This window comes from Triticum urartu, chromosome 2, assembly GCF_003073215.2.
Source record: "Triticum urartu cultivar G1812 chromosome 2, Tu2.1, whole genome shotgun sequence".
Lineage (NCBI taxonomy): Eukaryota > Viridiplantae > Streptophyta > Magnoliopsida > Poales > Poaceae > Triticum > Triticum urartu.
The window spans coordinates 745,815,026-745,886,862 of record NC_053023.1 but is presented as its reverse complement, the minus strand read 5'-3'; the positions used below and the strand labels follow the sequence as shown (position 1 = coordinate 745,886,862).

At 44.6% G+C, this 71,837-nt stretch overlaps 4 protein-coding genes across 4 annotated transcripts in view; all 4 read left to right on the top strand.

Annotated features, from left to right (window-relative positions):
• The window catches only part of LOC125538510 (protein MAIN-LIKE 2-like), a 2,026-nt gene extending 169 nt beyond the window's left edge, over window positions 1-1,857 (top strand). Inside the window, exons 1-5 of the mRNA XM_048701788.1 lie at window positions 1-39; window positions 553-622; window positions 703-1,332; window positions 1,421-1,681; window positions 1,786-1,857. The exon at window positions 1-39 is cut by the window's left edge and continues 169 nt beyond it. Coding sequence (XP_048557745.1) covers window positions 554-622; window positions 703-1,332; window positions 1,421-1,681; window positions 1,786-1,857 — 1,032 coding nt within the window. The 5' untranslated portion in view covers window positions 1-39; window position 553. The remainder of the gene's footprint in view (window positions 40-552; window positions 623-702; window positions 1,333-1,420; window positions 1,682-1,785) is intronic.
• Window positions 1,843-2,727, top strand: LOC125534604. Its single transcript, XM_048697783.1, has 3 exons — window positions 1,843-2,232; window positions 2,316-2,417; window positions 2,493-2,727. Exons 1-3 carry the CDS (start codon window positions 1,897-1,899, stop codon window positions 2,673-2,675), a joined length of 621 nt encoding a protein of 206 aa, XP_048553740.1. The 5' UTR covers window positions 1,843-1,896; the 3' UTR covers window positions 2,676-2,727.
• A 43,399-nt stretch (window positions 2,728-46,126) lies between these two features.
• LOC125540441 (serine/threonine-protein kinase SAPK5-like) lies at window positions 46,127-47,936 on the top strand. Its single transcript, XM_048704059.1, has 3 exons — window positions 46,127-46,493; window positions 46,598-46,921; window positions 46,998-47,936. The coding sequence occupies exons 1-3, from the start codon at window positions 46,374-46,376 to the stop codon at window positions 47,727-47,729; spliced, it is 1,176 nt and encodes a 391-aa protein (XP_048560016.1). The 5' UTR covers window positions 46,127-46,373; the 3' UTR covers window positions 47,730-47,936.
• Window positions 47,937-49,582: 1,646 nt separating this feature from the next.
• Window positions 49,583-51,500, top strand: LOC125540443 (serine/threonine-protein kinase SAPK5-like). The gene is made up of 2 exons (XM_048704060.1): window positions 49,583-50,789; window positions 50,883-51,500. The coding sequence occupies exon 2, from the start codon at window positions 50,917-50,919 to the stop codon at window positions 51,202-51,204; it is 288 nt and encodes a 95-aa protein (XP_048560017.1). The 5' UTR covers window positions 49,583-50,789; window positions 50,883-50,916; the 3' UTR covers window positions 51,205-51,500.
• The last annotated feature ends 20,337 nt before the right edge of the window (window positions 51,501-71,837 follow it).

Genomic DNA, 71,837 nt, shown 5'->3' with positions numbered 1-71,837 from the left:
TTTTGAGGCCCGGATTCGATCTCCAATCCCTCCTACTAGGTAAACTCCTCTGTTCCCTTTCTTTTTCTCCGTAAATGCGTTGCAATTTTAGGGATTTGCCCAAGATTAGGTGGAACCTTTGATTTGCTTGGTTTGGATCTTTGTTTGCCCAAGATTAGGTGGAACCTTTGACCCCCCCCCCCCCCACACACTATATGATTCTTGTTAGTGAAACCTATATTGTAATTTTTTTAGATATATATGAGATGCCTAGTTTTGTAGATAATTATGAGATGTTGAGTGTTGTAGCTATATGTGAGATGTTGAATTTTTTTTAGATATATATTAAATGTTGAGTTTATTTGAAATATGAGATGTTGATTTACTTGAACACATATGACATACTAGATATATATGAGAATTTACAATCATTTATTCATTGTGTGAGAAGGAGATGTTGAGATTCTTGTAGATGAATACATATGAGATGTTTAGATGAACACATATGAAATGTTGAGTGTTTACCGATATTTGAGATGAACTCATATATGTTTATTGTTTGAACTTTGTAAGGATGGTTTGGCTTCTCGACGATGTCTACGACACGAAACACCGGGCCTACATGATGCGCGAGAAGGAGATGGTAATAACGAGTAATCTAAATATTTTGCCTTAAGTTGAAATTTACATGCCCTAAGATTTGTCATTACTTGTTTTTTGCAGAAGCTTGAACCTTTGAAGATTCGGTATCACGGGGTCTCTGGTCCTGCCATGCCTTACGATGAGCGGTACACACCGTACATCAAGCAGGCAGGACTACTCCCGTGGATTCAGTTGGTCAGCCGGTCCACACCGAATCTGAACGCTCCACTGGTGTCCGCTCTTGCTGATCGGTGGAGGCCGGAGACGCATAGTTTCCATCTTCGGACTGGGGAGATGACCGTGACGCTCGAGGATGTCTCGTTGATCACCGGTCTTGCTATCGACGGGATGCCTCTCTGTATGAGCACCGATTCTGATGGGTGGCGCGAGCAGATGATTGCTCTTATCGGTATGGCTCCTACCGAGGCTGAGGCTGATGTAGAGGAGGGAGAAGAGAAGAAGAAGAAGGAAAGGAAAGCATCCGGAGCTGCTTTCACGTGGATTCAAACTCACTTTGCGACGTGCCCTCTGGATGCCACTGATGACGTGATCCAGACACATGCTCGTGTCTACATGTGGTATGTTGTGTCGAGGACTTTGTTTCCTGACTCCACTGGCAAGAACGCTCCATGGATGTGGCTGAAGGCATTGACCGTCTTCGATAGCAAATGGAGCTGGGGTTCAGCGACTCTTGCCTACTTGTATCGACAGGTAGTTGGTCTGTTTTGTGATCAACTCATTTCTTCATTAGCAATGCAAGCTTGCTGTCAAGTTAACATTGTTTTTCTTTCATATGCAGCTGGACGATGCGTGTTGCAGGATCACAGATAGTGCAGGCATTGGTGGTAATATGCTTCTACTTTCTGTATGGAGCTGGGAGCGTCTGCCTGTTGGACGCCCGAAGAGCGTCAGGTTTAATCCTTGGTATGAAGATGAAGATGACGAATTACGGCGCCCCACTTGGGCTTACAAGTGGGATGTGGTTTCCGAGATGACGAACGATGTCAATCTCATGTACCAGAAGTACGTTGCCGAGTTGGACACGATTACGCCTGAGCAGGTAACGAGGTCATTACTTCAGTCATTTCTCATGTTTGCCTAAAAAAAATTCACCAATTTTGCATTGTTGCCCTATTTCATTTGCCACATCGCGTGTCTCGTCAGTTTGATCTGTTCCAGCCTCACCCGCCGGAATGGGTGGATACGGATAAGCACTTCATAGGTAAGACAGCATGAACCGTATTGACTAAGCATCGTCACTCCTTGATTTTGCTAATGTTTGGTTTTGTACCATGCAGGTTGGACAGGAGAAGGCAGCGGAAGATAAAGGACTGGGACAAGCATCATGCTTCGTATGTTACCCGCTTCCAGCTTTGTGTGGAGGAAGCTCGTAGCAGTGCACGCGCCAAGCTTCGTGAGCATTTTCCACTTGCTTTTGATAACTACATACGATGGCTTCTTGAAAATACTCGAGTTGAGATATGCCCGCCGGCATATAATGAGGATATTCTTGAAGAACCCGTAAACTTTGAGGATCTATCAAAGGGGAAGTACAACAGAGATGTCAGGGTAGGGCACGGAGTCCCTGCTGTTCCGGTGATTAACTATGTGGTAAAGTGTTTCTTCTTTACTTTCCCGTTGGCCGTATTACACATGTTTGAATGGCTAACATGTTCATTCTTTCTCATCCGCAGCGCACCGAGATCAAGAAAGCAGCTGATGAGAGCCAGTCTATTCTGGAGGAAACACCGGTTGGAAAAGGCAATGATGATGGTCCACTACGAGCATTCCTCAAGGTACAAATCGCATTCACTATGAGAGGTAGTCTATGTTGCGGAGTTTCATATCTTCCACACTTGTTCATGTTACAGCGTCAGGCCAGGAAGTTAAGGCGGTTATCGAATCTTCTCGGTTGCCGTGATCCCGAAATTGATGAACCATCTGCCTCTAGGTCTGGTACACCATCAGACCCCTCATCTCACCATCAGAGGGACGATGTGAGTTCCTCATATGCTTATCAGGATGATGAGGGTGCGGTCACCCAAGAGGTATGACTAATCCTTTAGATGTGATTCTCACTTGATTACGACGTCGGTCTTCACCATATTGTTTGATTGTGTGATAGGCGATGAGCTTGATGATGACATGACTTTGGCGGACGCTCAACTTCGGTCCCCATATGTGTTCAAGCCTAGGCAGCCCAGACGCCGGTACATGCCCAACGACTTTGACAACAGAGGCAACCCAAAGGTGGTCGTAGGGACCTCGCGGATGGCTAGCTTGGATCATGAGGCGGAGGCGGAGGCGGAGGAGGAAGTGCAGGAAGAGGAGGCTCGTCCATCCAGGAAGAAGAAGATTGCCTGCAGGCGTGGCACCAGGAACACGCGCGGAAGGCATTAGTGTTTGTTACTATGGAAGTGCTCTCTTGTAGCCGTTTCGTTAGGTTGATGAACTTGTTTGGTTATGTTATATGTTGGTGAACTCTTACTATTGTGGTATTTGTGTTGTCCTAAAAGATGTGATGTTCAAATTATTATGGTATTATGGTATTTGTTCAGTTGAATTGTTCAGTATTTGTGGTATTGTGGTATTTGTTCAGTTGAATTGTTCAATATTTGTATTTGCCAAAATGGAATCTGTTTCTGCAGTTTGGCAGTTAACAGCACTGCAGTGCCCAAAGCCTAGGCGCTGCACCTCACAGTGCAGCGCCCAAAGCCTAGGCGCTGCACCTTACTGCAAAAACAGAGTTGACAGCACATTCATTTCACCGGAACATCATAATACTTACAATGACTGCATCATCACAACAATTTGAACAAACAAAAATTTTATGCCGACGAGTTCATAACTTAAGACAATTCGAACTACGACATGGTTCACGACACATTCATTACAAATGACAAATGGTAGCTTGCCCTAGAAAATAGTTCACCAACATCTTACATGCCCTCACAAGTTCACGACTCGTGCACCGAACCGAAGTCCCTACTGAGTAGAGCGAGGCCATTTCCCCTTCTTGTCATGGGCCGAGTCCTCCTCTTGCGCCTCGCGAGCCTTTGCAAGCTTTCTTGCCCTCTCCTCCTCACGAGCAAGTTTCGCTTGGCGTGCCCTCTCCTCGTCTCGTTTCTTCCACTCCATCCTCTCCTTCTGATGACGCTCTTCCTCCAAGCCTCTTCGAAACGATTCTTCAAACCACCGTTGCCGCCTAAGACAATCTTGGTATTGGTCCTTTTTGACATCTTCTGGCACTTCAAGATCTATCCACGTGAAGTACTTGCATAGAGGAGGCGGTGACTGCATACAAAAATTTTGTTAGTGTTGACACACATTTGATAGTAACATTTTACTTCTTGAGCTTACCGGTGATTGGTCATAGGCGTTAGTTGGAAGTGCACGATCATAAGCATAGTTCGGGCATACAAAATATCTCCGCCCTTCCGTCCATGATTTATTTCGGTTGGTGGATACCTTCACCTTGCAAACATCTCCACACCAACATGGCGGGATGTTGGCATCTTTCTCCTTCACCTTGTCCAAAGATGCGTCCTCCCACTTGTTCGGCATGTCTTCTTGGTTAGCACACGGTGGCCTCGTCATGGAACCGGATGAAGCCATGCCTACAAAACCGATAATTCTTGGTTAACCCTAACCCCCACTTAACAATAACACAATCCTAACCATAGCATAACCCTAACACCAACATCAAACACACATACCCCTAACCCTAGCATACCATGAAAGCCTAACCAACCCAAATTAGCAAAGAAACTTAACATCATTCAACAAATATTTGCAAATCCAATCCAATCCCCAAAGTAGCAAGATTTGAGCAAATGTGACAATTCCTATGGATGAAAACGAGGGGAACGGAGGAGATTACCTTAAGGGAGGGTTTGGCTTCGAAATCCACGGTCAAATACTCCGGATCTGAGGAGGATTTGAGAAGGGGAGAGAGGAGGGCAGAGGGGAGGCACTGAGCTTCGGGTCTGTGTGGGGGTGGGGATGTGTGGGGTGGGGATGGGTGGGAGGGGGGTGAGTGCAGCAAATAGATGTCCAGCCGTGCCGCGCCTAAGGGAGAGACGCCACACACCATAGTGCAGCGCCTACTCTTTAGGCGCTGCACTTCTGGACATCCCAGTCCAGAGAGCAACAGAAGCTTCCAGTACGTTTTCTGCCCAAAAAAATGCTAAGTGAGTGTGCAACGCCCAAGGGATAGGCGCTGCACTGTAATGTGCAGCGCCTCGGCCTTAGGCGCTGCACTATCTGCTGTTTTCATATACAAAGTGATTTTTATGTTTTGTGATTCACATAGATGGCACATAATCATATCCAAATCACATGTAGTAGTCCAAATCACATACTCATACACACATAGCAATAGAGTTGTCCAATCAGATAGTCATACACAAACATTTAGCCAAAAAGACATAGTCATTTACGTCTCATATCACATAGTAGCACACATTTTGGTTCATAGAAAAGGTCATGGCCCTTGTCCCTTCTTCTTCCTCTCTTCTTCTTCTTCTTCTTCTTCTCCCTCCTCCGACCACCAAGGGAGCTCACCTTTCGCCTCCGTGTCCTCCACCCCCTTCATTGTTTCCATACCTATGAAAATGTCAATATAATAGTTAGTCACACAATGCAAAATGACAACACAAGCATTGAGCCAAAAGAACAAGATCATAGTAAGTGACATACGACAATGGTCCATTGAGCCAAGTGAACATTCCTCCACCACGGCCGCCGCCAAGGCCAAGATCACCACCACTGCCTCTACCACCACCACGGCCTCTACCGCCACCATGGCCTCTACCGCCACCATGGCCTAGACCACCACCACGGCCTCTGCCACCACCACGGCCAAGACCATCACCACGACCTAGGCCTTCACCACGGCCAAGACCATCACCATGGCCTAGGCCTTCACCACGGCCTCTACCACCACCACCACGGCCTAGGCCTTCACCACGGCCAAGACCATCCCCACGGCCTAGGCCATCACCACGGCCTCTACCACCACCACGGCCTCTACCACCACCACGACCTCTTTGTTGCCTAGTGCCTCGTTGGCTTGTTTGACTTGGTTGGCTACTCCTTGGTTGACTTGGTTGGCTATCATTTGCTTGGCTTGTGCTTGCATCATTTTTCTTTGATCTTTTTCTTGATTTGGGACAAGTTCTTGTGTTGTGTCCCCCATGACTGCAGTCCCCACAACGGGATTGCTCACGAGGCTCTTGGAATTGGCCGGTGCCGTATTCTCCACCGCCACCACGGCCCCATCCGTCCATGTCACCTCTAAGACGCTTTGTCTTACGTCTTCCCCGTCTAACGACCTTCAATTCCGGGTCCGGCCATAGTTGAACTCCATGATACTCCGGCCATTGTGATTGGTCCAAGTATGGCTGAAACCGGGGAGCCCATGTATTCTTTACCGTCATGATTGAGAACTCGGACTCCCTCACGGTAAGAGGGTGATTGACGTCCACATTCCTAACACGGGCTGCATTTAACAAGTGCGAGCATGGGAGATGAAGCAGCGATGGCCTCATGCAGCTGCAATCACACCGTGTTAGGGAGACCTTGAAAGCGCGGCCTCCGTGTTGGTGGCCATCATTTCTGGTTCCTCCAGTCTCTTTCACCTCATACTTCCACTCGTTGTCGTCATATAGTACAGCTTCTTGGGAGTCTGCCTTTCGTGATTGAAAGTCCAACCATTCTTCAACCTTTGGTGGGAAATAGTACTTGTGCTTATCCTTGTTCTCACCAGCAATCTGCTTATCCGTCTCCATTGAATACTTCAAAAAGTATCCATTCATCTTGTCAAATGTGTATTGAACTATTGCCGTCACAGGTAATGCACGTACACCCTTGAGCACCTTATTGAAGCATTCTGCCATATTGCTTGTCATTTGACCGTACCTCCGGCCATCTTCATCGAAAGCACGTGCCCACATATTCCTTTCGACAATGTTCTTACTGAGAAATGCATGACCACCGGGGTCAAGTTTCTTGTGTCTGAGCAATGCATTGAACAATGTGGCAAACCGCTTGTTGGTGAAAGCGAGACAACAATCTTCAAGATCATCGGCCAACTCCTTGATACCACATGCCCTATAGAAGTTTGCACAAAAGTGCCTCATGCACCATCGATGGTGCAACTTTCTATGTCCGGGAATGTCAACCACCACCGCATTGAGAATTCCTGGATGGCGATCCGATATGACACAAATTTCCCTTTCAGCCGGTAATACCCTTGTTCTCAATTGACGCAAGAACCACTCCCAGTTATCATTGTTCTCCACCTCAACCAAAGCGAAAGCCAAAGGCAACACCCGGTTATTTGCATCACTTGCTATTGCAACCAATAAAGTGCCCTTGTATTGTACGGTCAAGAGCGTGCCATCAATGGCGATGACGGGCCGACAATGCTCAAAAGCCCTCATGCATTGCTCAAAGGCCCAAAATGCACGGCCAAATACTCGGACGGTCCTCCCGTTGTGAATCAATGTTTGGTGCCCATGAGGCTCAACCACGTGAACCATGCCTGGGTTTGTAGTGGCCATAGCTAACAACAACCTAGGGAGTCGGTTGTATGCTTCCTCCCAATTGCCATACAACATCTTGAATGCGGCTTGCTTTGCCTTCCATGCCTTGCCGTACTTCACCTTGTAATGAAAGATGGCTTTCACAAGGTCAATGACACTCTTGATGCTCATTGTTGGAAGTGTGGATATTTGGTTGGAAAGCCTATAAGCGATGAACTCGGACGTGAGTTGTCTGTGTTGTTGGTACACAAGCTTGCCATCCGCATTCTTGTGCCGGCACATGTGATTTGGTAGACAACTCACTATGCGCCAAGTGGGACCTCCTTTCCATGGCCTTGCACGCACAATCCATGGACAACTTGGCACTTCACATTTGACCGTGTAACGCACATTGACATCCGAGTTGGCCACTTTATGTGGACGATAATGCGTAACCGAGTAGTTGTCGAGCCACATCTTCAATTCCAAGAAGGATTGAAACTCACAACCGGGATATATCCCGTTCTTGCCGTCTTCCAAATCACGGTGAGAACTTGGCCTAGCTCCAAGAGATATGCATTTGCCACCATCCACAACGGCTTCATCCGCGAGACTAAGATCCTTGAACAATGGTGTCTTGTGATCCCGCCCGAATACCTTCTTGAATGCTTGGGCCTCCTTCGGTGTGAACCCCTCCTCATCAACTTCTTCATCTGGACCATCGTCATCCAAGTCCGATGCATATGCACGGGAAAAAGGGATGGATTGGTCCATTGTCTCTTGCACATGATATTGGTCGAGATCACCCACATTGTTGTCATGGAGATCAACTTCGTTGTCATCCTCCTCGTACTCATCATTCTCCTCTTCAAAACCTTCATTTTGGTTGTTTGGAGTCGGGCTCAATGTTGGCCAATCTTGTTGCGTGAAATGAGGTTCACTCATTTGATCTCGGTTCATGGGTGGTGGAGTGCTAGCAACCAACGGGGAGGGGTTCCGGTTCAAGTCCAAATTCAAAGTAGACTCAACCTTCTTGGAGGCAAATAACTCAAGAGCCTTGTCTAGAGATTCGGCAACCGTCTCCTTGTATGCAACCCAACGTTGCTCGGAGTTCACACGCATTGTCTTCCAACGGATGTGCATTCCAAAACCAACATTATGCCTTCCCACGAACTCAACAACGTCACTTGGGTCCATCCAATTCAAATCTTTCCTCACTTGGTCCAAGAGCTCCGCATAGCTTGGACTACTCTCAAACACCATGTCAAGCTCATCCGGGTCCGGCTCAACATTGCCTTTCAAAAAGGCCTCTTTATCCACATGATGAACATAAACACATGTTCTCCCCATCCCTAAAATAATAAAAAACACACATATATCAAGTAAGTACTTAACAAAAAATATTTGCACAAAATACATATGCCATAACATATATATGAATTAATAACCCTAACCCCCACTTAACAATAACCACAACCCTAACCATAGCATAACCCTAACACCAACATGAAACACACATAACTCTAACCCTAGCATACTATGAAAGCCTAACCAACCCAAATTAGCAAAGAAACATAACATGATTCAATACAAATTTGCAAATCCAAGCCAAAACTAGGGTTTCCCCAAAGTAGCAATAGCAAATGTGACAATTCCTATGGATGAAAACGAGGGGATCGAAGGAGATTACCTTAAGGGGGTTGGCTTCGAAATCCACGGTCAAATACTTCGGATTTGCAAGATTTGAGAAGGATTTGAGAGGGGGAGGGGAAGAGAGGAGGGGCGCAAGGCTAAGGGTTTGGGTGGGGTGGGGATGGGAGGGGAGAGAGGGTGGGGCCAGCCTAAGTGGCACACAGACTGTGCAGCGCCTAAGCACTAGGCGCTGCACATTACAAGGTGTAGCGCCTAAGTATGAGGGCGCTTGCAGTGCTGGTCTGTGGGCCGCACTGGACCAGGGCTGCCACGCTTGGCAGAAGGTGCGACGCCTAAGGCAGAGGCGCTGCATAGTGGTGTGCTGGCGCCTAGCTGTCGGCGCCACACAAAAAGGTCAGCGGAGTGAAATTTTTTTTCAGCGAGGTCAGTTTGTGATTGATTTGGACTCTCAGGTTAAATATGTGATTTCTGCCGTCTTCGAACCTGACGGTGCAGCCGACGGCGACCCCACCATCCACTCCGCCGTGCAGCCGTCGGCATCTTGGTTCCTGTACCATGCATCTTGGTCGCAGTAGCTTGATTGTCTTCATCCGTTCATGCCGTGATGACCAGGATACAGCTGAGAATCACATCACATGCATGTTAATTAAGGCAGCTCGGTCCTTTTCACTCATTGATAGACAGATTGATTGGTTACTACAGTTGGCCCTGTTATGGAGCTGCACGTATCTTAGCTGGTGGATACATATTTCCTCCATTCCCTTCTATAACCTTTCTATAAGACCTCAAACTCAAATTACAGGTATCAAGATAAAATTTAATGATCATTTTATAAGATAATTTTTTTTTCGTCAACCAGAATCATTAATACGCCCGCATGCATGCAAAAAAAGGAATAAGAAGGAAGTAACACAGTGTCGTTATGACTACATGCATGCAAATATTTAAAATGTTGCTTGTACGAGGAAACATTATTAATTTTTGCCTCGATTACTGTTATGGCCTTGTATAGATGCAAAACGTATTTTTTCATAATGGCCTTGTATAAAGGAATGGAGGGAGTACATCGGATCTGACGGGGCCAAAAATATCCGGCTTGACTGGCGGGTTTAACAATGAGGCTGGTCATAGTGGGGAGTAACTTATATGACACTAGTCTAAGTTACTACCTTCATAATGCAAATTAACATAATAGTAGTGTCATAGATGGCTTCATTTATTAGCTTGTAGACTCATTTTGTCTTGGGAAGCGCTATGTTATAGTAACATATTATGTTACTACCTCATATTAAATACTTGCCACATACTCCCTCCATTCCATAATGTAGTGCTTTCTCTATCCCCGTGCTTCAACTTTAACCGTAAATTTAACTACCAAGACCGATTGCGGCGGGAGCAAAAATTATATCAGTGAATTCGTATTCGAAAGAAGTTTTCAATTATATAATTTTTTCTCCCGCCGCAGTTGGTCCCGTTGGTTAAATTTATGGTCAAAGTTGGACCTCGGGAAGCGCGGGCGCACTATATTTTGGGATTGGAGGGAGTAAGTAAAAATTTCTTAGAGTGTGCTATGTTACTAGCTAAGTTACTCCCATTATGGCTAACCTGAGAGGTCATGTTAGAGGCGCCGTTCCTGTCAGAACGGCGCAAGTACAAAGAATAAAATGTTTGTAATTACCGTGTTGTATCAGTCATCTGCTAGACGGCTTTGAAGTTTGAATTGGCAAACAAGGCAAGGGCTGATTTTTCAGAGCAACCGCCTCCACTACATCTTTTCTTTTCTACAGCCGGCTATTCAAATCATCTTCCAGACTACTGTAGATATTTTCCTTGGTTGGGTTGGGAATTGGGACGGCTTCCTGAACCAATCATGATCATTTGATCATCTTCCTTCCTTTCTTTTTGGACGGACGCTCTCTCTTTCTTCTCTGCTTTTAGTTAGTGATGTTGATCATGATGATGATGCATATTCCAATCCAGATGTAGGGATTTGATTCGCATCTATATGCTTTTGGACCTTTTGAGCTTTCAGGTATCTGTTGGCATTGGTGCTATGTCAGCAGTGTCCTTTAGCCTAAGCAACAGTTCATCCGGAAAGCAACACCACCATTAATTGTACTATATATGCACATTCATTCGAAGTGGAAAAGAGACCTTTCTTCAACAAAATTTTCTAGTACTCCTGCCGCCCGAGAGCCTGGCGGTAGGGTGTGTTCGGCTACCACTAGGTCGGGTGGCGGTAGAAAAAAAGTCAAATCCTGTTTTTCTTTTTAAGAAAACACTAAATTTGGCCCCTGGTGGATGGATAGATTGATTGACTAGCTAGCTATTATTTTTCTGAAATGGAGGCAAAAAATTTGCCTCATATATTAAATAAGGAGAGAATAGAATTTTACACGTGAACCACAATCACGATGTGACAAATTACTCACGTGATAAAATTACTCCAAGTTTCTTGGCACCTACAACAACCTAAAGTTTGGCCTCTCCGAGGAAGGATCGGTGGCGGTGCACTCTTGTGATTGAAGACCCGAGAATTTCTCCCGTTCGAAATGGTACAAGTAACTAGCATGGTGAGGGAGGCCAAAGCTCGCCGATCAGGATTTTTTTTCACAGATAGTAATGACACTCCAAATGTGCGTCATTAGTATTTGTTACTAGTAGTGTGATAATAGTGGCCATTAGCATGCGTAGAAGTGCGCCATTACTATCTGACTTAGTAATGGCGCACCACATAGAAGTGCGCCATTACTAACAATTTTTTTTCAAATTCTTTTTCGGAAAACAAAATTTCAAAAAAAAATTCTCTCAAGTCAAATCGCACTAAGTGGTCAAACTTTCCAAAAGGTCACCCATCCTCACACAACTCCAGCCCGAGCACGCTTAACTTTGCAATTCTATCCAACCCCAACACCACCTCACTTAACAGACACTTGCTGATATATTTATCATATCAATCCTATTAAATCTTGTTGATGTCTAGGACTTTGTTCATGTTCATGAGTGTGATTAAATTTTGAAAAATATTTCAAACTTTCCGGTCATATTACGCATCATATTTTGAAAAAAAATCCAAAAAAATCGAAACCAATTTTTTTTCTGTTACTAGTGGCGCACCACCACTAGTAAGTTTGAATTTTTTTTCCATTTCCCCCTCTAGATCTTAAAAGCCTCGTATCTTTTATTCTGTTAGGTTTTTGGGGATTCTGAAAATCTTGAACTAGTTTCTCTCGGTCCAATTCAGATGTAACTTTTCGAGTAGATGATTTTTCATATAAAAAACTTTTTTTAATCCGAGTTCGTATGCAAAAGTTATGCCCATTTTACTAAATTCTAGAGAGATTTTGTAAATAAAGTCAAAATTCATATTTGTAAATTTTCCCAACAACTAGACCACATATCACGTGGGAAACTTATTTTTTTTACATTTCCATCATTTTCTTTTTTTTTACACTGAAAAGGTGGGGGGGGGGGGGGGGGGGGCATTTGTTTATTAGTGGCGCACCAGGGGATAGTGTGCCATTACTAGTTGACATAGTAATGACGCACCTTCACAAAGTACGTCATTACTATGTGTATGACTTGGTCAAAGTTAGTAATGGCGCACTTTGTGTAGGTGCGCCATTACTAAGTTTGACATAGTAATGGCGCACCTATGCAAAGTGCGCCATTACTAAGTTTGACCAAGGTTTGACCTAGTCATACACATAGTAATGGCGCACTTTGTACAGGTGCGCCATTATTATGTCAACTAGTAATGGCGCACTATCCCATGGTGCGTCACAGCTAACAAATTTTTTTTTATTTTTTTTTTCAAAACTAGTAATGACGCACCACACACCAGGTGCGCCATTAGTAATATGTCAATAATGGCGCACATGTATCTGGTGCGCCATGGCGCACCACATACAAGGTGCGCCATTAATGTCCATATTAGCTATAGCCCTTTTCCTAGTAGTGCCCCCTCCTCTCCTCTTGATTGGATCTCACAGTGATGCCAGATGTGCGCGGCGGACCGGCCTAGCATGCGACGTCTCTACTAACGGAGGACACGAGATGGCCTGGCTCGTGGCGGGCATCGACGACGTGTTCTTGCCGCTCTGGTACCATTGTCACGGCGGTGAGGCCATTTCACAGGGCAGCAAGTACACAAAGAACCAAGTTAGATATAATTTATAGGCCGAAGGACCAAGGGTGATTGAAAACCTTAGGTAAAGAATAAGTGTCTGCTCAGTAAATGGCTATGCAGGCTATTTGTGGAGAGGAATGGTGTGTGGATACAGTTATTGTATAACAAATATTTGCAATCCAAAACCCTTGCACAAGTGACCATGCAGCTGAATGGTTCCCCTTTTTGGAGGGGGTTGATGAGGACAAATGTTGCCTTCTTTAATAAGACCAAATTCATTGTAGGAAACAATAATAGTACTACTATATTTTGGGAAGATACATGGCTAGAGGGGCAATCAAGTCTCATCTCAAGGAAATTCATGGCACTTGAAGGCATCAAAGATTAAAAGCATTATAATAAAAGGAACTTGTTAATATCGACGTTGCTATTTTACACTGGAGCACCGGCCCAAGTAATAAAACTGCCACAGGCTAGCTTTGCATGGAAATATTCTACTAGTGTTTGCTGGAAAGCTGAGACCACTGTCGATGAAGTGTTATTTCTTAATTGCCGGCGGTTAATCTGTGATGCAATGTTAGTATGTCACGGCAATCACAAACAAGTTCTCTGCACTTGATTACATAACCAAGGTGACATGGCCATGACGAATCCATGGACAGCGAGAGCATGAAAGTTAGACTAAAATAGTGTTAAGATGGTTTTGCACTAATCTTAGAGGAGAGCCTAGCTGTCAATTACTCCCTCTGTTTCTAAATATTTGTCTTTCTAGAGATTTCAACAAGTGACTACATACAGAGTAAAATGAGTGAATCTACACTCTAAAATATGTTTATATACATCCGTATGTGATAGTTCATTTGAAATCCCTAAAAAATAAATATTTAGGAACGGAGTGAGTACTAGCAATAGCTAGCCAAGTTGAAGTCCATTAACCTAGCCCGATCTAACCATCATGGGCTTCACGATCAAATCGTACATAGGAGGCACATCTAAGCTTAGGTTAGCTAGAATAGGGTTTAGCACTTTCACTTTGGTAAAGGAAACGGGAAGTGGCTATCATGGTAGGCATGTCACATTGTCACACACCATGCTCTTGCTGACATCCAATCCTGTTAGTAAAATAAACACCCCGGATTTGTCTCTTCCTTGGTTTCTTGGGGTGTTAAGCTGGCCCGAGATTGGCTAATCAAACCTGGAATTAAGTGTACTATATTATCCTTGCTCAGCTCCCCGGTTAAACTAGTACAACTTCTGTAACCTGCCCAAATCACCCCCTGCAAATTGGCCATTAATCTACCCAAACTGGTCCAGCCAATAAAACCACTGATTGATCCAAAGTGCAGATGGATGCAGGCTGGGTCCAGGTGAAAAGAGGTGATAGATCCCATCTGGATTCGGTCTGGAGGAACCAAGTCAAGTGCAGGCAGCTCCTGGTGGATGGACAAATCGATTGCCTAGCTTAGCTCAGCTCAGCTAGGTAGATACTGACGATGACCCCACCGTCCACTCTGCCGTGCCGCTGTCGGCATCTCGGTTCCTGCACCATGCGTCCTGGTCGCGCCAGCATCTCGATTGTCTTCATCCGGTCTTGTATGCCGTGATGGCCAGGATTCATCATATGGCAAGTGAGAATCACATCACATTTAAGGTTCATTAAGGCATCTCGGTCCTTTTCACCCACTGACAGACAGATTGATGGTTTAATACTACTACAGTTGGCCTTGTGATGGAGCTACACGTAGCTGGTGGATACATCGGACCTGACGGGGCCAAAAATATCCGGCACGACGAGTTTAACAATGACAGGATAGGGGGCCGTCACAAGTACAAGGAATAAAAATTTGCAAAAAAAGAGTACAAGGAATAAAATGTTTGTATCTACCGTGCAGCATGCATCAGCGGGACGACTTTGAATTGGCAACGGCAGATTTTTCAGAGCAACCGCCTCCACGAGATCTTTTCTTTTCTACAGCCGTCTTTGAATTCGCATTCAATCAAACTACATGCTGGCCTAGATATTTTCCTTGGTTGGGTTAGGAATTGGGACGGCTTCTTGAGCCGGTCATGATCAGTTGATCATCTTCCTTCCTTCCTTCTTCCCTGGAGGGACGCTCTCTCTTCTCTGCTTTTAGTTAGTGATGATGATACATATTCCAATCAAGATGTAAGGATTTGATTCGCATCTGTCTGCTTTTGGACCTTTTGAGCTTTCAGGAATCTGCTGGCATTGGTGCTCTGTCAGCACAAGTGCCCTTTAGCCTAAGCAGCAGCTCATCCCGAAAGCAACATCACCATTAATTGTACTATATATATGCACATTCATTCAGAGAGGAAAGGAGAGTTGTCCTTCATACATTTCTACTACTAATTATCTCTCTGAAGAAAGTTTCCCTTTTCCTAGTGTACATGCATGTAGATGTACATTAGACAGCAAAGCAGAGCATGCACCTAGATAACAGAACAGAGCACTTTACTCTTGTGGTCTACATGTATGCTGCCTCAGACATACAGAGGTCAGGTCCCCATCAGCTTGATTCCAAGCAGTGCAACGTACTATACTATCATTAGTAGTAGGGCCACCGGCCACGAGATTAGTCGCCCAATGTCCATGGGGGTTATCAACGCACTGTGTTGAGAGCACCTGATCCTAGAAATCTCACAGTTTGTCTAGCATTTCAGCGGGAAAACTTGTCGAGATTTTAACGTAGAGTATGTTCGTGGGACAATCAGACTAATATGTCAACTACATGATTAGAGCATCTACAGTCAGACTTTACAAATTTGACTCCCTAGACACGTTGATGGACAGTGATAGGTGACCCCTTAGGTGAACTCAACGTATGTACGCATTTCATCCGTTTGGGTCCACGTGGACAACAAAGATGACCTAACATGCTGACACAAACGGACAAGTGTCATTTTTTTTGTTCATGGTGACCCATTTTCAGTCCAAAATTTTAGCTGTGTTTGCGTCTGCGTTGACACGTCATGGATGCCCGCGCCATCCTCCTTTGTCCTACTCCTGGCCCGCCCGTATGTGGCACGGCCACCCCATTTCCATTCACTCTCTCAGTCGGGCCATTTCGCCGCGCACTGCAGCGGCAAGCACTGGCTCACCGGCGGCCCGCCAGCCGCTTCCGGAGTCCCCACACATGATGGTGCAATGTTGTATGCCGACATGGCATATGGTACTACGCAAAACTACTAGATATTTTTTGCTATCTACTTTGCTATGTTTGATTATCAAAAGTTGAAATTTGGAAATGAATGGCCAAGGGCCAAATGGATGGCGTGCTGTCCAAGCAGACCAAATGCGTCGGCAGATTGGGCGCACTGCCATGTTTGGTGTGGACATGGGCGAATATGGTGAGGGTGTCCTGCTTTAGGGGCTGCTTACCACGTCATCTCTCAACCACATGGGCCGGGCCAAGGACCCCCCCCTCCCCCCAGGACTATCAACCAGTGGGCTACGTTCGTCAGGCCCACGAGCGCCAAGATGGATAACTCCGAAGACTTGGCGCATACTCCAAGACTTAGAGGTCGTCCTCGTGATGATTACCCTTATATGTAACCGACCTATGTAAACCCTAGGCATCGCCGATATCTATATAAGCGAGGGGTAAGGACCGTAGACACCAAATCTCATACACACACACACACGATCTCGTGGCAGATCAACTTGTACTTTATACCCCATCGATATTAATACAATCAAAGAAGGATTAGGGTAGTATCTCTTCGAGAGAGCCCGAACCTGGGTAAATCATATGTTCCTGCTACCATCGTGCCACGGCTGCCAGCTCGGGACCCCCTATCCAAGATCTACTAGATTTGATTTTATCACATGGGGCAAAATGGCAACCCATATGGACGAAAAACAAACAAAAAGCATGTATGTTGACGTTTCTATGCGGAAGTTGGCCTTATATCTTAGCTTTAGCAGTTGTCCTCCTCATATCCCCCCCCCCCCCCCCCCCCCACACCCACTACGGAGATCATCAACATAGCAATCATAGGAAGAAATGGACATAGATAAATCGTGGACATAGGTACATTGTGAGATAAACTACGGAGATCATCAACATAACAATCATTGAAAGAAACGGACATAGCTATAGAAGTTCATCACAGGACATGTACAACTAGATGAAAAGAGACAGTTCATAACCAGACCCTAGATAGCTAAACTAGATACATAATACAGATAAATGGAGGGGCGCTAGACATCACCATTTCCTCATCGAGGCCTTGCCCTTGTGGTAACAGAGCGGTGGTAGTCGTCCTCCGCGTAGGCATCCACAGTGTCGTCCATGCTTGTTGTGCCGCTGTCATCGAAGGAGGACGAGATGAAGCCCGTGAGACGCCGTGCAGCGCAGTTCTACTTCTTAGCAAGTTGGGCCGCTTTCTCCGCCCCTTCGCGCTTTGACTACTTGATCCAAGCTAGAATGCCTTCGCATACTTGCATAGGAGGCGCCTCACATTCGTCTCCACCGTGATCAGAAATTGGTGGAGGACCTCACATAGAAGCTTTTCCCACCGGCGCAGGCGGCGCCGGCACGCGCGACCCGCAGGATAAAGTTACCTCTGTCGCTGCCCTCTCCCTCACCTGCTGCCTAAGTGGCAAGCGGAGCGCACTTTTGATTCTGACATCCTCCGATGTGGGATATAAGCCGGCGCGGGCATGAGCACGCACCGCTGTCTAGGAGGAGCAACGCCGGAGGGGTGGGAGTTGGGCAACAGATACGCTTCGGCATGGAGTGGGCTGAGCCCACAACAGAGCGCAAGGAGTTAGCACCATCATCCGCATTGCAGCGCCGAGCAATAGAGGACGTTGCGGAGCTCAATCACCCACTCCTGTCCACTCACGAACATGCTAATTTCCACATGCGAGCTCCCCATCGTCACTCGATGGCCCCGTGTCACTGCCAAATCCGCCGCTGGCCTCGCTGCCAGACATTTGACATGACGGAGGGGACGAGAGCGAGACATGAGGAGACTGGCAGTGGTGTCTGAACTATTCGAGAGGGTTGACCGGCAGCCTAGAATTCGTCCGGGTGAGGTATATGTGGGGACGCGGTGGGCCAGGATGGGTCAGTCCGACGCGGCAGGCATGTGCAGGTCTCCTCATATCCACCTATATATATAGGTTGAATATGGGGGTGCCCGTCAGTCCGGATGTATAGGGCCAGTATATTGAGCCTGACTAAGTCACTATTTTATGACCGGTCAATGATCGGCCATTTGCCCCGATTATAGGTGCCACTTGAGTGTAGATGCTCTTAATTAGCTGGTATTCTACTACTCCCTCCATTCCACAATGTAGTGCTTCCTCTATCCACGTGCTTCAACTTTGACCGTAAATTTAACTATCAAGACCGATTGCGGCGGGAGCAAAAATTATATTAGTGAATTCGTATTCGAAAGAAGTTTTCAATTATATAATTTTTTCTCCTGCCACAGTTGGTCTCGTTGGTTAAATTTACGGTCAAAGTTGGACCTCAGGAAGCGCGGGCATATTATATTTTGGAATGGAGGGAGTACTATTATTTACTTCAAAGTAGTCCCGTGTACAATATTTCTTAATTCCGGGTGGTTAATATTTGATGTAATGTAATGATAATCATTCGTAACAAGTTAGCTGCATTCGTATTTTAGAGTATATATTCACTTATTTTGCTTCGTATGCAATCTATATTTAAATCTTTAAAATACGTCTATATACATTCATATGTAGTCCCTAATAAAATCATAAGTACTCCCTCCGTTTCTATATATAAGTCATTTTAGAGATTTTAATATAAACTACGTACAGATGTATATAGATGTATTTAAAATGTAAACTCACTCATTTTACTCCCGTATGTAGTTTATATGGAAATCTTTTTAAAAGTGTATATTTAAAGGGTGTTCCTACACGTTGGTCGTCGGATCTTTTAAAAGATCCGCCGCCTCGCGAGCTGTCGGATCTGGTGGATCGAGCGACCGAGCGTGACCTTTTATTATTGCAACACAGGTCGTATTGCATGAAATTTCTGCAACACCAACACGGGTCATGTTGCAGAATATTTGCAAGATATTTCTTTTGCAACAGAGATCTTATTGTAGTTTTTTTTGCAACAGGGGTCTTGTTGCAATTTAGTTTTTTTTGCAATAGAGGTCTCATTGCAAATTTAGTTTTTCTGCAACAGAGGTCTTGTTGCAATTTTTGCAACACAGACCTTATTGCAGAAACTCATCATACTGGATAGGGAGCAACAAGCAACGACGATGTTTACCGAAAGAAAGAAAAGAAGGAACCACTCCGACAGGACACACGTCGTACGGACGAGCCGGCGGATGCTCGCGTGGGGCCCGCTGGTTGAAGCCAGGCGTTTTTTTTAAATGACCACCTTTATTAGTTAGAAATAATGGTTACATCATCTATTAGAGGTTGTACAATTTCGACCAAAGGCTCCTCAAACCGTCCCCTTGTCTCAGAAAATCTAGCTAACCTGGCAAGTTCATGAGCTACCTTGTTTGCTTCCCTGTTACAATACTCAAAACTAGTGAGATGGAAATCACAGGCTAAAAAATAACAGTCATCAAAAACTGATGTCGCTGCTCCTGCTGAACGTCCTCCATTCTTCATGGTATCAATGACTTTCATATTGTCAGAACTAATGACAAGGCGATTGCAACCCGCCTTATGTGCGAGAGATAGTCTGAATGTTAGAGCCAAAGCTTCTCCCATCGAGACATCAGCACACCAATCAATCTTCCATTTTCTGCCAACAATGAATTTTCATTTATCATCTCTGAGAGCAGCATGAGATGTGCGTGTAAGAAGGTCATGCTCAAAAGATGCATCCACATTAAGCTTCATAAAATCCATTGGAGGTCTAGTCCATCCTCCTCTTTTACTTATTGCATTAGGTAAGAAAGCGTTAACAAAGTTTGCCGCTATAGCACGAATTTCCATAGAAGTTTGTTCAGCATCTTGAAACTTTCCTTCATGGACTAGCTTGCGTCAATCCCACCATAAGTACCAAGCGGTAATAGCGATTAGTTCGCGGGTGTTTTGGAAGCCTAATAAAACTAATTCATATTCTAGCATAAGAAGTAAAAAATCAAGAACTGCCTCTCTTGCACGATCAATAACACAAGCTTTGTTAATCACCTCATCCAACCCCAACTTATGCCAAACCTCCTTAGCTTTCTGACAAAGAAACAACATATGCTTTGTATCCTCTGGCGCTTTAGAACAGGATGGGAAGATGCGCATGACTTTCAGTTGTCTGTTCGCAAGCGTAGCCCGACAAGGTTGAGTGCCATGCAATGTGCGCCACATGGAAATTTTGACCTTTGTTGGACAAGATAATTTCCAAATCTTACCCTAAATAGGATTAACATTGATTCTTCCCACACCATTAGTAAATTAAAGTTTGGGTGAATAGCTCATGTCCGACGTTTTTAATGTGAATTGGAAAGGACACAGCGTAGTTGATGATAATAGCTTGGGTACAATGTTTTACATGGCAATACTAGTCGGCACGCAACACGGGCCTTAAGCACAAGACATATCGTTATCCATTTGGATTATGGGAGTCAGCGGGACCCACAAATTATCCATGTTAGCGATGGAATGGTCAACTTGTCCACTAACTGCGGGACCCACAACTTATGCACGTCGGCGCTGGAACCACAACTTACCCACTGACCGCGGGACCCACTACATATCACATGAGCCTGAGTCATCGCCGTGCCCATGCTAGCCCATCGTCCCCATTCCCTTTAGTTCCCTTGCCCCCGCCGCCCCCCATTCTTCTTCTCCGGCGACGGAGCATGCCAACGCCGATGGCTGACGAGAGACAAGAGATGTCGATGTCCAGTTCGGCCTCTCGCCCCTCATGGCCGCGGTATGGTCTAGTGCCGATGACCAGGTGCCCGGACTGCCCACGCATCACGCCACTGAAGCGTTTGACAACCAAGTTGGGGGACAATGGAAACTATGGGCACGAATTTGTGAAATGCGGGAGCAAACCAGAGGCGGCCAAGGTTTGATCTATGTTCTCCCGCAACCTTTTTATTTGATTTCTGCCCCCAGATTTGTTGTTTTTCCTCAGATTCGGGGTTTATAGTTTTGCTTCCATTTCCAGAATCTGAAGAAATGCAAGCATTTTGAGTGGCTGGATAAATACATTGAGAGGTTTCAACTGGAGGGCTCAACTAATTTGAGGCAGGGCGCAACCCAAGAGCTTGATCTGCCGTCGGCAGTGGAGAAATTTGGCTCAGACAGTGTCGCTCCGACGATGGGGGATGCAGAACTGAAGGTGGAATTGAAGAAGGTGAACAATAACCTAAGGAAGTTGCTCAATCTAAAGAAGCAGGCAAATCTACTGGTTGTAGGATTTTATTTATGTATAATTTCTTTGGGATTTGTTTACTTGCTGATCATTAGTCATTACAAACTATTATTAGTGTTTGAGTTAGCTTGTATGTACGCAATGTCATGTAAGCTTAACTCCAAGGATAATTTCCTCTCTAGCTTTCCCTAATGAATCAAAGGAGGCAGCAATTCGAATGAATTTCTCTCTGCAGCTTCAGTTTGACAGAGTGCAGAATAGAGTGCAAGCAGAGTTCTTCGGGTTTTTTAAGAATCATTTATGTGGTTGTTGGGCCGTGATGTGGAGATTAGTGTGAGAAAGGCCCGGAGAGAAACTAAGCCTACAATTAGAATGGATGTGATTCGTCGAGAAAAACACAAGATATTAGGCCCAAAGTAAAATACAAGCCCACATATTTTGGGTCCAAAGTAAAAACAAGCCCACATACTAAACAACTTCTGCTCTAAAAAAACTAAACAGCTTCTGCACCCGTTTTTCTGCGACAAAAAAATATTGCAAAATATTTTCTTTTTCTTTGTGGCTGCATGAACTAGGTGGCTCCATATGTTGATTCTTTGTGGCTTGTGCAAATACAGTGTATTGTTTGCAAAAAAAAGTTTCAAATATAGAGTATTGTTTGCAAAAAAAATTCATTAAAAAGAAATTTTTTATGGCTTTTGTAAAAAGAGAAAATTCATTGCTACAAAATGACTTTTCGCAAGTCATTTTTTGTCTTTTTACACAGTCCATAAAAATGTCCTTTTTCACGTTTTGAAATGCATTTAATTTTTTTATAATGGGTGTATCTAGACCTACAAGCCAAAACACTGTGTCCAAATAGTAGCACAATATTGCACGAACAAAGTGGGTAGCTCTACCAAAAAACAATAAACAACTAAAAAAAGTTCAAATATAGTAGCAAGAACTTAATAATAGAAAGACACATAATAAATATAGATAGTTCGGGCCAACCAAGCCCACAGCGCAAGACCTATAGTACGCTTACAACTTAAATAACAGACAAATATAGATAGATAGATTTAGCTAAAAGAAATAGATAGATAGATGGGTAGATCTAAACCCTAGTCGCCGCCTTCTCCACCTTGCTCCTCCTACCTCCTCCTCCACCTTGCTCCTCCATCGGGCGTCCTTCACTGCTCCTCCGGGGTGTTGTTGATGGGGTACGGCAGAGTGTGCATGCGCTCCATTGTGGGGAAGATGTTGATGTAGTCCGTGAAGATGTTGTGGGTGGTGAAAGCGATGAACTCGCAGCCACACCAAAACACGCGGCCGAGGCGGTAGAATGCGTCGAAGGGGTTGGTGAGGTGGGCAAGGATAGAAACCACAACCCCGTTCTGAATGACCTCCTCAACTCGGTACATCCTTGGAGATCCCTGGGGGAGGTAGCGGTAGTCGGCCCAAGGAAGAAGTCGGTGAACTCCCTTGCACCCCTCCTCCTTGACATCGCCCACACACGGAGGTTATTCTCGATGTACACCCCGGCGGGGTAGAGCATCTCCGGCATGGTGGGGGGCATGCGGTAGATTGGCCCGGTGTACTGCATGGCTGCGGCTGGCTGGTTCTTGGGGCTGTTTGTGGTGAAGAAGAAGCAGGGCGAATGCAAATGGGAGAGAATGGGAGATGGATGAAGGGTGTGAGAGGAAGAGGAAGATGATAGGTGGCATAAATAGCCGTAGTGCGGCGTGTTATTTCACCGTGGCAGTAATGGGGTCAATGTGAACGAGTTTCCCACCCACCGCAGCATTAGGGGTGTACACACGTGGAAAACCGTAGTCTGAATCAATAGCTATAATGTGACATTTCAGTGTTGCACTCTATGCCATCAGTCGGGTCAGGCGGGGATGGGTCTACGGTGCGTGCATGTTCGCGACTGTGCACGCATGCAACTTAGGCTGAAGTGGGCGCATGCATGCAACGTAGGCTGGCTCGGGGCAGCGAACAATGGTGGACATCACTCAATCCAACGGGTGGGCTTCTTTACCACAGCCCAACCACGCGGACGCATGGCAGCCCACCCTCGAGCGCAGAACAAACCAAGCGAAAAAAATGAAACCAGACATTTTCAAATCCAGCCAATCACAATGCAGAACTACCATCATGTGGATCGCTGACATAGCACTGCATGTTGATCCACACCATTTGACGCAAAGTGATCCAACGGTCAAGAATGGTTGGGGGAGTTATTCAGCGTTCTCGAATACGGCCAATCGGAGCGCCTCATGTGGATCGCTGATGTTGCCCTAGCGCCTAATCCACATCGTCGACTCGCAGATATCCAGCGGCCTGGAAGGGTGTAGGGTTTTGATTAGGGTTTGAGGGGGTTTGAAGGGGTTATGAGGGATTTTCAGAGGGTTTTGATATATTTCAAGGGCTAGGGTTGACCATAACTAATTCAAAAAATCAGATAAATATGAAACTTGCACCCAACATCGTTTTCTCTTACTAGGTTGCTGGAAAAAAATAAGAAACCTGATCTATGGGTATTTTCATGAAAAACCCTTCACAAAACCTAGCTATCACAAACAAGGTTGCACGGGATTCAGGTTAGGGTTTAGCGTTAAGCATGTCATAGTTTATCGAAACGACCCAATATTGGGCATGGACCCTATATTTGCACACTCGAAGTCAACTTTCAATTTTTTGGCTCATTTAGAGAGGGTCGGAAAAAAACTTGCTTACAAATGGGGTGTTTATCCTAGCTTTGGAGCTCACTTGGAGCACATTTTCAAAACCAGTATTTCACTCAACAAAAAGTCCTCGGATTGATCACCTAACATGCATAATATTTGCGAAACCATTGTAACATCAATACCCATACTAAACAACATCAAATTTGAATTTTGGCTTAAATTTGAAATTCAGCTAGAATTTGAATTACTCATCAAAGTAAAAATAACATTACACAAATTCAGGAAAGTTTTTTTTACACAAATCTAGGCAAGTTTTTTTATTTAGACAAGAACAATATTTCACTTCTACTTCTTCTTACCACTCGATTTCTTCTTCTTCTTCTTGCCACTTGTTGATCCTATGACGGGTTGATACGTCCATTTTGCATCATGCTTTTATATCGATATTTATTGCATTATGGTCTGTTATTACACATTATGTCACAACACTTATGCCTATTCTCTCTTATTTTACAAGGTTTACATAAAGAAGGAGAATGCCGGCAGCTGGGATTCTAGGCGGGAAAAGGAGCAAACATTAGAGACCTATTCTACACAGCTCCAAAAGTCCAGAAACTTCACGGAAGCTATTTTTAGAATATATAAAAATTACTGAGCGCAAGAAGTTCCAGAGGGGGGCCACACCCTGGCCACGAGGGTGCGGGCGCACCCTACCCCCCTGGGCGCGCCCCCTACCTCGTGGGCCCCCTGGTGGCCCTCCGATGCCCATCTTCTGCTATATGGAGTCTTTCGTTGAGGAAAAAATCATAAGCAAGCTTTCGGGATGAGACTCCGCCGCCACGAGGCGGAACCTTGGCAGAACCAATATAGGGCTCCGGCGGAGCAGTTATGCCGGGGAAACTTCCCTCCGGGAGGGGGAAATCATCACCATCGTCATCACCAACGCTCCTCTCATCGGGAGGGGGTCAATCTCCATCAACATCTTCACCAACACCATCTCCCCTCAAACCCTAGTTCATCTCTTGTATCCAATTCTTGTCTCTAAGTCTGGAATTGGTACCTGTAGGTTGATAGTAGTGTTGATTACTCCCTGTAGTTGATGCTAGTTGGTTTATTTGGTGGAAGATCATATGTTCAGATCCTATATGCATATTAATACCCCTCTGATTATGAACATGAATATGCTTTGTGAGTAGTTACGTTTGTTCCTGAGTACATGGGAGAAGTCTTGCTATTAGTGGTCATGTGAATTTGGTATTCGTTCGATATTTTGTTGAGATGTATGTTGTCTCTCCTCTAGTGGTGTTATGTGAACGTCGACTACATGACACTTCACCATTATTTGGGCCTAGAGGAAGGCATTGGGAAGTAATAAGTAGATGATGGGTTTCTAGAGTGACAGAAGCTTAAACCCTAGTTTATGCGTTGCTTCGTAAGGGGCTGATTTGGATCCATATGTTTCATGCTATGGTTAGGTTTACCTTAATACTTCTGTTGTAGTTGCGGATGCTTGCAATGGGGGTTAATCATAAGTGGGATGCTTGTCCAAGTAAGTACATCACCCAAGCACCGGTCCACCCACATATCAAATTATCAAAGTACCGAACTGAATCATATGAACGTGATGAAAACTAGCTTGACAATAATTCCCATGTGTCCTCGGGAGCGCTTTCTTCTATATAAGAGTTTGTCCAGGCTTGTCCTTTGCTACAAAAAGGATTGGGCCACCTTGCTGCACTTTATTTACTATTGTTACTTGTTGCTCATTATAAATTATCTTATCACAAAACTATCTGTTATCTATAATTTCAGTGCTTGCAGAGAATACTTTGCTGAAAACCTCTTATCATTTCCTTCTGCTCCTCGTTGGGTTCAACACTCTTACTTATCGAAAGGACTACGATAGATCCCCTATACTTGTGGGTCATCAAGACTGTTTTTTGGCACTGTTGTCATGGAGTGAAGCGCCTTTGGTAGGTGGAATTTGGTAAGGAAAAATTTATATAGTGTGCTGAAATTTACTATCACTTGTTACTATGGAAACTAATCCTCCGAGGGGCTTTTACGGGGTATCTTCACCCCGACCAGTAGAGCAAAGAGTTGCTCCTCAACCTACAGAACCTACTGAAAATGAAAATGTCTACTTTGAAATTCCTTTGGGTATGATAGAAAAACTACTAGCTAATCCTTTTGCAGGAGATGGAACGTTACATCCTGATGAGCACCTAATATATGTGGATGAAGTTTGTGAATTATTTAAGCTTGCAGGTATGCCCGATGATGTTATCAAGAAGAAGGTCTTCCCTTTATCTTTGAAGGGAGATGCATTGACATCGTATAGGCTATGTGATGATATGGGATCATGGAACTACAAACGATTGAAATTGGAATTTCATCACAAGTTTTATCCTATGCATCTTGTTCATCGTGATCGTAATTATATATATAATTGTTTGCCTCGCGAAGGAGAAAGCATCGCTCAAGCTTGGGGAGGCTTAAATCAATGTTATATTCATGCCCCAATCATGAGCTCTCAAGAGAAATGATTATTCAAAAAATTTATGCTCGGCTTTCTGACAGCAATCGCACCATGCTCGATACTTCTTGTGCTGGCTCTTTTATGATGAAGACTATTAAAGTCAAATGGGATTTATTGGAAAGAATTAAACGCAACTCTGAAGATTGGGATCTCGACGAAGGTAAGGAGTCAGATATGACACCTAAGTTTGATTGTGTTAAATCTTTTATGGGTACCGATGTTTTCCGTAAATTTAGCACTAAATATGGACTTGACTCTGAGATAGTAGCTTATTTCTGTGAATCTTTTGCTACTCATGTTGATCTTCCTAAGGAGAAGTGGTTTAAATATCATCCCCCCATAGAAGTAAAAGTAGCTGCACCTATCAAAGTTGAAGAAAATACTATCACTTATAATGATCCTATTATTCCTACTCCTTATGTTGAGAAACCACCTTTTCCTGTTAGGATAAAAGATCATGCTAAAGCTTCAACTGTGGTTCGCAAAAGCAATATTAGAACCTATACACCTCCTGAGCAAGTTAAAGTTGAACCTAATACTGCTATTGTTAAGGATCTCTTGGCTGATAATATTGATGGGCATGTTATTTATTTCTGTGATGAAACTGCTAGAATTGCTAAACCTTGTGCTAAAGATAAACATAGACCTGTGGTAGGCATGCATGTTATTTCTGTTAAAATTGGAGATCATTGTTATCATGGCTTGTGTGATATGGGTGCTAGTGCTAGTGCAATACCTATTGACTTATACAAAGAAATTATGCATGATATTGCACCTGCTGAGTTAGAAGATATTGATGTCACAATTAAACTTGCCAATAGAGATACTATTTCACCAATTGGGATTGTTAGAGATGTTGAAGTCTTGTGTGGGAAAACTAAATATCCTGATGATTTTCTTTTTCTTGGTTCCCCACAAGATAGCTTTTGTCCCATTATATTTGGTACACCCTTCTTAAACACCGTGAATGCTAGGATATACTGCGAAAAGGATGTTGTTACTATTGGTTTAGGTGATATGTCTCATGAGTTCAACTTTTCTAAATTTCGTAGACAACACCGTGAAGAGGAATTGCCTAGTAAAGATGAAATTATTGGTCTTGCTTCTACTGTCGTACCTCCTAGTGATCCTTTAGAACAATATTTGCTAGACCATGAAAATGATATGTTTATGAATGAAAGAAGGGAAATAGATGAAGTGTTGTTTAAACAGGGACCTATTCTAAAGCACAACTTGCCTGTTGAAATCTTAGGGGATCCTCCTCCACCCAAGGGTGATACTGTGTTTGAGCTTAAACCATTGCCTGATACTCTTAAATATGCTTATCTTGATGAAAAGAAGATACATCCTGTTATTATTAGTGCTAACCTTTCAGGGAAGGAGGAACAAAAATTATTGAAAACTCTGAAGAAGCACCGTGCTGCTATTGGATATACTCTTAAGCGATCATTAACGACGGCTGAATCCTAAGATGAAAGAAGTGGTAAGAAAAGAAATACTAAAGCTCCTTGAGGCAGGTATAATTTATCCCGTTGCTGATAGTCAGTGGGTAAGTCATGTCCATTGTGTTCCTAAGAAGAGAGGTATTACTGTCGTTCCTAATGATAAAGATGAATTGATTCCACAAAGAATTATTATAGGTTATAGGATGGTAATTGATTTCTGCAAATTAAATAAGGCTACTAAAAAGATCATTACCCCTTACCTTTCATTGATCAAATGCTAGAAAGATTATCCAAACATACACACTTTTGCTTTCTAGATGGTTATTCTGGTTTCTCTCAAATACCTGTGTCAGCTGATGATCAATCAAATACCACTTTCACTTGCCCTTTCGGTACTTTTGCTTATAGACGTATGCCTTTTGGTTTATGTAATGCACCTGCTACCTTTCAAAGATGCATGATGGCTATATTCTATGACTTTTGTGAAAAGATTTGTGAGGTTTTCATGGACGATTTCTCCGTTTATGGATCCTCTTTTGATGATTGCTTAAGCAACCTTGATCGAGTTTTGCAGAGATGTGAAGAAACTAACCTTGTCTTGAATTGGGAGAAGTGCCACTTTATGGTTAATGAATGTATTGTCTTGGGTCATAAAATTTCTGAAAGGGGCATTGAAGTTGATAAAGCTAAATTTGATGCTATTGAAAAGATGCCGTGTCCCAAGGACATCAAAGGTATAAGAATTTTCCTTGGTCATGCCGGCTTTTATAGGAGGTTCATTAAGGACTTCTCAAAAATTTCTCGGCCTCTGACTAATTTATTACAAAAAGATATACCATTCGTCTTTGATGATGATTGTGTAGAAGCATTTGAAATAATTAAGAAAGCATTGATCTCTGCACCTATTTGTTCAGCCACCTGATCGGAATTTACCTTTTGAAATTATGTGTGATGCTAGTGATTGTGATGTAGGTGCTGTTCTAGGGCAAAGAGTCGATAAGAAATTAAATGTTATTCAATATGCTAGTAAAACTCTAGACAATGCCCAGAGAAATTATGCTACTACTGAAAAAGAATTCTTAGCAGTTGTATTTGCTTGTGATAAGTTCGGACCTTATATTGTTGATTCTAAAGTAACTATTCACACAGATCATGCTGCTATTAAATATCTTATGGAAAAGAAAGATGCTAAACCTAGACTTATTAGATGGGTTCTCTTGCTATAAGAATTTGATTTGCATATTATTGATAGAAAGGGAGCTGAGAACCCCGTTGCAGATAACTTGTCTAGGTTAGAAAATGTTCTTGATGACCCATTACCTATTGATGATAGCTTTCCTAATGAATAATTAAATGTCATAAATGCTTCTCGAACTGCTCCATGGTATGTGCTGATTACGCTAATTATATTGTTGCTAAATTTATACCACCTAGTTTCACATACCAGCAAAAGAAAAGGTTCTTCTATAATTTGAGACATTACTTTTGGGATGACCCACATCTTTATAAAGAAGGGGTAGATGGTGTTATTAGACGTTGTGTACCTGAGCATGAGCAGGAACAGATCCTACACAAGTGTCACTCCGAAGCTTATGGAGGACACCACGCTGGAGATAGAATTGCACATAAGGTATTGCAATCCGGTTTTTATTGGCCTTCCCTCTTCAAGGATGCCGTAAGTTTGTCTTATCTTGTGATGAATGTCAAAGAATTGGTAATATTAGTAGACGCCAAGAAATGCATATGAATTATTCACTTGTTATTGAACCGTTTGATGTCTGGGGCTTTGATTATATGGGACCGTTTCCTGCCTCTAATGGATATACACATAATTTAGTTGATGTTGATTACATTACTAAGTGGGTAGAAGCTATTCCAACTAGTAGTGCTGATCATAACACCTCTACTAAGATGCTTAAAGAAGTTATTTTTCCGAGGTTTGGAGTCCCTATATATTTAATGACTGATGGTGGTTCGCATTTTATTCATGGTGCTTTCCGTAAAATGCTTGCTAAGTATGATGTTAACCATAGAATTGCATCTCCTTATCACCCACAGTCTAGTGGTCAAGTAGAATTTAATAATAGAGAACTCAAATTAATTTTGCAAAAGACTGCTAATAGATCTAGAAAGAATTGGTCCAAGAAACTTAATGATGCATTATGGGCCTATAGAACTGCATATAAAAATCCTATGGGTATGTCTCCGTATAAAATGGTTTATGGAAAAGCATGTCACTTACCTCTCGAACTAGAACATAAGGCTTATTGGGCTATTAAAGAGCTCAATTATGATTTCAAACTTGCCGGTGAGAAAAGGTTATTTGACATTAGCTCACTTGATGAATGGAGAACCCAAGCCTATGAGAATGCCAAATTGTTTAAAGAAAAAGTTAAAAGATGGCATGACAAAAGGATACAAAAGCGTGAGTTTAATGTAGGTGATTATGTACTGCTATACAACTCTCGCTTAAGATTTTTTGCAGGAAAACTTCTCCCTAAATGGGAAGGTCCTTACGTTATCAAGGAGGTCTGTCATTCCGGTTCTATAAAAATCAACAACTTCGAAGGCACAAATCCGAAGGTGGTGAACGGTCAAATAATTAAACATTATATCTCAGGTAATCCTATAAATGTTGAAACCAATGTTATTGAAACCATAACCCCGGAGGAATACATAAGGGACATTTTCTGGAATGTTTCAGACTCCGAAAAGGAATAGGTATGTGGTATGGTAAGTAAACCGACTCCAGAACAGTTCTAATGGCAATTTTCCTCCGTTTTGGAATATTTAGAAAAATAGAAAAATAAGAAGCAGTCCGGGAAGGACACGAGGGTGGAGGGCGCGCCCTACCCCCTGGGCCCGCCCCCCTGCCTCGTGGGCACCTCGTGTGCTCTCCGGACTCCGTTTTCTTGCACGTTACGTATTTTGGTCGGTAAAAATTCATTATATAATCTCCTGAAGGTTTTGACTCCTGTATCACGCAATTGTCCTCTGTTCTTGTTTCGAGCTGCTTTCTGTTAGGGTTGTCAAGGCCAGGCATCATGTCGTCCCCCTCCTCCAACAATGGTGACAACGATGCTTGGTTAATGAAGATAGAGCTGAAGAGGGAAGAACCCGTGGAGATCAACAAGGATGAAAGGATCAAGAAGGCCACGGAAGACCAAGTTCTGGCAACAGAAGACATCCTTCAACTTGATCACAATCTTCTTACCCCAACTAAGATCGAAGCTTTCAAGATGATTGAGTTAGCTCGTATACAAAACAAGTATCTCACACATGAAAATATTTTGTTGAAGGAGCATATAGTTGCACTCAAGGGCATTATCCGCAAGTTGGAGGATCGCTTACGCTCGATGTGTGACTACCCATCATTACCACCATCTTCTTCACCAACAAAGGAGACATAATCACATGGGCATGGGCACTCCCCTTGGCAACTGCCAAGCTTGGGGGAGGTGCCCCGTTATCGTATCACCATCACATATCTATCTTTATCTTTTTCTTAGTTCGATCCTTTTAGTAATATCTTGATCTAGTAGAATAAAGTTTTTGGTATGATCTAGTTTTGAGTTTTGCTTTATGATCCCTCTATGTAATCGAGTCTGTGAGCTATATAATAAAGATTAGTGTTGAGTCAAGGGCTTGATGATTTTGCTATGATCTTGAGGGAATAAAATAAAAAGAGAAAGAAATAAAAAGAAACAAAGAGATCATATGGATCTTATGGAGAGTAATGAGCTCACATATAAAGAGTATGATGAATAAAAGTTGTTGAGAGTTGACAAACATAGCTTTGGTCATCGTTGCAATTAATAGAAGTAATAAAGAAAGAGAGGTCTTCACATATAAATACACTATCTTGGACATCTTTTATGATTGTGAGCACTCATTAAAATATGACATGCTAAAGAGTTGACGTTGGACAAGGAAGACAACGTAATGGGTTATGTTTTCTTACATCTGAGATAAATTACATTGTCATGGATCATCCAACATGATTGAGCTTGCCTTTCGCTTCATGCTAGCCAAATTCTTTGCACCAAGTAGAGATACTACTTGCGCTTCCAAATATCCCTAAACCCAGTTTTTCCATGAGAGTCCACTATATCTACCTATGGATTGAGTAAGATCCTTCAAGTAAGTTGTCATCGGTGCATGCAATAAAAATTGCTCTCTAAATATGTATGACTTATTAGTGTGGAAGAAAATAAGCTTTATACGATCTTGTGATATGGAAGAAATAAAAGAGACGGACTGCATAATAAAGGTCCATATCACAAGTGGCAATATAAAGTGACGTTCTTTCGTATTAAGATTTTGTGCATCCAACCATAAAAGTGCATGACAACCTCTGCTTCCCTCTGCGAAGGGCCTATCTTTTACTTTTATCTCCCACCTCACATAAGAGTCATGGTGATCTTCACCTTTCCTTTTTACATTTTATCTTTTGGCAAGCACAATATGTTTGAAAAATCCTGGTATATATGGCAATTGGATGTGAGTTTTCATGAACTATTATTGTTGACATTACCCTTGAGGTAAAACGTTGGGAGGCAAAACTATAAGCCCCTATCTTTCTTTGTGTCCGATTAAAACTCCATACCATAAGTATTGTGTGAGTATTAGCAATTGTGAAAGACTATATGATGGTTGAGTATGTGGACTTGTTGAAAAGCTCTTATATTGACTCTTTCCTATGTTATGATAAATTGCAATTTCCTCAATGATTGAGATTAGAGTTTGTTGGTTCTCAATGAAGTTTATGATTCATACTTGAAATTGTGATTCAATTGTTACTTTAGCATAAGAGATCATATGACAATAATTATATAAGCTGTTGTTCTAAGAATGATCATGATGCCCTCATGTCCGTATTTTATTTTATCGACACCTCTATATCTTAACACGTGGACATATTTTTCGATTTCGGCTTTCGCTTGAGGACAAGCGAGGTCTAAGCTTGGGGGAGTTGATACGTCCATTTTGCATCATGCTTTTATATCGATATTTATTGCATTATGGGTTGTTATTACACATTATGTCACAACACTTATGCCTATTCTCTCTTATTTTACAAGGTTTACATAAAGAAGGAGAATGCCGGCAGCTGGGATTCTGGGCTGGAAAAGGAGCAAATATTAGAGACCTATTCTGCACAGCTCCAAAAGTTCTGAAACTTCACGGAAGACGTTTTCAGAATATATAAAAAATACTGAGCGCAAGAAGTTCCAAAGGGGGCCCACACCCTGGCCACGAGGGTGGGGGCGCGCCCTACCCCCCTGGGCGCGCCCCCTGCCTCATGGGCCCCCTGGTGGCCCTCCGATGCCCATCTTCTGCTATATGGAGTCTTTCGTTGAGGAAAAAATCATAAGCAAGCTTTCGGGATGAGACTCCGCCGCCATGAGGCGGAACCTTGGCGGAACCAATCTAGGGCTCCGGCGGAGCTGTTCTGCCGGGGAAACTTCCCTCCGGGAGGGGGAAATCATCATCATCTTCATCACCAACGCTCCTCTCATAGGGAGGGGGTCAATCTCCATCAACATCTTCACCAGCACCATCTCCCCTCAAACCCTAGTTCATCTCTTGTATCCAATTTTTGTCTCTAAGTCTGGGATTGGTACCTGTAGGTTGCTAGTAATGTTGATTACTCCTTGTAGTTGATGCTAGTTGGTTTATTTGGTGGAAGATCATATGTACACATCCTATATGCATATTAATACCCCTCTAATTATGAACATGAATATGCTTTGTGAGTAGTTACGTTTGTTCCTGAGGACATGAGAGAAGTCTTGCTATTAGTAGTCATGTGAATTTGGTATTCGTTCAATATTTTGATGAGATGTATGTTGTCTCTCCTCTAGTGGTGTTATGTGAACGTCGACTACATGACACTTCACCATTATTTGGGCCTATAGGAAGGCATTGGGAAGTAATAAGTAGATGATGGGTTGCTAGAGTGACAGAAGCTTAAACCATAGTTTATGCGTTGCTTCATAAGGGGCTGATTTGGATCCATATGTTTCATGCTATGGTTAGGTTTACCTTAATACTTCTATTGTAGTTGCAGATGCTTGCAATGGGGGTTAATCATAAGTGGGATGCTTGTCCAAGTAAGTACAACACCCAAGCACAGGTCCACCCACATATCAAATTATCAAAGTACCGAACGCGAATCATATGAACGTGATGAAAACTAGCTTGACGATAATTCCCATGTGTCCTCGGGAGCGCTTTCTTCTATATAAGAGTTTGTCCAGGCTTGTCCTTTGATACAAAAAGGATTGGGCCACCTTGTTGCACTTTATTTACTATTACTTGTTGCTCGTTACAAATTATCTTATCACAAAACTATCTATTATCTATAATTTCAGTGCCTGCAGAGAATACCTTGCTGAAAACCACTTATCATTTCCTTCTGCTCCTCGTTGGGTTCGACACTCTTACTTATCGAAAGGACTACGATAGATCCCCTATACTTGTGGGTCATCAAGACTCTTTTCTGGCGCTGTTGCCGGGGAGTGAAGCGCCTTTGGTAGGTGGAATTTGGTAAGGAAAAATTATATAGTGTGCTGAAATTTACTATCACTTGTTACTATGGAAAGTAAGGCTTGTTCGGGGTATCTTCACCCCGACCAGTAGAGCAAAGAGTTTGCTCCTCAACCTACTGAACCTACTGAAAATGAAAATGTCTACTTTGAAATTCCTTCGGGTATGATAGAAAAACTGCTAGCTAATCCTTTTGCAGGAGATGGAACATTACATCCTGATGAGCACCTAATATATGTGGATGAAGTTTGTGGATTATTTAAGCTTGCAGGTATGCCCGATGATGTTATCAAGAAGAAGGTCTTCCCTTTATCTTTGAAGGGAGATGCATTGACATGGTATAGGCTATGTGATGATATGGGATCATGGAACTACAAACGATTGAAATTGGAATTTCAGCAGAAGTTTTATCCTATGCATCTTGTTCATCGTGATAGCAATTATATATATAATTTTTGGCCTTGCGAAGGAGAAAGCATCGCTTAAGCACCTGTCCACCCACATATCAAATTATCAAAGTACCGAACGCGAATCATATGAACGTGATGAAAACTAGCTTGACGATAATTCCCATGTGTCCTCGGGGGCGCTTTCTTCTATATAAGAGTTTGTCCAGGCTTGTCCTTTGCTACAAAAAGGATTGGGCCACCTTGCTGCACTTTATTTACTATTGTTAATTCTTGCTTGTTACAAATTATCTTATCACAAAACTATCTGTTATCTATAATTTCAGTGCTTGTAGAGAATACCTTGCTGAAAATCGCTTACCGTTTCCTTCTGCTCCTCGTTGGGTTCGACACTCTTACTTATCGAAAGGACTACGATAGATCCCCTATACTTGTGGGTCATCACGGGTACGACTCCCAGTTCAATCAAGCAATTGGTTTTCTTCACTGGACCATCTAGGACAGCTTTAGTTGGCACCACAACATCTAAATGAGGCTTAGTTTGCACAACATCAACTACAACAGCTTCAATTTGTAACACAACTTCCAATATAGGCTCAGTTTGCACATCAGCTGCAGCAGCTTCAGTTTCAGTTTGCACCACATTCTACTCATTTTTCTCACTTTTCACCACATTCAAATCTTGCTCACTGTGCACCTTATTTGAATGTTGCTCTTATTGCACCCCAACATCATCCAAGTTTGGCTCATTTTACACCACACCATCATCTAAGTCTAGCCCAATTTGCACCCCAAAATCATCCAACTCTGGTTCATCTTGCACCACAAGATCCAAGTCTGGTTCAGTGTGCACTCTTTCACTCCTCCTGCCATGGTGGGTACTCAGTGATATGGACTGTGGACGGGGTCTCTAACATGGATGCCGGGGTGGCGGTCCACATGGTTGGCTCCCCGGCAAGCACCATGACGGTGGTGGTGACTTCCCTTCTTGGTCATGTGGACGGCAAGAGGTGTGGCGGCAGGTGGATCGGGCGTGCTCTCTGTCTTTGGTAGTGGCGTTGCCCTGAACCGGAACTATGTATCTGCTCTTGTCGCGTGTGTCCTAGAGGACTCGTGGTGATATGGTAGAACTGCCGAGCGACTCCGCGATTTGTTGCAGAAGGCAGCGACGCCCATCGGTGACGCTCTCTTCCTGAAGACGTTGTCAAGGTACTCTTCTTCGTGGCAAGATTCCGGGTAAAAATCCTTGTCCGTCTAGACTCAGCAACGGTGATGCTTGGCGTCATTATCCCTCCTGGGGGTGTTGTCCTGGAGCTTAGGTGTTTTAGGGCTTTGTGTGGCGTTGTACTCATATCATCATCTGCTCTCGCTCGGTAGCCTAGTCGTGTCTTGCGTGGTACAGATAGTCTAGGATCGGCATTGTTTGAGAGCTACCCATCATCTTGTATCGTTCTATGTGGTACTTTGTTCTGTGATTGCTTTATATATAAAGCGAGACACAAAAGTCTATTTCGAAAATAGATAAGCCAAAATGAAGTTTACCTAGAGGCTAAAAAAGCAGGGGTCACTAAATCAAGATAGCCCAATTTGTCTGGCCATCATGTGTTGGAATTTTGCTAGTAGGCCTTTGGCCCAAAGCCCAACTAAAGTTCTGAAATTCTCTTGGCCCATTCATGCACACATGTGAGTGGAGTGAGTGAGGCTAAAGTTTAGTCCCACCCCGGAAGTTGAGAGAGAGTTGCACCTCTTTATAAGGTGAGCTCTTCTACCACTTGTATGAGCATGAGAAGAGGAGACCTGCACGCGCGCTCCTCCTCCTCGCTCGCCTCGCCACGCCACGCCTCGTCACGACGGGTTGCGGGATTGAGCCGAGCCGAGGACAGAGCTATGCACGTTGTCTATATTTTTGCTGCATGGGAAAATTAATGAGTCATTAATTAATAATAAACGGACGCGTTAATTACTGAACCGTTTCCGATTCTTTTGGATCGTGACGACTCGGACGTGGGGTTTACTCCCATGATCTACCCGGCCCGCACTATATAGTCAGGCAGACGTCTACCCTAGCCGCCGCCGCTTCGTATGGTTTCTCACCACCGTTCTAGATCATTGCGCCGCCAAGCAAGTCTTCTCCATCCCTCCTTCCGGCGTGCACCGCGAGAAGGGACAGCAGGCCTCCGGAACCCCGCCTCTCGTGATCCTGTATGGGAGAGGGGCAATCAGGTTTTTGGGGAGCGCACTCGCGCGACTGCTGGCAGCGACGACTTCGCGAACGACGACTTCTTCCCCGACCTCGGCAACCTTGTCCTCGACGACATGGGCGACAACGTCAACGCCGGCGGTGCTGCACCCGCTGCACCGTATGTGATTCTATCCTTCCTGTTCGAGGTCGTGGTAGAATTCATGCTTCTAGTATGTGCCCTAGATATGATATGTTCATCTGCTATGCTAGTTCGCATGATTAGTTTAATCTCTGCTGCTGTGGTCATGATTTATCTTTTGTTTATTCGGATTAAATCTCGTAGTAATTTGCTCATATTTCCAACAATCCAAAAACCTGATTATAGGCAATTTACTCCGAGTGGTTTTGCTGCGCATCTGAAGCTGTCTGCCTTTAAGGGGGCGCAATATAAGAGGTGGCGCATGAGAGCAGTCTACTGGTTTCAGACCATGGGCTGCTATGATGCCACCAAGGGCAAGCCTGAGGGCGATCTTAATCCAGCACAGCTGGAAGCTTTTGAGAAGATCGATACCCTCTTTAAAGGCGCTCTTCTGAGTGTTCTTGATGACTCCATTGTGGATTCGTATATGTCGTTTGACAACGGCAAGGACATGTGGGCTGCGCTCGAGGCCAAGTTTGGTGCCTCGGACGCCGGCAGCGAGTTGTACGTCATGGAGCAATTCTATGACTACAAGATGACTGATGAGCGCCCTGTTGTACAGCAGGCTCATGAGATACATCGCTCGCAAAAGAACTTGAGTACTTCAAGTGTGTGTTGCCGAACAAATTTGTTGCCGGAGGCATCATTGCCAAGCTTCCACCTTCGTGGAACAATTTTGCTACTTCCCTGAAACACAAGAGACAGGAGTTTTCTGTTGCGGATCTCATTGGTACTCTTGATGTTGAAGAGAAGGCGAGCGCAAAGGACACACGTGCTCGAGTTGTTGAGGGAGGTTCTAGTGCCCACATGGTACAGAAGAAGAACTCCTAGCCCAACAAGTTCAAAAACAATAAGAACAAAACTCAGGGCAAAGGCAAGTTTGATACAAAGAACAAGCCATCACATTCTACCAACTTCAAGAAGAATTCTCATAAGAAGGGGAAGGGACTTTGCCATGTCTGTGGTGATCCTAATCACTGGGCTCCGAAGTGTCCTAACCGCTTTGAGGAGCGCGAACATGAGAAGAGCGGCAAGTCCGCTAATGTTGTCATCGGTGATACTGATATGAAGGAATCAGGGTATGGTATTTTTCCTACCATCCTTTCAGTATTTAAATCCCCTGATTGGTTAATTGACACCGGTGCCAATGTACATGTTTGTGCTGACGCCTCCATGTTTTCTTCTTACCAGGCAACAGGGACTTCACCCGTGCTGATGGAGAACGGGTCACATGCCATCGTTCGAGGTGTTGGTACGGTCGATCTGAAGTTTACTTCGGGGAAGACTGTGCGTCTGAAGAACGTTCGTCATGTGCCGTCCATCAATAAAAATCTCGTTAGCGGTTCCGTTTATGTCGAGATGGTTTTAAGTTGGTTTTCGAATCCAATAAAGTTGTAATTTCTTAGTGTGGACAATTTGTTGGAAAAGGCTATGAGTGCGGAGGCTTGTTCCGCCTATCTTTGTCAGATATTTGCACTAAAGTTATTAATAATGTTTGCCACAATAATGAGTCTGATATTTGGCATTCACGACTCTGTCTTATTAACTTTGGTTGCATGATGCGGTTAGCCAATATGAATTTAATTCCGAAAATCTCTACTGTCAAAGGCTCCAAGTGCCAAGTATGTGTGCAAGCTAAGCAACCTCGCAAGTCACATAAGACTGCAGAGGCAAGAGACTTGGCGCCACTAGAGCTTATACATTCTAATCTTTGTGAGATGAATGGCGTGTTGACAAAAGGTGGAAAGAGATACTTCATGACGTTGATTGATGACTCCACTAGATATTGTTATGTGTATCTTCTGAAATCAAAAGATGAGGCTTTGACTTTCTTTAAAAACTATAAAGCTGAGGCAGAGCCAACTTGATCGAAAAATTAAACGGCTTAGGTCCGATCGTGGTGGAGAGTATTTTTCCAATGAATTTGATCTGTTTTGTGCGGAACATGGTATAATCCATGAGAGGACGCCTCCCTACTCACCCCAGTCAAATGGGGTAGCCGAAAGAAAGAACCGAACTTTAACTGATATGGTTAACAGCATGTTAGACACTTCGGGTCTATCCAAGGAATGGTGGGGGGAGGCGCTAATGACTGCGTGTCATGTCCTAAACCGAGTTCCCACAAAGCATAAGACCATGACTCCATTTGAGGAATGGGAAAGGAAAAGGTTGAAACTCTCTTACCTACGTACTTGGGGTTGTTTGGCGAAAGTCAATATACCAATTCCCAAGAAGCGCAAGCTTGGACCAAAAACCGTGGATTGTGTTCTTCTGGGCTATGCTTTTCATAGCATCGGCTATAGATTTTTGATAATAAAATCTGAGGTATCCAACATGCATGTTGGTACGATTATGGAATCAAATGATGCAACTTTCTTTGAGGACATATTTCCTATGAAGGATATGTCGAGTTCATCAAATCAGGAGATACCTACTCCATCTAGTGAGGAATTCACTGTAATTCCTGAACCCACCATTGCGATGGAACACGTTGAGAATCCTGTTGAGGGTAACAATGGAACTCCTGTGAGGAGTAAGAGACAGAGGACTGCAAAGTCTTTTGGTGATGATTTCATTGTGTACCTCGTGGATGACACACCCAGGACTATTTCAGAAGCATATGCATCTCCTGATGCTGACTACTGGAAGGAAGATGTATGTAGCGAGATGGATTCCATCTTAGCTAACGGTACCTGGGAGATCACTGACCGTCCTTATGGGTGCAAACCTGTAGGATGTAAGTGGGTGTTCAAGAAGAAGCTTAGACCTGATGGTATGATTGAAAAGTACAAGGCACGGCTTGTGGCCAAGGGTTATACCCAGAAAGAAGGTGAAGACTTCTTTGATACTTACTCATCCGTGGCTAGACTGACCACAATTCGGGTGCTACTATCACTGGCTGCCTCACATGGTCTTCTCGTTCATCAAATGGACGTTAAGACGGCTTTCCTCAATGGAGAGTTGAAGGAGGAAATTTACATGGATCAGCCAGATGGTTTTGTAGTACCTGGTAAGAAAGGAAAGGTGTGCAAGTTATTAAAGTCTTTATATGGCCTTAAACAAGCTCCTAAGGAGTGGCATGAGAAGTTCAAAAGAACATTAACTACTGCTGGCTTTGTAGTAAACGATGGTGACAAGTGCGTGTACTATCGCTATGGTGGGGGCGAAGGAGTTATTCTTTGTCTGTATGTCGACGACATATTGATCTTTGGAACCAAACTTGATTTAATCAAGGAGGTTAAGGATTTCTTATCTTGCTGTTTTGAGATGAAGGATCTAGGAGTAGCTGATGTTATCTTAAACATCAAGCTGTTCAGAGATGAGAATGGTGGGATCACACTGCTTCAGTCTCATTATGTGGAAAAGGTCTTGAGTCGTTTTGGGTATAGCGACTGCACGCCTTCTCCAACTCCATATGATGCTAGTGTGTTGCTTCGAAAGAATCGACGGATTGCTAGAGATCAACTGAGGTATTCTCAGATTATTGGCTCGCTTATGTATTTGGCGAGTGCCACGAGGCCTGACATCTCTTTTGCTGTGAGCAAGCTGAGTCGGTTTGTGTCAAAATCGGGAGATGATCATTGGCATGCGCTTGAGAGAGTTATGCGCTATTTGAAAGGCACCGCGAGCTATGGGATTCACTACACCGGGTATCCAAGGGTACTGGAGGGTTATAGTGACTCAAACTGGATATCTGATGCTGATGAGATTAAGGCCACAAGTGGTTATGTTTTTACACTTGGTGGTGGCGCTGTTTCCTGGAAGTCTTGCAAGCAGACCATCTTAACGAGGTCAACTATGGAAGTAGAACTCACAGCATTAGACACTGCTACTGTTGAAGCAGAGTGGCTTCGTGAACTCTTGATGGACTTACCTATGGTTGAAAAACCAATACCCCCTATCCTGATGAACTGTGATAATCAAACTGTGATCATCAAGATAAACAGTTCTAAGGACAATATGAAGTCCTCAAGGCATGTGAAGAGGAGACTAAAATCTGTCAAAAAATTGAGGAACTCCGGAGTTATTATGTTGGATTATATCCAAACGTCGAAAAACTTGGCAGATCCCTTCACAAAGGCTCTATCACGTAATGTGATAGATAATGCATCGATGGAGATGGGTTTGAGACCCACCGCATGAGTTGTCCATAGTGGTAACCCACTCTATGTGATCGGAGATCCCGTGAAGTAGAAGTGGGAGACAAGCTGTTGGTCAGCTGGGAGGAGAGTATCCCTATATTAATTATCCCACTCCGTGAAGATGGAATACTCTCCTGATCTGCATGGCAGGTTGATACTTATCTTAATGTGTTCCAAGTGTCTTATTCGGGTAAGCAGAGATGTTGTCCTGCAGAATATCTTCTGAGGAACACACCTATATGAATTTGACTGTTAACGTCGCAGTCTGTGAGAATTGGGTGTTCTCTAATAAATTCATGAAAGGCCCTGGAGTATGACGTATACGCTCCACCCGCGGGGAAGCCTTGCGGCAGCCCAGTATCGGTCAAGAATTTGTGTGAAACTAGTTTTACAGAAAACTTGTAGTTCAAGGCATAGTCCACTATTCAAGTTGTGATCTAGTGTAGCATAAATTTCTAAGTGGAAGTTCAACTTCACAGTCTCCACTAAGCACCGATATATAAAACAATATTTTGGAACTAAATGATGAGATGTGCCAATGTGACTTTGTGGGGGATTGTTGGAATTTTGCTAGTAGGCCTTTGGCCCAAAGCCCAACTAAAATTTTGAAATTCTCTTGGCCCATTCATGCACACATGTGAGTGGAGTGAGTGAGGCTAAAGTTTAGTCCCACCCCGGAAGTTGAGAGAGAATTGCACCTCTTTATAAGGTGAGCTCTTCTACCACTTGTATGAGCATGAGAAGAGGCGACCTACACGCGCGCTCCTCCTCCTCGCTCGCCTCGCCACGCCACGCCACGCCTTGTCACGACGCGCCGCGGGTTGCGGGATTGAGCCGAGCCGAGCCGAGGACAGAGCTATGCACGTTGCCGCCGCTTCGTATGGTTTCTCATCACCGTTCCAGATCATTGTGCCGTCAAGCAAGTCTTCTCCATCCCTCCTTCCGGCGTGCACCGCGAGAAGGGACAGCAGGCCTCCGGAACCCCGCCTCTCGTGATCCTGTACGGGAGAGGGGCGATCAGATTTTTGGGGAGCGCACTCGCGCGACTGCTGGCAGCGACGACTTCGCGAACGACGACTTCTTCCCCGACCTCGGCAACCTCGTCCTCGACGACATGGGCGACAACGTCAACGCCGGCGGTGCTGCACCCGCTGCACCGTATGTGATTCTATCATTCCTTTTCGAGATCGTGGTAGAATTCATGCTTCTAGTATGTGCCCTAGATGTGATATGTTCATCTGCTATGCTAATTCGCATGATTAGTTTAATCTCTGCTGTTGTGGTCATGATTTATCTTCTATTTATTTAGATTATATTTCGTAGTAATTTGCTCATATTTTCAACATCATGGGCTCCTCGATCACATCGCAGAGACGATGCACATGAAGCGTAACCTGGCTAAAATTGCATTAGCACTTTCACTTGGGTAAAAGGAACGAAAAGTGGCTATCAAGATGGGCATGTGACATTGTCTCGCGCCATGCCCATGCTGGTCGACGACGCGAGATCCGATCCAAACATGATAGTAAAATATACGCTTGGGATTTGTCTCTTGCTTGGTTTCATGTGGTGCTCATTAAGCTGGCCACAGATTGGCTAATCAAGCCTGCAACTAGCACAGTTCCCTGGTTAAACTAGTACAGTTGCCGGTGACTACACCTGTAACCTGCCCAAATTACCCCTGTAAATTGAGCCATTGCCCATTGGTGATTGGTCTACCATAATACGAGTAGATCCTACAGATTAGCCCATCGATTGATCCCAAGTGCAGATGGATCCAGGTGAAAAGAGGTGTGAGAGCAACTTCAACGGGCCGATCCAAACGGACGGCGATTTCGTCCGCGTTTTGTTTGTTTGGGTCGGCCAGACAGACACGGATGTCCGCTTCCGCATTTGGGTGGCACCTGCGCCCAACGCTGGTCTACGACTCATTTAGACGGCGTCAAAAAAATGAACGCATGCATATTTAAAAAAAGAGAAACTGCATTAATTAAACATTAAAGCCGGTCACGAAGGCCGGTGAGAGTCCATGCGTCCACATTTGCATAAAAAACAGCCTAAACTACGAGGAGGCGCGCTGCCCTAGGCGTCGTCGTCGTCGTCGTCCTCGGGGTCCGTGAGGTCGATGAGCGTCGGCGCCGGCCCGGCCCAGGCGAACGCCGTGTTCCAGAGCGCTGCCATGTCGGGCAGTGCCGACGCAAGCAGTGCCGGAGCGGGGGGCTGTGCGGCCGCCTGTGCAGCCGCGGCCTGGCACGCCTCCTCCTCGGCCTCGCGCGCCTCCTCCTCGAGGTCGCGCTCGAGCATCTCCTCGTACTCGCCTTGCCGGCGCTCCTCTGCCAGCCGGCGCTGGCGCCACATTTCGAGGTAGGCCTGCTCCTGCGCCGGCGTCGCCCCAGCCAGACCGGTGGCGCGGACACCCACTCGTGCACCACTCCATTCCAGGATAAGCGCGCGATGGGCTCGGGCTCGGGCTGCGGCTGCGGCTTGCTGGGGGACGGCGGGGCCACCGGCGGTACCACGCTGTCGCCCGCCACGGAGAGGGCAAGGGCCTGCGCCATTGCCGCCTCGTAGCGGGCCTCCTCCGCCGCCTCCGCTCTGCTCCGTTCGTCCTCTTCGCTCTCACGGTAGACGGCCGCAAGGGCCGCCGGGTAGGCGTCCTCCGCCGCCTGGTCCTCCTCGTGGATGACCAGCGGCGTTGGCCTCCGGTCGACCTCGCGCACGCCCCGGCGCCTCGCCTCCTCGTGCTCGAAGGCGAACCACCTCGCCCAGTTGGGCGAGTCGGTTGCGTAGGCGGAGTCGCGGCGCTGCTCCGCCGTCAGCAGTGCCCGCCGGCGCCGCACCTCCTCCGCGTGAGCACGAGCCGACCGCGGCGCCGCCGACACTGGGATCCTATCTGGATCCAGACGCCAGTCGTGCGGCAGCGTCACGTCGGGATACGGCAGCGACTGGCGGTTCTGCCAGTGCCACTCCGCCTGGTGCACTGGCACGCTGACGCGCTGCCTCTGCCGGCGAGGCGCCGGCGGGGGTGGGAGAAACTCGGAGGGGAAAGGGGTGGCGGGGGACTTGCCCTTGGCCTTGCTGCCGCTGGCGCCGGAGAAGAGGCCCATCGTCGCTGTGGCTGCGGTTGCTGGGGTTTGCCGGTGACGAGGGAGCAAGGGTGGGCAGATGGGGACGGCGAGTTTCGGTGAGGACGGCCCCGCCGCACGGTCGGCTTAAACAAGGACGAGCGCCGTCGCTGACGCGTGGACCCGTCGTTATAAATTAAGCTGACCGTGTGGGCAGCGGGTAATTGGACGGCCGCCATTTGATAACGCGGCGGATAGCGAGAAGGTGCGCGAAGCGTCCGTTAGGCGTCCGCGCGGACGCATTTGGTGCACAAATTTGGGCCGCAAATGCGTCGGCGCGGACGCGACGCGGACATGGTTTGAGTTTGGGTCAGCACGCTGGGCCGCCACTTTTGTCCACGCCAACTCAAACGGACGTAGGCGGACGAAATGGGTCGGCCCTTTAGAGTTGCCATGAGGGATCCCATCTAGATTCTGTCTGGGAGTGTGAGTACTAGCCAGTAGGAGCTGCCGAACCAGACGGTGCAGCCGACGGCGACCCCGGCGTGCACCGTCCACTCCCCTCCGCCGTGCGGCTGTCGGCATCTTGGTTCCTGCACCATGCATCCTGGTCGCGGCAGCTTGGTTGTCTTCATCCGTCCATGCCGTGATGCCCAGGATGCAGCTGAGAATCACATCACATGCAGGTTAATTAAGGCAGCTCCGTCATTTTCACCCGCTCGTAGACAGATTGATGGTTTACTACAGTTGGCCTTGTTATGGAGCTGCACGTAGCTTAGCTGGTGGATACATACATCGGATCTGACGGGGCTAAAAATATCCGGCCTGACTGACGGGTTTAACAAGGAGAGGTTATGTTAGGGTTGCCGTCCCTGTCAGCGCAAGTACAAAGAATAAAATGTTTTTAATTACCGTGCTGCATCGATCATCTGCTGGACGGCTTTGAAGTTTGAATTGGCAAGCAAGGCAAGGCCTGATTTTTCATAGCAACCTTGTCCACTAGATCTTTTATTTTCTACAGCCGGCTCTGAATTCGTATACAATTCATCTTCCAGCCTAGATATTTTCCCTGGATGGGTTGGGAATTGGGACGGCGGCTTCTTGAGCCGGTCATGATCAGTTGATCATCTTCCTCCCTTCCTTTCTTCCTGGACGGACGCTCTCTCTTTCTTCTCTGCTTTTAGTTAGTGATGCATTCATATTCCAATAATATCCAGATGTAAGGATTTGATTCGCATCTATCTGCTTTTGGAACTTTTGAGCTTTCAGGTATCTGTTGGCATTGCTGCTCTGTCATCAGCACTGCCCTTTAGCCTAAGCCACAGTTCATCCCGAAAGCAACACGGCCATCTCTTAATTGTACTATACACACTCATTAATTCAAAGAGGAAAGGGGAGCTTTCTTCAACAAAATTTTCTAGTACTCCTGCTAATTATCTCTCTGAAGAAAGTTTCCTTTTTCCTAGTGTGCGTGCATGTAGATGTACATCAGACAGCAAAGCAAGAGAACAGTGCACTTTACACTTGTGGTGTAGATCCATGAGGCTGCTGCCTCAGACAGAGAGAGGTTAAGAGAGGTCAGATCAGAGCAGGTCCCCCTCAGCTTGATTCCAACCAGTGCAAGGTACTATACTGCTACTCCACAAGTGTATGTGATTGATTAGTGGTAGGATAACTTGGCCAGCCGCGCACCCAACGCACCTGCTCCCTCCCTCTTCCCTCCCCACTCATCTTCATCATCAGCTGCAGCAACCCCCACGTCCACACACCCCACACGCACCCTGTTTATCTCCTCCTCTTCTTCTTCCTCTGTTCTCCTCTGCTCTGCCGAACACATCAGGAAGAAGGAAGGAAGGAGCTCGATCGAGAGAGAGATCCAAAGTCAACCATCGAGAGAGAGCATGGAGAAGTACGAGCCGGTCCGGGAGATCGGGTCCGGCAACTTCGGGGTGGCCAAGCTGATGCGCAACCGGGACACGCGCGAGCTCGTCGCCATGAAGTTCATCGAGCGAGGATACAGGGTACGTGCGTGTGTTCCTTCCTTCATGCGTCGTGGGCTGTGTGTCCGCGTATGTATTTTTGATCAAGAATCTGAATCTCGCTCGGTTGCAACGAAACAAAAAAGATCGACGAGAACGTGTTCCGGGAGATTGTGAACCACCGGTCGCTGCGGCACCCCAACATCATCCGTTTCAAGGAGGTGGTGCTCACGCCCACGCACCTGGGCATCGTCATGGAGTACGCCGCCGGCGGCGAGCTCTTCGAGCGCATCTGCGACGCCGGCCGCTTCCACGAGGACGAGGCGCGCTACTTCTTCCAGCAGCTCGTCTGCGGCGTCAGCTTCTGCCACGCCATGCAGATCTGCCACCGCGACCTCAAGCTCGAGAACACCCTCCTCGACGGCAGCCCCGCGCCGCGACTCAAGATCTGCGACTTCGGATACTCAAAGGTCCTCTTCTTCCTCTGGTCTCGATCGATGGAATCATAAATCTAGTACCTGACTAAAATGGAAAATTGATATGCAGTCGTCGGTGCTCCACTCGCGGCCCAAGTCGACGGTGGGCACGCCGGCGTACATCGCGCCGGAGGTGCTCTCGCGGCGGGAGTACGACGGGAAGCACGCGGACGTGTGGTCGTGCGGGGTGACGCTCTACGTGATGCTCGTCGGCGGCTACCCGTTCGAGGACACCAAGGACCCCAAGAACTTCCGCAAGACCATCGCCCGGATCATGTCGGTGCAGTACAAGATCCCCGAGTACGTGCACGTCTCGCAGACCTGCCGCCACCTGCTCTCCCGCATCTTCGTCGCCGACCCGCGCAAGCGCATCACCATGGCCGAGATCAAGGCGCACCCCTGGTTCCTCAAGAACCTGCCGCGGGAGCTCAAGGAGGAGGCGCAGCAGGCCTACTACAACCGCCGGCATGTCGACGTCGCTCCCTCCTCCAACGGCAGCGCCGCCGGTGCGAGCGCGGCGGCCTCCTCCAATGGCGCCGCCGCAGTGCCCGCGCCCGCGCCGGCCTACTCGGCGCAGAGCGTGGAGGAGATCATGAAGATCGTGCAGGAGGCGCAGACGGTGCCCAAGCCCGACAAGCCGGTGTCCGGGTACGGCTGGGGCACGGGCGACGGCGAGGCCTCCGACGAGGAGGACGGCAACCAGGAGGGGGAGGAGGAGGAGTACGGCGAGGACGAGTATGACCGGACGGTGCGGGAGGTGCACGCCAGCGGGGACTTCGGCATGAGCAAGCTCCAAATCTGACATCAATCTCTTCTCACCACATGGCGCCGCCGGCCATTGCTCCTCCACGTCGTTTCTACTAGTCCACTCTGGTTAATTATCTGTTGTAAGATTGAATTTTTCTTTTTATCAACTGTAACAAATTAGCTAATTAACATTAAGGTTTTTGTTCAAATCTCTTATGTCCGGGCAATGTGGAATGCATACCTGCCCTCGTCAGTGTGAGCACAGTGAATTGCTTAATTACTATGTTTGTCTAGTCATCATGGTATTTTAGGTCAAAGTTTGCTCAATTGTAACAAATTAGCTAATTAACATTAAGTTTTTTTGTTCAAACCCCTTTTGTCGTGGAAATGTGGAATGGGTGCTTGCTTGTAGTTCCTCTCGGTGAATCTCAGCAATGGGTACGGTAGTCCAAAATTTGTGAAAAATTACACTACATATAGTATAATTTGTTCTCAACATCGTCATGATTTCAACAAATAGTCTTAAAGATGTTAGATACGTACTTAGCATCAAGTACATAGTAAAATTTATTTTGTAATATTTGAGAACAAACAAATTAACGGTGAATGTCATGCTATTAGTCAATGGTCTGACCCAATATATAAGCAGTACTAGAACTTGTAAGACATATCTGACCATTGAAACACCAGTATAGCAGTATGCCAACGATTCAATAACAAGTTCCAAGTAGGGGTGCAGCGATAGCGGCGCGTCAGCGGCTCGTTCTAGCGGCAGTGGTGGTCGTTCGGTGGTCCCGAAATCTTGATGTACTCCCTCCATTCCAAAATAGATGACTCAACTTTATACTTACTTTATACAAATTTGGGTCATCTATTTTGAAACGGAGGGAGTAATTTTTATTATGATCGAAATGTTTTGTACTTCCGATGGACTTTGTAATAGATCTGATGCTTTTCTAAAAAAAAGTTTCTTAGGTCATCTCCAATGTAGGTGCTACGAAAAACATTCCCGGTACTCCTACCTTTTTTTTTTTGAGAAATCCCCGGTACTCCTGCTAGCATGGGTTTTATTTCCAATCCAAATCTGGCACCTGACGCTTAACTTTGTGCCATGAGCCCATGACCTGAGCCATGGGCTAGTAATAGTAGTAGTCGGTCCAGTGATTGGGCCTGTGAGCATAATTTGTGTCGGGCTTGGCCCATGTACGGAACCTATATGTGCCCTGCCTGTTGCCTGATAAGGGCGTCGACGTTGAACTTTGTGTGGTTGAAACCACTTTTCCCTTCCTTTTGCTTCTTCCTCCCAGAAGACTTCTCTGATTGTATCCATGTTGTACCCAAATTATGATCTGAATTCCCTGTATGTGACGCCAGCGGCAAGGATCATAACACTTTTCCCCTAGCGCTCAAGTGATTTATTAGTCTATGTTGATTATCTAAGCGTAGTAGTAGCATTTTGCATTGAAGGTTGCAATACTAGTATAGGTGCTTATATTGTTCCCCTTCACTAAGGGTCTAGATAAACAATCTTCTATTGTACATGGCATTATAACACCACATATAACACGTTTGATGGTTAATTAGTTCATAAGATTTATTCAGTTTTAATAATGTCAATCGAACAAGTTTCTTTTGTGATAACTCACAAAAAGTTAACTTAGTACATGGTTTCTCTATTTATTAGCTCACTAAGAATTAATTATTTCTAAATTGATACAAAAAAGCTTCCAGTCTAGTTATTGATATTCGTAATTATAGAAGGTTGAGAAGACTGCCATCGGTTGGCTGCTAATGTAACAAATTATAATTATTTAGAACTTAGCCATGAATAAATAACAAGTTCCTTACAAATATATTATACTTTAGATTTTTGTACTTGATTATGCCAAGTCATGCGCTATTAAATCGTATCAAGATATTTGCTCGACATATGCCTTAGAGACCTCTGCAAAGGCATTCACTGATACTAAGTATACACCTAAACATGCACAAATATATACACTATAACTCATTCGATTAGCCATCCAAAAAACTCATTAATTAAGACAAATTAATCAGGCGGATGCCCTGTTTAGTCTTTCTTTACATCGTCACATTTAACTTTTTCGTTTAAAGACTTCTTTAAAATTACAATGTCTCCAAAAACTAAATATAAATTTTGTCACAAAATATTACTCAAATTTAGCACATCCAAAATGTATGTTTAATGGTAAAAATTATAATTACATAGCAAAAATACCATCATTGATATTTTCAACAATGGTGTGCACAATTATGCTGACTGAGTTATGTAATTATACAATATAATATTTTAATTTGAGAAAAATAAATTATAAATAAATATAAAATTTTAGTATATCAACGAGGATTGGATTAACCTTGATATTACACTTTTTTTGTTCCTACCAATGTCTAGTGTTGGAAAAATTAACCACATGGAGTTAAACAAATATTCTTTTCGGTTTCTAACTGATAAAAAAACAGAACCTGCTGATTTGAATTTTGAATTAGTTTTTTAAGACTAGAGTTGTTTATACAATAGTCAGCAACACCGAAGAAAGTTAAACAAAATATATTCAGAAGTATAAACAAAATATAACTTATGTTACAAAATAGGCACAACCAAATTGCATTATTCGATGATACGCGCGCATTGGACTACAAACTAAATATTACAAATATGAGTAAATTCCAGATTTTTACCTCATAATTTTAAATATTTTGCACTAACTACCCTATTAATGAGTTTTCATCCAGATTATCCTATTTAGAGAAAATTTAGCCAGTTTTTAGCCTGTTTCAAGTTTTTTAGGTTGCAAATAGTTCTTCTAGAAGTTCTTTTGCTGAAAAAACACACTGTGGAACTATGTCTAGTTATGACGCAACACCTCAAGGAAATCTAGTGAAGAAGATTTGCTTCTAGAGACTGTGAGATAATAGCCATAGTGATCAACATGTACGTGAAACTTAGTGAGTAGATTGTAACAAATTATGAGATAAAACACCGTGGAACTACGCCATGCAGATCTGCCACCGCGACCTCAAGCTCGAGAACACTCTCCTCGACGGCAGCTCCGCGCCACGCCTCAAGATCTGCGACTTCGGATACTCAAAGGTTTTTTGATTCTTCTTCTTCTTCCTCCTCTGTTTCTTCTAATCAATCATGGCGGTTCTAATCTTCAGAAACCTACCGCCACTTTCTCTGCAGCATCTTCGTCGCCGACCCGCGCAAGCGCATCACCATGGCCGAGATCAAGGCGCACCCCTGGTTTCTCAAGAACTTGCCGCGAGAGCTCAAGGAGGAGGCGCGACAGGCCTACTACAACCGTCGGCACGTCGACGTCGCTCCCTCCTCCAACGACAGCGCCGCCGGTGTCGGCGCGAGCGCGACGGCCTCCTCCAATGGTGCCGCGGCGATGCCCGCGCCCGCGCCGGCCTACTCGGCGCAGAGCGTGGAGGAGATCATGATGATCGTGCAGGAGGCACAGACGGTGCCCAAGCCTGACAAGCCGGTGTCTGGGTACGGCTAGGGCACGGGCGACGGCGAGGCCTCCGACGAGGAGGACGGCAACCAGGAGGGGGAGGAGGAGGAGTACCGCGAGGACGAGTATGACCGGGCAGTGCGGGAGGTGCACACCAGTGGGGACTTCGGCATGAGCAAGCTCCAAATCTGACGTCAATCTCTTTTCACCACATGGCGCCGCCGGCCATGGCTCGTCCACGTCGTTTCTAGTCCAATCTGGTTAATTATTTGTTATAAGATTGAATTTTTCTTTTTGTCAATTGTAACAAATTACCTAATTAACATCAAGTTTTTTGTCCATATCTCTTATGTCCGGGCAATGTGGAATGCATACTTGCCTTCATCAGTATGCACACAGTGAATTGCTTAATTACTATGTCCGTCTAGTTATCATCGTATTTTAGGTCAAATCTTGATACATATTTGACGAGCAAAACGTTGATGCAGTCGCAAAAAATATAGGAAATTGCTATCTTACATCTAGATGTAATATATTTATTTCACATTTAAGTCCATCACTGTTTGATCTATTTGTGCTTGATTTTTCATGCGAGCCTCTGTTTCCGGTCGAGCGTCCGTGTCTGCGCCTGTGTCGCTTGCGTCGGCCCATTGCTGTCATTGTCTCTACGTTTTACTTTTGGTCCGTTATGGCACTCCAGGTTGTGTCTGCGCCTGTTTTTCTTTTGTCGACTGGGAAGACTCAGGAGAGATAAAATGAGAGGCATCATTGTCCATTTGCATTTTTAAGTCCTTCAGACCAGGAGGGACTAAAGGAAAGGCTGCGGTGTTCATTTCTTTTAATTTATATCAGGAGGTGAAGGCTGGACCTTTTTCTCTTCTCTTTAATTTTTTTATTTTTGTGACTTTGTGTAAAATGACATTCTTATGCCGTCATATTATCAGCGGAGCAATATGTTGTTCTACTGAATTAGAACAGTGTACTACAGCAGTCTACAGAACCTGAATATATGTTTACAAAAACGTTAATCAAAATATATGTTTCAAAAAATGTTACTTATGTATTTGAAAATTGTTCAAATATTTATAAAAATGTTTTATATGTATACCAAAAGTGAATAATGTGTATGAAAAAGAAAACTACATCAAAACATATATTTGAAAAAATATTGATCATGTATTCAAAACTGTTAAACATGTATTAAAAAATATACCTGGTGTATACGACAAATATAGACTTGTGTATATGAAAAATGTTGACCATGAATTCAAAAAAGTGTTCAAAAATAAAAAAAATTAAATGTACATCGTGTGTTTACTAATGTTCAATGTGTATCAAAAAAATGTTTCACATGCACAATGAAAATCTATATTGTGTAACAAAGAAATGTAGACACATGTCAAAATAGCGATAAAATTTAACAAAGAAACAAAAAGAAAAACAATGAAACGAAGAAAGAAACAAAAGAAAACCAAAGTAAAATGGAAAAAGAAAGTAAAGTGAAAGAAAGCCAGTGAAAAACAAAGAAAATCAAACTTATATTAAAGAAAAAAGCAAACCCAAAGAAAACCAGTGAGAAAACAAAAGGAACCCCAAGAAAAAAACAATAGAAAATAAAGGGAAAAAGGAAGAAGAAGAAAAGCTGAAGAAACCGACGCTAAACAAGGAAACACTATGGAAATCAGGAAAACCAATGAACAGAGAAAGAAACAAAAAACCAAAAGAAAAAATACAAAAGAAAGAAAGAAATGACCGATAAAACCAGTGCAACCATTGCACAGGAAAGAAGAAGAAAAACATTCCATAGCAACAAGCGACTAAGTGTAGCGACCAAGCAATCCAGTTTCGGAGCCAGAAACCGCGTTAACGGGGGCATCCCATATGCCCGAACACTTCATGCGAGATGGATGTTATCCTCACTATAAGCGAGATATATATCATTCGCGAAGCATGCACGCCTAAGAAAACGATCAGATCAGCCCACCAGCAAAGCTAGCCCACGAGGCTTCCGCCATATCATCCATTATGCTTTCACCAATCCCTTAGGTATTTGATTGCCCTGTTCTAAAAAAAGGTATGTGATTGTCCTCCCAAAAAAAGGTATTTGATTGTCCTTTTTATGCTAAAAAGGTATTTGATCATAATGCTCGGCTATTCCATCCGTTAGCTTCCGCAAATCGCGCAGGACGTCTGATGGCTGATGATATCCTCGCTATAAACGAGATATATATCATTCGCGAAGCAATGCACACCCCATTATGCTTTCACCAATTCCTTAGGTGTTTGATTGTCCTGTTCTACAAAAAAGGTATGTGATTGTCCTCCCTAAAAAAGGTATTTGATTGTCTTTTTTTGCTATGATGTTTAGCAGAAGTACAATTTCATTGTTATGATGTTTATGATAAGGGGGCCTGATGTTTACATGTTGTACACGCATATGGTAGAAAGAGAGAGAGAGAGAGAGGAGAGAGGAGAGAGAGGAGAGGACCAATTGTGCTTACGAGCTATACTAGGTCACTGACTGCACGATCAATATGATCACCATAGTCGAATTGGTGCTAGGCGGCCCGCATCAACGATCACAAGAGACAATCAAGGCTACATACAAACAAGAGAACCGTCTGCTCAAAAGTGGCAAGATACATCAACTAGTCAAGTTTCTAATGAATCCTTCATTTGCTCAAAAGGGAAAAATATGCATTCACAAGTACTAAAGTTTATTTGTAGAACCTAGGTATCAATGGGGGTTTGTTCAGAGAATAAACTGAGTACCATATATAGTGCAGAACTATAAAACAAAAAAATAGATCTTCATGTAGCAGGATGACCATCCATCCAATTTGGAGCATTTGACACATGACACAAGCCATGTTGGAAGGGGTGAATATCCAACATCAATTTGAGATCTCCCATCATTGAATTACTTGCAGGGTAACAACAACCAAAAAGTATTACCAGTAGTGAACCTGTTATGGCTGGTAAGGGCATTACACACTAGACTTCTTTAGGAGTTTACAATCATATAGTTAACTAATCAGAGACTTGCAGACTTCTCTTTGAATGGATTGAACCTGGATCATATATATGAAAAATCTCACTCACAACAATAGTTGTTAACTACTTTGATCTGCAATAGTGGCAGTGTTTGTGTACATTACCATTCAAGCAACTCTATATAGCAGCAGCGGGTGTACCAAAACATGTGCATTGCAATTCAACCATCTATGTATTGCAAAAGCATGTGTATCATGTAACATAATGAATCTAGCATGCCAATGTACAACAAAAACTTTTGAGGTGGTTGCAGCCAATCTAGCATACCTCGATGAATCAAGAAGAAAATACCCAGAATCAAAAGAAACCCCAAGTTATGGTTTAGTTAATCGTCCATGAGCGGCAAAGTGCAGGTAATAGCGAGTGAAGGAAAACTGAACCTCCTTGTCATCCTGGAGCCCAAGATTTGGAGGTTGGTTGCATCTCAAGTTCTTCAACACCATCCCCTTAGATTTGAGGGTATGTTTAGTTCTACTGCAGCATGAACTGCATTTAGCACAATCTAATCAACCTGAAACAGTAGCCAATTGAGCTAATTAAGCTCAAACATGCAGTTTTTTCCCCAACAAACAAATGTTCATGTCTACACACAACTCAGAGGTTAAAGCAGTAAATAGCACAAGCTATACAATGGTTTGGTCCTAGTTAACACCTTCATTTACATGTCAAGATAATGCAGTTTGTCATATAAGCATTATAAGGTACCTCGGTGTTGAAAAGGAAAGCACATATAGCACAAGAACAATCTAGCCTACAACAACACATATGCACACAACCATGAAAGGAGCAAATAGACAATTGTTCTTTCTTGGCAAGTAAAAATTGCATGCGCTTCTTGGATGTATACGAGGGGAATATTTCAAACATGCAATAGTTTTAGAAGACTGAAATTATTAGGATATTTGTCTACTAGTTATATAGTAAATAGAGAACATGAAAATGTAGCACACTGATGACTAGTGGTGTCACTCATGACTAGTTGTGTTATCAAGGAAAGAAAAGATGTAGATGATTTGAAACAAAGCTTTCACTTGATATCCATACACATAAGCATCTATTAACAATATATGAAAATTGGGTGGTTTGACTCACAAACAGCGCAACATTAGCAACTACGAGCTGCACATAACTAACCAAATCAGTTCAGGCTTTAGAGTTGAACATGGGTTATGACATGAACTACTAAAGTTCATAGATAGGAATAGGAATTCAACATTTTTTTAATTGAGACGAAATATAACATTTATTACATTGTATAAACATTGTTATTAAATGACCAGAACATATTTTTGAAACTATGACTATTTATTTAAAATTCTCTACATTTTTCCATTGCCATCCACATTTATCTTGAATTACATAAGAAATGTTTTATATTGTACACACTTTTTTTAGAAGTCATGAACATTTTTTGAAATGCGCGAACTTATTTTTCTATATCACATATGTTTGTTGGATACCATCAATATTTTTTGAATTATGCAAACATTTTCTCAAAAATTCATTACTATTGGTTTGAAACATGTGAACATTTTATAAATGTCACAAACTTATTTTTTTTAAATGCTACCAACATTTTATAAAAGTCACATGACCTTATTTTAACACTGCATTTATATTTTTTGAATGTGCGATGAACGTTTTAAAGTTCTCATTATAACATTTTTCCATTTCAGTAATATAAATAAATATAGTTGAACAAATAATAAAAAATAAAAACCGCACAGAACAGTCTATGGGCCAGCCCCGTTACCAAGCGCTAGACGCGACCCACATCAATTAACGCCCCATTTCCCATATTTTGCCCTCAGCGCCAGATACAGCTCATTCCACAAACCAGCGCACATCCCCCCCCCCCCCCCCCCCCCCCCCCCCCCCCCCCTCTCCGGTCTGGGCTTGGACCATTTACATGTTTTTTCGTTTTTTCAAACCTCACAAAAATGTGCATATGTGGGATTCATTCTCTGGTCCTCACATTTCTGTACTAACCGTGATAATCAGCTGGGACACATCACCTTCCGTGACTACCCACTTTTTTCAACTTCTTTGTAGTATGTCAACTTGTAACACTATAAAGAGGACTCTAGTTTTCTTTTCCTTTTGGTTTTATTTGTCAGGTTTTTCTTCCGTTTTTACTTGCTTTTTCATTTTAGTTTTCTTTCTCCTTTCTCTTATTTTCTTTTTTCGTAAATGAAGTTTTTTCAAATTACACAATTTTTTTAAAGTTTTTTGATAACTTTCTAATGAACTTTTCTCAAGACTGTTAAATTTTTGGAAATATTGATGGACTTTTCCAAATTCATGAACATGTTTTGCATAATATGTGAACTTTCTTTTCAAAATCGATGAACCTTTTCTAGTTCCATGCAAATATTTTCATATCCATGAACTTTTTTGCAAAGTTGATGAACTTTTTGCAAAGTTTTGCATAATATGTGAACTTTCTTTTCAAAATCGATGAACCTTTTCTAGTTCCATGCAAAGTTGATGAACTTTTTGCAAATCATTTTTCAATCTGTGAACTTTTTTCGAAATCCATGAATTTTTCCTATTTCATGAAAAGAAATTGATGAACTTTTATCATTTTTGTGAGCTTTTTATTTTTCGAATTTATATAATTTTTTAAAATCCACAAACTATTTTTGAGCCTGTGAATGTTTTTCAAATGCATAAACATTTTTTTAATTTCTTGTTTTCTTAAGTCTCATTTTCTCTCTCGGAAAGTTAACGGTGAGCATTCATCCCGTTATCTGTGGATCGGTCAACTTAGACTGGTCAATTGTGAAGGATTAACGATGAGCCAGGCTACCGAAAATCTGGAAAAACCCACGCATCATAGAGCGAGCGTTCGCCTGCTGTTTTGGCCAGCCGACGAGCGGAGTGATTACCTGCCCACATTAATACGATTATGTAAATTAATGTTTATCATATCTTGCCCGTGATTTACTTTATAGGCGATGAGGAGTTTGGTAAATAAATTCAAGTGGAGAAGGTTTTGAAGGTAATTAAACTAAGATGGTGATTATATGCAGGGAAGGTTAGGCGAAGAGGTGGTGCAAAAAATGAAACATTAAACCTTACATTCTTTTTGAGTAGTAGAAATAATTTTTTGTTTACTTACATAAAATTTACGAATTTGAAAACTGTTCCAAAATTCAAAAAATATTGGTAAGTTTGAAAAGTATTCCCATATTACAAAAAATGTTCACGTATATTCAAAAATGTTCGAAAATTTTCATATGTTCAAGAAATTAAAAATGTTCATAAATTTTAAGAAATGGTCTCCGATTTATAAATATTCACAATTGCATTGGAAAAATTGTTCATGAATTTCAATAAATGTTTTCAACTTCAAAAAATATTAACTAATGTCAATTTTTTTTGCAAATTTCAGTAAAATGTTCTCGAATTACAGGCGATGTTCAACAATTATGAAAATGTCATTGTATTTCATAAATGTTCATGATTTAATTTTTTTAATGAATTTGCAACATCTTTTCTAATTTCAAAAAAAATATCCACCATTTGAAAAATCTTCAAGAATTTTGAAAATATTTGTGAAATAAAAAGTAAGCATAGAAAGACAAAAGGAAAATAAAAACGAAAAAATAAAATGAGAATAAAAAAGCAAAGCATAAAAGAAAAAAATGAAAGAAAAACATGTGTGGGAAGGTTCCAGAACCTTCTGAAAACTGGTGGGAAGCACACAGCTAAACTGGGCCAGCCCAATAAATTTCGTTTGTTGCGCAAGTGTGTGCGTTTGGTTGGTATTCATCGGCCTACGTACTAAATAGGACGCTGGTAACACGAAATTACTAATTAAGGAGTACTCGTTGCAAAGAACACTCCACTTTCTCAGGTTGTAACAAGTGGTACAGATGCAGCGCGCCACTTGTCGCAACCTGGGAGTTTTCCCTTTTTTCGTAGATCCGTTTATTCAAAACGTTTTATCTTTTAAACCATGCGTCCAAATCTTGAATCGTTTTCATCATTGGATTCCTCGCGTCGAGATCTTTAAAACTAGATCCCATGTTGATAGGTTTTGACAAACTTTTTTTTCATGAAAAAAACCGGACGAAAAAAACCGGGTGAAAAAACCAAACCAAGAGCATGGTTTTTTCCCTTTCCGAAAGAGGCACGCCCGTGCCTCTCGCAAAATCACACCTGTGCCTCCTGTAGAAGCAAAACCGTGACTCTCGTGTGTTGAGGCATATCTCTCTCGATGTGGTTTTGGTGATTGATGACAACGTGTTTGCGGACTAATCGTGTGCTTTGAGCGTTTCAGAGATTCATCCTTGGCACGAGATGATTTCCTCCCCTCAGAGTGTCATTCAAGACGGTGTAGCTCTTTCATTTCTTCTTCGGTGGTCTAGTTGCGTAGAGGGCACCGTACTATCAAGAGGGGTTCCGCTGTCGTATTGCTTGGGTGGAATCAACACGTACACTTCCGCTTCTCACCCTCAGAGCTCTTCCGCTTCGATGGAGAGATCTTTTCTCTCTTGTGTGTCTTGTCTGGGTCCCAGCGGTAGTACCGCGCTACACAGCGGTAGTACCGCTGAGGGGTCACAAGCGGCAGTACCGCTCCGCAGCGGTAGTACCGCCGGTGACTCCGCAGCTGTACTACCGCTGGCCTGCCTGGCCCTACCGCCTCGACTTCCACTTCAATGGAGAGATCTTTTCTCCCTTTTGTGTCTTGTCTGGGTCCCAGCAGTAGTACCGTGCTACCTAGCGGTAGTACCGCTGAGGGGTCACAAGCGGCAGTACCGCTCCTCAGCGGTAGTACCGCCGGTGACTCCGCAGCTGTACTACCGCTAGCCTGTCTGGCTCCTACCGCCTCGACTCGAGGGCTCTTTTTCTCGTGTCGGGTTTTGCGGCACTAGTTGCGGCAGTAGAGGCGGTAGTACCGCTTCTCAGTGGTAGTACCGCCCTTACCACCGCGGTAGTACCGCTCTGGGTCCAGGTCCCTGCTTCTCTCCTCTCCGCGGCAGTACCGCTAGTTGGAGCGGCAGTACCGCTGGCTCAGCGGTAGTACCGCCCCCCAAGCGGTACTACCACCCTCTGCGGGGCTGTTCTGTGGGGCAATGGTTGGATTGTTTCCCCCACTATAAAAGGGGGTCCCCTTCTTCCCCGTTGACCTACCTCTTCTCTCTCAAGCTCCATTAATGCTCCAAGCTCCATTTTCGCCCGATCTATCTCTCTAGCCAATCAAACTTGTTGATTTGCTCGGGAGTGGTTGAGAAGGCCCCGATCTACACTTCCACCAAGAGATTTTCGATTCCCCCACCTATCCCTAGCGAATCTTGTTACTCTTGGGTATTTGAGCACCTTAGACGGTTGAGGTCACCACGGAGCCATAGTCCATTGTGGTGAAGCTTCGTGGTATTGTCGGGAGCCTCCGATTAAGTTGTGGAGATTGCCCCAACCTTGTTTGTAAAGGTCCGGTCGCCACCTTCAAGGGCACCAATAGTGGAATCACGGCATCTCGCATTGTGTGAGGGCGTGAGGAGAATACGGTGGCCCTAGTGGCTTTTTGGGGAGCATTTTGCCTCCACACCGCTCTAACGGAAACGTACTTCCCCTTAAAAGGAAGGAACTTCGGTAACACATCCTCGTCTTCACTGGATCCACTCTTGGTTATTTCTTACCTTTACTTGTGCAAGCTCTTTAGTGTTACTTCTCTTACTTGCTTGTTTGTTTGTTGTCATTGCATCATATAGGTTGCTCACCTAGTTGCACATCTAGACAACCTACTTTGATGCAAAGTTTAATTTGGGAAAGAAAAGTTAAAAATTGTTAGTTGCCTATTCACCCCCCCTCTAGTCAACCATATCGATCCTTTCATCGTGGAAGAAAAAAAAACAGAAAACGCGTTTTTTTCCCGTTTCCGAGAGGCACGACTGTGACTCTCGTGAAAGCACAACCGTGCCTCTCGTGGAAGCAAAACCGTGACTCTCGCGAAAGAAAGAAAAACAGAAAACACGTATTTTTTCCCTTTCTGAGAGGCACGACCGTGACTCTCACGAAAGCACAACCGTGCCTATCGCGGAAGCAAAACCGTGACTCTCGCGAAAAAAAAAAACAGAAAACACGTCTTGTTTTTCCCTTTCCGAGAGGCACGGCGGTGACTCTTGCGGAAGCAAAACCGTGCCTCTCGCGGAAGCAAAACCGTGACTCTCGCAATAGAAAAAAAAACAGAAAACGCATTTTTTTTCGTTTCCGAAAGGCGCGGCCGTGACTCTCGCTAAAGCACAAACGTGCCTCTTGCGAAAAAAAACCATGACTTTCGCGAAAGAAAGAAAACGCGTTTTTTTCGTGCAAAAAAATTTCGAATTTTTTTTATCGAAAAGCTAAGGAAGACCGAGAGAAAACCAAAACGTCGAAAAAACCCAAAAAAACTATTTAAAAAGCCAAAAACGCATGCAGAAAAATAAAATAAAATAAAATCCAGAGGGAGCGTCCAGAGCGCAACACGTGGCGAATGGCTAAGAGCGCGCCAAATGGCGCTGATCGTTGCGAGGCTCCCGAAGGAGCGCTCGTTAACTAGTTGCTCCCCTGGTAACAGGTGAGACAAAACCCTAACCGTAGGATGTCTCTTTACATGGCATCACTGCTTTTTATTCATCCAAGGCAGAGGCCCATCAAGAACCAAGAGCAGGACGTCCAGGCAGTTCAATGGCCAGGCATTTCACTTTGCAAATATGGAGTACTATTAATAGTTTCATGGCGGGATGGCCACAACAGCTGTAGACATGAATTCCATGCCATTATGGACAAGTACGAAACATTATTTTTACTTCATTACTTGTCCTCTCTATCTTTGACACCGACAGTGATCCAAGTTGGACTTATGGGACAAGAGTTCCAAGCGCGTTATACATCCATCAAACTACATTACTGCCCATTACTCAGCTCCATCATTTTTAGTCTACTGAACTTCCGGTGGTTATTTGCTAGGATTTCCTTTTTGTTAAGATCTATACTTCGGCACTACTTGAATTACGTAAGTGAAAAAACTCACCAGGCCTGATGGTCATCTTTTTCGTTTGCCTAAACTATCTGATTTTACTTTGTGTAAAGAAAAGGAACAAAGAATGAATCTGCTACAAGAACGAAACTTGAGTAAAACCAAGGGAAGGCATATCAACCTATGCACACAAAAAACCGGCAGGTGATTAATCAAATCAAAATGCTTAACAACCATAACGTCTAACTTATAGTACCTGCCATAAATTTGAATAGTTCGACATGAGACGAGTTATTTTCCCCAAACCACCACACTTGAACCTAGGGTAACAACTTGATACCAGATTTGAAACAGGGCACAAAAAACCACCGAAACTGCGCCTAATGCGTAACGACTAACGCGGAGCACTGATGCTGGAATTTGATCATGAAAACAGCAAAACCGACAAGTGGGTCCCGCCTATCAAGGCGACGTGGCAAAGACTAATCTAAGTCAATGTTTGACCCACTAAGGTGGACAGGGGACCCATCAGTCAGCCACTCATCCTCTTATACTCCTTTTATCTTCTTCTTCCTCCTCTGTTACTCTGCCCTGCGGCGGCTGATCCGGAGCAGAGGCAAGCATGCGGGTGCGTTGGCGGGAGATGGCCTTCGAGAGGAAAGGGAGGAGGCATGGAAGGGCCCGCCGGTGGCGGCCGTGCCAACGGTAAGATGCTAGAGTGTCCAGCAGCGTTGACGGTGGCGAGTTGGGCGGCGGCGGAGCTCGGGCTTGCATGAGCGTCGAGTTACAGCTTGCAAGCGAGCGAGCTAAGAAGCTAGATGGTATCGCTGGAGCTCCATGATCTTAGTACAGTGCTTAGGCACAATCAATTCGTGCTCAAACAATGACGACAGAGAGGAACGACGACCGGAGCTCACCGACATGGTGGAGGAATTAGTTACGGAACGTATTTGACAACGGGAGAAAGGGGTAAAAGGAGAGGAGCTCATGGCGATTCATATGAGCAGACTGGCGAGGTCAGGGGTGCTATGAAAGTATTGAATTCGACGGCGACGACCGGCGGCTCCGAGGTTGAAGACATGGTCGATCCGGTCATTCTGCGCCGTCTTCGCTCATATTTGTCTTCAAGGATGACGAGAGTGAGGAGACAAAGCTCTAGGACACCGTGTCTCGACGAAACTATGGTGGTGGCCATGCTAGTGCGGAGCAGCGTCGACGGCTAGCTCTCGGACGACAACGGGGAGCGGGCTGGAGGATGGGAGCGAGCTCCACACGAAGGGAAAGGGAGATGAGAATCTGGATGACGAGCTAGGCTACGCCTAGCTTGAGCAAGGGCTCGGCTGCCATGGCCATGGTCCTCCCAGTTCGCACGAGCTCAGCTGCTCACAAGCTGCTCGACGCAATGCTCCATAGAAATAGAGATGGGATGAAGATGCCCAGTGTCGGTGTCAAAACCGGCGGATCTTGGGTAGGGGGTCCCGAACTGTGCGTCTAGGCCGGATGGTAACAGGAGGCAAGGGACACGAAGTTTTACCCAGGTTCGGGCCCTCTTGATGGAGGTAAAACCCTATGTCCTGCTTGATTAATATTGATGATATGGGTGTTACAAGAGTAGATCTACCACGAGATCAGAGAGGCTAAACCCTAGAAGCTAGCATATGGTATGATTGTATGTTGTGATTGTTGTCCTACGGACTAAAACCCTTCGATTTATATAGGCACCGGAGAGGGTTAGGGTTACACAAGGTCGGTTACAAAGGAGGAGATATCCATATACGTATTGCCTAGCTTGCCTTCCATGCCAAGTAGAGTCCCATCTGGACACGAGACGAAGTCTTCAATCTTGTATCTTCATAGTCTAACAGTCCGGCCAATGGAGATAGTCCGGCTGTCCGGAGACCCCCTAATACAGGACTCCCTCAGTAGCCCTTGAACCAGGCTTCAATGACGATGAGTCCGGCGCGCAGTATTGTTTTCGGCATTGCAAGGCGGGTTCCTTCTCCGAATACATCACAGAAGAATTTGAATACGAGGATAGTGTCCGACCCTGCAAAATAAGTTCCACATTCCACCGCAGAGAGAATAATTTTTCCGCAGATCTAATTTGCTGGCTTGTTTTGGCAACATGACGTTATGTCATGGCCCGGTGATTATTCGAACCGTTTCTTTTAACCAGCTCCACACATAACGCGAGGCGGTTTCTTGACACGTCTTGCCGAAGCGGAGATCGTGTTCCCCTAATCACCCTCTTTATAAGGGGACAAGGTTTTCGATTTTTCCCTCTCGTGCTCAATCGAACCCTTCCCCCGCCTCAAGTTCTAACACCCAAAGCCCAGGTTAGGTGCTCCGGATCTTCAACCATGTCCGGATCCAGCCTTCAAGGCCGATGGACGCCCTCCTCCGTTACGGAAGAGGACATTAAGAAGTTGAGGGAGGCCAGATATCTGACCGCCGAGGTTTCGCATCGGCTGCCTGCTCGAGGGCAGATCGTCCCTACTCCCGAACCCAACGAGAACGTTGTGTTCGTCTCCCACTTCCTCCGAGGTCTAGGCCTCACTCTGGATCCTTTCGTCAGGGGTTTGATGTTCTATTACGGGCTAGATTTCCACGATCTAGCTCCGGACTCCTTTCTCCACATCACGACATTTATTGTCGTGTGTGAGGCCTTCCTCCGCGTTACCCCTCACTTCGGCCTATGGCTCAAGACCTTTGAAGTAAAGCCGAAGATGATCGAGGGATAACATGCATCGTGCGGAGGTGCATCAATAGGCAAGATGGCAGGAGCTCCATGGCCGAAAGGTTCCTTTCCAGAGGTGTCCTAATTATGGCAACGGGAGTGGTTTTACGTCACGGCTCCCAGAAGTGCCAAGTGGGCGGCTGCCCCCGCTTTCCGCTCGGGCCCCCCACCACAACTGATGTCATGGATTAGCAGGGGTCTGAGCTGGGGTCCAGCCAAGGACGTGCCTATACTGCAAAGCCGCATCCGAGATCTCTTCGAGGGAGATTTTAATTTGGTTGCGGTAATACAAGTTATGCTGGTTCGTCAAGTCCAGCCTTGCAAACGCCGGCCCCTTCGCTTGTGGGAGTTCAACCCAGAGGGACCACGTGCCATTCAAAGTTTCCTCGGCTTGACGCACGAGGAGATGTACAAGTCATTTTTCGGACCTCAAGTAGAATGTCTGGATATTACCGAGGACGCGGGCCTGAGCAGTAACCGCGCCGCCGAACAAGTAAGAAACCCTCTAGCCGAACACACTGTCTTTTATTCGAAGTTATTTCTGAGAGTTCGCTTTTCGACCAGGACTGGCTAACAAAGGCGAAGATGATTCGGTGCTTGGCCCCCCTCCCTGAGGGTTTGGAAAATCCGGTATTGGAAAAGATGCTCGAGGTCGCACCTTGCCCGGAGCCCTTGAAGGAAGATACCGGGGGGGATAATACGGGCGGACGCGGGCCCCCATTGCCACCCGTTCCAACCGAGGGAACAAGCGTCTCCACGAAGGAGGACGACCAGGGGAGGAAAAGGACTGCTTCTGAGGATCCGTAAGCCGAAGCCTCCAAACGGGAGAAGAAGTCTCCCACAGAGGGTCCTGCCTCGGGGGGTGCTTTTTCCGCACAAAGTCCGCGGGGGGATCAGCCCTCGAACGAGTCATAAGTGATCCAAAATACTTTAATAGTAAAGGTATGCTATCTTTTTTCTCTGAGAAAATAACCACCGCATATATCTTGCAGTTCGGGCCTTGGCCCCTCTCAAATGAGCTCGTCTTCAGGGGATCTTCTTCCAGAGATGATGGAGAGCGAAACGCCTCCCCTGGACTCCTCCGCTCCAGAAGCGGGCGACCCCGAAGTGTCGTCACGGAGGGCCTCTCTGGATCCGGTGAGGCCAGAAGATAATCCTGTAGACCCTCGAAGTCCCCAGTGTCTGGCTCCCGAAGAGAGCATACAAAAGAGTCCAGCACCGTCTGGTGTGCGGTCGGACGTTCTGAGGGAGTTGGTGGGGCGAGCGGCCATCTCAGAAGAACACCGTATGCTGATGGGTACGGTGATGGAGAGAATCTCCTTCGCCGAAAGCGGATTACATGAAGCCTTTATGAGTCTACTGACGGGCTTTGAGGTACGTGAGATAATATGTGATAGTACTGCACATGTTAGGTGTGCCCTGTGTAGATAGTAGCCCCTGAGACTCTGGTTGTCATCGAGAACGGCGGCGAACAGAGGATCATATTCCTAGGCAATAACCAGACTGCCCCTATGTGCAGGTGGTGGAAGCTCCGGTGGCTAGCCGGACTAGTGAGTTTGCCAAATTAAAACGGCAACTGGATGCGGCAGATGCCGACATCGAGCTTGTTAACAAGAGGCTTGACGAGGCACAGGGTAAGTGTTATTATCCGGTGAATGCCACATAGTAAGAGCAGCATAATGCCAGTATCTTTAATATGTTGTGACTGCAGATGGAGCTGCCACCGTGGAAGCCTTGCAGGCGGAACTTGCCCGAGCCAAGGAATAAGCTAGGATTAGTAATGCGGCTGCTTTGAAGGCGACCGAAGAGTTGAAAGCCGAGAAGGCCGTACATTGCAAGAGCCAGGAGAAGATGGCCAAGATGGCCGTAGAATTAAAAGACACTGCCGACCGTTGCTGGGTCCTTGAGAAAGAAAACGGAGCAAAGGTAACGGACCTTGAGAAGGCCGCGGCGGCGGACAAAGACACCCGTTCTGCTACGAGAGCGAAGAAGGAGGAGCTGCGGGAAGCCGGGGATATTGCGGCTGGGAAACCCTTCATGTTACGGAGGAAGTTCGGAGATCCACGATATGCCCCTCTGGATCGGCTGTGGAGTTTGGCAGATGCGTATATGGATTTGGCGGCGAGCGCTGCCGATGCGGCCAAGTACTTCCAAGGTCAGACAGATCGTGAAGTGGACAAGCTGTTCTGGACGCGATTCCACGTTCCAGAGCGTCCGCTTTCATTGACTGACCATCTAGCCGAATGAGCTGAACTGAATAAGTTGTCCGGACTCGCCATGAGGTATGTTGTGGATCAGCTATGGCCGGAAAGGCCAAAGCCGAACAACTATTTCAGCTTAGTGCAGCAGTTCCTTGATGCGGTGCCGCGCATTAATGCGATGAAGAGGTTGAAGGAAATATGCCCTAGAGGCAATAATAAAGTTATTATTTATTTCCTTAATATCATGATAAATGTCTATTATTCATGCTAGAATTGTATTAGCCGGAAACATAATACATGTGTGAATACATAGACAAACAAAGTGTCACTAGTATGCCTCTACTTGACTAGCTCGTTGATCAAAGATGGTTATGTTTCCTAACCATGAACAAGGAGTTGTTATTTGATTAACGGGATCACATCATTAAGTGAATGATCTGATTGACATGACCCATTCCATTAGCTTAGCACCCAACCGTTTAGTATGTTGCTATTGCTTTCTTCATGACTTATACATGTTCCTATGACTATGAGATTATGCAACTCCCGTTTACCAGAGGAACACTTTGTGTGCTACCAAATGTCACAACGTAACTGGGTGATTATAAAGGAGCTCTACAGGTGTCTCCGAAGGTACATGTTGGGTTGGCGTATTTCGAGATTGGGATTTGTCACTCCGATTATCGGAGAGGTATCTCTGGGCCCTCTCGGTAATGCACATCACTTAAGCCTTGCAAGCATTGCAACTAATGAGTTAGTTGCGGGATGATGTATTACAGAACGAGTAAAGAGACTTACCGGTAACGAGATTGAACTAGGTATTGAGATACCGACGATCGAATCTCGGGCAAGTAACATACCGATGACAAAGGGAACAACGTATGTTGTTATGCGGTCTGACCGATAAAGATCTTCGTAGAATATGTAGGAGCCAATATGAGCATCCAGGTTCCGCTATTGGTTATTGGCCGGAGACATGTCTCGGTCATGTCTACATTGTTCTCGAACCCGTAGGGTCCGCACGCTTAAGGTTACGATGACAGTTACATTATGAGTTTATGCATTTTGATGTACCTAAGTTTGTTCGGAGTCCCAGATGTGATCACGGACATGACGAGGAGTCTCGAAATGGTCGAGACATAAAATTGATATATTGGAAGCCTATGTTTGGATATCGGAAGTGTTCCGGGTGAAATCGGGATTTTACCGTAGTACCGGGAGGTTACCGGAACCCCCCGGGAGCTATATGGGCCATAGTGGGCCTTAGTAGAAAAGAGAAGGGGCAGCCCAAGATGGGCCGCGCGCCCCTCCCCTCCCTTGGTCCGAATAGGACAAGGAGAGGAGGCCGGCCCCCTCTCTCTTTTCCCTCCTCCGCGAATCCTATTCCAACTAGGATTGGGGGGGGGGGAATCCTACTCCCAGAGGGAGTAGGACTCTCCTGGCGCGCCTCTCCTAGACCGGCTGCACCCCCCCTTGGTCCTTTATATACGGAGGCAGGGGCACCCCAGAGACACACAGTTGATCCACGTGATCTTATTCTTAGCCGTGTGCGGCGCCCCCTGCCACCATAGTCCTCGATAATATTAGCGGTGCTTAGGCGAAGCCCTGCGATGGTAGTGCATCAAGATCGTCACCATGCCGTCGTGCTGACGGAACTCTTCCCCGACACTTTGCTGGATCGGAGTCCGGAGATCGTCATCGAGCTGAACGTGTGCTAAAACTCAGAGGTGCCGTAGTTTCGGTGCTTGATAGGTCGGGCCGTGAAGACGTACGACTACATCAACCAAACGCTTCCATTGTCGATCTACAAGGTATGTAGATCACACTCTCCCCTCGTTGCTATGCATCACCATGATCTTGCGTGTGCGTAGGAATTTTTTTGAAATTACTACGTTCCCCAACAGTGGCATCCGAGCCTAGGTTTTATATGTTGATGTTATATGCACGAGTAGAATACAAGTGAGTTGTGGGCGATATAAGTCATACTGCTTACCAGCATGTCATACTTTGGTTCGGCGGTATTGTTGGACGAAGCGGCCCGGACCGACATTACGCGTACGCTTACGCGAGACCGGTTCTCCCGACGTGCTTTGCACATAGGTGGCTTGCGGGTGACAGTTTCTCCAACTTTAGTTGAATCGAGTGTGGCTACGCCCGGTCCTTGCGAAGGTTAAAACAGCACCAACTTGACAAACTATCGTTGTGGTTTTGATGCGTAGGTAAGATTGGTTCTTGCTTAAGCCTGTAGCAGCCACGTAAAACTTGCAACAACAAAGTAGAGGACGTGTAACTTGTTTTTGCAGGGCATGTTGTGATGTGATATGGTCAAGACATGATGCTAAATTTTATTGTATGAGATGATCATGTTTTGTAACCGAGTTATCGGCAACTGGCAGGAGCCATATGGTTGTCGCTTTATTGTATGCAATACAATCGCGCTGTAATGCTTTACTTTATCACTAAACGGTAGCGATAGTCGTGGAAGCACAAGCTTGGCGAGACGACAACGATGCTACGATGGGGATCAAGGTGTCGCGCCGGTGACGATGGTGATCACGATGGTGCTTCGGAGATGGAGATCACAAGCACAAGATGATGATGGCCATATCATATTACTTATATTGATTGCATGTGATGTTTATCTTTTATGCATCTTATCTTGCTTTGTTTGACGGTAGCATTATAAGATGATCTCTCACTAATTATCAAGAAGTGTTCTCCCTGAGTATGCACCATTGCGAAAGTTCTTCGTGTTGAGACACCACGTGATGATCGGGTGTGATAGGCTCTACGTTCAAATACAACGGGTGCAAAACAGTTGCACATGCGGAATACTCAGGTTATACTTGACGAGCCAAGCATATACAGATATGGCCTCGAAACACGGAGACCGAAAGGTCGAGCGTGAATCATATAGTAGATATGATCAACATAGTGATGTTCACCAATGAAACTACTCCATCTCACGTGATGATCGAACATGGTTTAGTTGATTTGGATCACGTAATCACTTAGAGGATTAGAGGGATGTCTATCTAAGTGGGAGTTCTTTAAGTAAATTAACTGAACTTAAATTTATCATGAAACTTAGTACCTGATAAGTATCTTGCTTGTTTATGCTTGTTTGTAGATAGATGGCTCGTGCTGTTGTTCCGTTGAATTTTAATGCGTTCCTTGAGAAAGCAAAGTTGAAAGATGATGGTAGCAATTACACGGACTGGGTCCGTAACTTGAGGATTATCCTCATTGCTGCACAGAAGAATTACGTCCTGGAAGCACCGCTGGGTGCCAGGCCTGCTGCTGGAGCAACTGCGACATTGATGAACGTCTGGCAGAGCAAAGCTGATGACTACTCGATAGTTCAGTGTGCCATGCTTTACGGCTTAGAATCGGGACTTCAACGACGTTTTGAACGTCATGGAGCATATGAGATGTTCCAGGAGTTGAAGTTAATATTTCAAGCAAATGCCCGGATTGAGAGATATGAAGTCTCCAATAAGTTCTATAGCTGCAAGATGGAGGAGAACAGTTCTGTCAGTGAGCATATACTCAAAATGTCTGGGTATAATAATCACTTGATTCAATTGGGAGTTAATCTTCCAGATGATTGCGTCATTGACAGAATTCTCCAATCACTGCCACCAAGCTACAAGAGCTTCGTGATGAACTATAATATGCAAGGGGATGAATAAGACTATTCCCGAGCTCTTCGCAATGCTAAAAGCTGCGGAGGTAGAAATCAAGAAGGAGCATCAAGTGTTGATGGTCAACAAGACCACTAGTTTCAAGAAAAAGGGCAAAGGGAAGAAGAAGGGGAACTTCAAAAAGAACAGCAAGCAAGTTGCTACTCAAGAGAAGAAACCCAAACCTGGACCTAAGCCTGAAACTGAGTGCTTCTACTGCAAGCAGACTGGTCACTGGAAGCGAAACTGCCCCAAGTATTTGGCGGATAAGAAGGATGGCAAGGTGAACAAAGGTATATGTGATATACATGTTATTGATGTGTACCTTACTAATGCTCGCAGTAGCACCTGGGTATTTGATACTGGTTCTGTTGCTAATATTTACAACTCGAAACAGGGACTACGGATTAAGCGAAGATTGGCTAAGGACGAGGTGACGATGCGCGTGGGAAACGGTTCCAAAGTCGATGTGATCGCAGTCGGCACGCTACCTCTACATCTACCTTCGGGATTAATATTAGACCTAAATAATTGTTATTTGGTGCCAGCGTTAAGCATGAACATTATATCTGGATCTTGTTTGATGCGAGACGGTTATTCATTTAAATCTGAGAATAATGGTTGTTCTATTTATATGAGTAATATCTTTTATGGTCATGCACCCTTAAAGAGTGGTCTATTTTTATTAAATCTCGATAGTAGAGACACACATATTCATAGTGTTGAAGCCAAAAGATGCAGAGTTGATAATGATAGTGCAACTTATTTGTGGCACTGCCGTTTAGGTCATATCGGTGTAAAACGCATGAAGAAACTCCATACTGATGGACTTTTGGAATCACTTGATTATGAATCACTTGGTACTTGCGAACCGTGCCTCATGGGCAAGATGACTAAAACACCGTTCTCCGGTACTATGGAGAGAGCAACAGATTTGTTGGAAATCATACATACAAATGTATGTGGCCCGATGAATATTGAAGCTCGTGGCGGATATCGTTATTTTCTCACCTTCACAGATGACTTAAGCAGATATGGGTATATCTACTTAATGAAACATAAGTCTGAAACGTTTGAAAAGTTCAAAGAATTTCAGAGTGAAGTTGAAAATCATCGTAACAAGAAAATAAAATTTCTACGATCTGATCGTGGAGGAGAATATTTGAGTTACGCGTTTGGTGTACACTTAAAACAATGCGGAATAGTTTCGCAACTCACGCCACCCGGAACACCACAGCGTAATGGTGTGTCCGAACGTCGTAATCGTACTTTACTAGATATGGTGCGATCTATGATGTCTCTTACTGATTTACCGCTATCATTTTGGGGATACGCTCTAGAGACGGCCGCATTCACGTTAAATAGGGCACCATCAAAATCCGTTGAGACGACGCCTTATGAACTGTGGTTTGGCAAGAAACCAAAGTTGTCGTTTCTGAAAGTTTGGGGCTGCGATGCTTATGTGAAAAAGCTTCAACCTGATAAGCTCGAACCCAAATTGGAGAAATGTGTCTTCATAGGATATCCAAAGGAAACTATTGGATACACCTTCTATCACAGATTCGAAGGCAAGACTTTTGTTGCTAAGTTCGGAAACTTTCTAGAGAAGGAGTTTCTCTCGAAAGAAGTGAGTGGGAGGAAAGTAGAACTTGACGAGGTAACTGTACCTACTCCCTTATTGGAAAGTAGTGCATCACAGAAAACTGTTTCAGTGACACCTACACCAGTTAGTGAGGAAGCTAATGATAATGATCATGAAACTTCAGAACAAGATACTACTGAACCTCGTAGATCAACCAGAGTGAGATCTGCGCCAAAGTGGTACGGTAATCCTGTTCTGTAAGTCATGCTACTAGATCATGATGAACCTACAAACTATGAAGAAGCGATGGTGAGCCCAGATTCCGCAAAATGGCTTGAAGCCATGAAATCTGAGATGGGATCCATGTATGAGAACAAAGTATGGACTTTGGTTGACTTGCCCGACGATCGGCAAGCAATTGAGAATAAATGGATCTTCAAGAAGAAGACTGACGCTGGCG

Bases quoted from the DNA above. Each gene is read 5' to 3' on its own strand.
- LOC125534604 (XM_048697783.1), top strand. From the start codon at position 1,897: ATGTTTGGTTTTGTACCATGCAGGTTGGACAGGAGAAGGCAGCGGAAG. The intron at 2,233-2,315 runs GTAAAGTGTTTC...TCTCATCCGCAG, and splicing joins TTCCGGTGATTAACTATGTG to CGCACCGAGATCAAGAAAGC. The intron at 2,418-2,492 runs GTACAAATCGCA...TTCATGTTACAG, and splicing joins CACTACGAGCATTCCTCAAG to CGTCAGGCCAGGAAGTTAAG.
- LOC125540441 (XM_048704059.1), top strand. From the start codon at position 46,374: ATGGAGAAGTACGAGCCGGTCCGGGAGATCGGGTCCGGCAACTTCGGG. The intron at 46,494-46,597 runs GTACGTGCGTGT...GAAACAAAAAAG, and splicing joins TCATCGAGCGAGGATACAGG to ATCGACGAGAACGTGTTCCG. The intron at 46,922-46,997 runs GTCCTCTTCTTC...ATTGATATGCAG, and splicing joins GCGACTTCGGATACTCAAAG to TCGTCGGTGCTCCACTCGCG.
- LOC125540443 (XM_048704060.1), top strand. From the start codon at position 50,917: ATGGCCGAGATCAAGGCGCACCCCTGGTTTCTCAAGAACTTGCCGCGA.